The sequence below is a fragment of the Dipodomys merriami genome, unplaced genomic scaffold, assembly GCF_024711535.1.
Source record: "Dipodomys merriami isolate MVZ:Mamm:240054 unplaced genomic scaffold, mDipMer1.0.p SCAF_34, whole genome shotgun sequence".
Lineage (NCBI taxonomy): Eukaryota > Metazoa > Chordata > Mammalia > Rodentia > Heteromyidae > Dipodomys > Dipodomys merriami.
In genome coordinates this window covers 282,378-352,500 of record NW_027204937.1, presented here as the reverse complement: position 1 = coordinate 352,500, position 70,123 = coordinate 282,378, and the positions used below count along the sequence as shown (strand labels likewise).

The 70,123-nt window shown below is 49.6% G+C and overlaps 4 protein-coding genes across 4 annotated transcripts in view; 1 reads left to right on the top strand and 3 right to left on the bottom strand.

Annotated features, from left to right (window-relative positions):
* Positions 1-1,851, bottom strand: part of LOC138803500 (maestro heat-like repeat-containing protein family member 7) — a gene marked incomplete at its 3' end in the record, with an annotated part of 9,263 nt that extends 7,412 nt beyond the window's left edge. The window contains exon 1 of the mRNA XM_069987610.1: positions 1,803-1,851. The remainder of the gene's footprint in view (positions 1-1,802) is intronic.
* The window catches only part of LOC138803296 (maestro heat-like repeat-containing protein family member 7), a 47,227-nt gene extending 45,274 nt beyond the window's left edge, over positions 1-1,953 (bottom strand). Inside the window, exon 1 of the mRNA XM_069987124.1 lies at positions 1,823-1,953. The gene's annotated coding sequence lies outside the window, so the exon portion shown is untranslated. The remainder of the gene's footprint in view (positions 1-1,822) is intronic.
* A 9,875-nt stretch (positions 1,954-11,828) lies between these two features.
* Positions 11,829-22,742, top strand: Fam151a (family with sequence similarity 151 member A). Its single transcript, XM_069987122.1, has 8 exons — positions 11,829-12,024; positions 13,430-13,576; positions 16,463-16,615; positions 17,657-17,816; positions 20,128-20,352; positions 20,766-20,905; positions 21,474-21,614; positions 21,965-22,742. Exons 1-8 carry the CDS (start codon positions 11,922-11,924, stop codon positions 22,636-22,638), a joined length of 1,743 nt encoding a protein of 580 aa, XP_069843223.1. The 5' UTR covers positions 11,829-11,921; the 3' UTR covers positions 22,639-22,742.
* Positions 22,743-22,778: 36 nt separating this feature from the next.
* Positions 22,779-61,855, bottom strand: Acot11 (acyl-CoA thioesterase 11). The gene is made up of 16 exons (XM_069987121.1): positions 61,724-61,855; positions 39,929-40,136; positions 39,073-39,142; positions 34,603-34,663; positions 33,648-33,746; positions 32,598-32,733; positions 30,525-30,681; positions 29,882-30,001; positions 28,669-28,813; positions 27,683-27,738; positions 26,751-26,817; positions 26,342-26,425; positions 25,218-25,351; positions 24,423-24,554; positions 23,744-23,870; positions 22,779-22,935 (listed from the first exon to the last, which is right to left on the bottom strand). The coding sequence occupies exons 1-16, from the start codon at positions 61,754-61,756 to the stop codon at positions 22,780-22,782; spliced, it is 1,785 nt and encodes a 594-aa protein (XP_069843222.1). The 5' UTR covers positions 61,757-61,855; the 3' UTR covers position 22,779.
* Positions 61,856-70,123: the final 8,268 nt, after the last annotated feature.

Genomic DNA, 70,123 nt, shown 5'->3' with positions numbered 1-70,123 from the left:
TCCTCGGATCTGAGCCTCCTGAGCAGCTAGGATTACGAGCATGAGCCACAGAGCCTGGCTAGTAGAAAGTTTATGTGCATGCCAGTACCAGGGCTTGAACTTAGGGCCTCATGATCTCAACTGGCTTTCTTGCTTATGGCTGCCACGCTACCACTTGAACCATTCCTCCAGATTGGTATTTTGCTTGTTAGTTGGAGATAAAAGTCTCTTCTCAGGCTGGCTTCTAGCCATGATCCTCAAATCTCAGCCTCCTGTGTAGCTATAGGTATGAGCCACCTGTATTCCCACATAAAGTGGGAATATAAAGTGCCTAGGCAAGGGGCTGGGAAGGTGGCTCAGTGGTAGACCGCTTGCCTTGCATGCCTGAGGCCCTGGGTTCGATTCCTCAGCACCACATAAGCAAAAAGAAAAAAGCCGGAAGTGGTGCTATGGCTCAAGTGGTAGAGGGCTAGCCTTGAGCTGAAGAGTTGAGGGACAGCACCCAGGCCCAGAGTTCAGGCCCCATGACCGAACCCAAAAAATAATAATAATAAAGTACCCAGGCAAGTGGCAGAGGTGGAATTCAAACCAAGTCCTCTCAACCCATGTTTGCCTACAATACCACAGATTCCCAAGGTATGAGTCATCTATTCCTTTTTGCTGAAAAAGTTCAGCAAAAACCGGCAACAACTGCAAAAAAAAAACAAAAAAAAACACAAAACTCCAGGGTTTTGGAGTTAGACAAATATGAATTGGAGACTTATTCTGCCTATAACAGGAACAGACAACCAAATATGCTCACAACTATAGTTTTTGCTCAATAACCAACCAGAATGCTCTCCTCTATCTCTTCTTCCTACTCCACCCTATTCCTCAAGTGAAGGAATTCAAGAATGTCTTTACAGCTCCTGACAAGGTCATCACATTCCCCAGGGTGCTGACCATAGGAGTAAAGGGACATAGACAGAAAAGAATACAACCCTGGAGATTCAGGTCCAAGGCCACCATCTAGCTTGCAGTCAAGTCCGTACTCCTAGAATCTTCTTTAAAACCACACTTCGACCCATCACCCTCTAGAACAGTGCTTCATTTTGAGACAACACCTAGAAGTCTTCGTTTTGACTGGTAGAATAAGAAACCTTTATTTCTTTTTCTCCAAGATCCTGATCTCATTATGTAGCAGAATTTCTGGTCACAGGCCTTTGACCATGTGATTTTGGCTTCTCCACTACCAATAGACACCTCAATACTAAGAAAGGGAGAATTTCCATAAGGTGGTGCTCACAGTCCTAGTCCACAGTCCGCAAAGTAGGTCTTCCAAAATTGTCCATTCTCACCATCCTCACCTTGTCCCTCTGGGAAAGGGGTCAGGGCAAGGACAACCTGGTTCCCTCGTCCGCTGCCTTATTCCTTCCTTCTTTCTTTCTCTTTTTTTTTCTCTCTCTCTCCTCTCTCTTTCATCTATTCATCTATTTTTGTGCATGTACTGGGGCTTGAACTCAGGGTTAGGTACTTAGCTTTTTTGCTCAAGGATGATAATCTACCACTTGAACTATAGCTCCATTTCTGGCTCTTTGGTGGTGAATTGGAGCTGAGAGTCTCACAGACTTTGACTGGCTTCAACCCATGATCCTCAGATCTCAGCTCTCTGAGTAGCTAGGATTACAGGTGTGCGTCACCAGTGTCCAGCTCCTCTGTCTTCTTTCACTCAGTCTGTTATTGTCTCTCTGGATTTTCTTTCCCTCTCCCTTCCCCTCTACCTCCCCTCCCATACCCCCACCCATCACACTCAGTAGCCACAATTTTCTCTGCAAGCTGCCGACCTAAAAGGTCAATGTGTTACCTCTCCCTGGGACATCCACATGCTAAAGGAAAATTCTGCTTTAATCCAAAGATAGGACGTTCTAACTGGAATTACAGCCAGAGGAGACTTGTACCTAGGGGGTGGGGATCAAGGTGGTAACTGCTTTATGGGAGACCCCACCCCTGGGACTTTCCCAGAGCCACCCCTCAACTTACTTACCTAGGTTCCTCTCAGCCCCGGCTGGAGCTATGGTCTTTATGAGGTCACCATGATCTGGAAGTCTCTCAGCCAATAAGGTCTCTGCTCCTCCCAACTCAGATGGAAGAAGTAGAGGAGGAGTCTTCTCAAAGAAAGATACACCTTTAGACCCCACAGCTGCATGGGAAATACTTCACTTAAATGAAGACCAAGCCAGGAGCCAGGAATTACAGGCACAAGTCTGTATGTAACCTTAGTTATTCATGAGGCTGAGATCTGAAGATTGTGGTTAGAAGTCATCCCAGGCAGAAAAGTCTGTGAGAGACTCTTATCTCCAATGAACTACCACAAAGCCAGAAGTGTGGCAGCATGGCTCAAGTGGTAGAACACTACTTTTCAATCAGAAAGTTAAGCAAGAGTGTAAAGCCTAGAGTTCAAGCCCCAGGACACACACACACAACCACCACCATCAACAACAACAACAACTTTCTTGCCTGGCATTCAAGATTCCCTATAAAAACTCCTCACTGTATGTCCTTACACCCTGTCTTGGGGGTGACAGTACTTTGGAACCCAATGGTCTGTGATGAAACTGAGACCCAGAGAAGGTAATACTAGCTCAAGGTCTGGGCACCAAAGTCTTCCTGTTTACCAGATCCTTGATCTTTTCCCTGCTCCACCCTACCTCCTCACCCAGGTACAGATAACAGAGTAGAGCAGGGTGGGGAGAAGATGACCTTAATTCAGCAGCAAGGAAATGAGGGCCCACTGGCTAAAGATGAGCAATAACTAAGATAATTAAGATACAGTGACTTTAGGAAAACTTCACAGGCATGCCATCTACAAAATGACTGTGGAGTTGTCCATGAAATTATGTTCTTGTTTTCACACAGGATATTCTTAAGACACATACATAACTTGTTCTGACACATGCTCCCCAGAAACCAGCCTCATCAGACTGGCTCTCCTCCTCTCAGTATCTGTCAGCACTCAACAGCTGCCTCACAGGTGCTGCTGATGACTGGCAGGCATTCTTTCTGTTGTTTTTGTTCTGCTACAAGGGCTTGAACTCAGGCCCGAGGCATTCTTCCTTAACTTTTTTACTGTTCACGGCTGGCACTCTGCCACTGAAATAACAGCTCCCCCTTTTTGGTGATTTATCAGAGATAAGGGACTCAGATTTTTCTTGCTTAAGCTGGCAGTCCTCAGAGCTCAGCCTCCCGAGCAGCTAGGATTATAGGTCTGAGCCTATAATGCTAGCCGGCCTAGCCTGGAAGGCATTCTTTTTTTTTCTTTTCTTTTCTTTTTCTAATTGTGAAAATACAGTACAGAGGGGTTACAATTACATGGGCAAGATAATGTATACATTTCTTATTAAGCATTGTAGCCTCCTCCTTTGTTTCCCCTTCCCATCCCTTCCCATCCTCTCCCCACCCCCTTACCCAATCCTCCCCCCCACACCAAAGTTGTAAAGTTCGTTTTCGACATAATGACTTGTACATCTCATTGTTGCAATGGGTCCACCTGTATCCCTATTTAAACGATTTGTTTTTTCCCTTCCCTTCCACAAATTATACCCACATCAAATACAATGAAAGCAGGAGTTATACCATGGGGGAGGGACATACAAAGCAACAAAGAAATAATCTTGTAAATGTGTTAGAAACAATCGCATGAAAGAAAAAAAATCTGAATACATATCTTAGGGTTCATTTCCCTAACATCAACTTATCTGACCTTTTCTGCTTGACTCAGACATATATTAGTTATTGCAAATAAGGGAAACCATGGGACCTATGTTTCTTTAGGCCTGGCTTACTTCACTTAATATAATTTTTTCAAGTCTTTCCATTTCCTAACAAATGGGGCAATGTCATTCTTTCTGATGAAGGCATAGAATTCCATTGTGTATATATGCCACATTTTCTTGAGCCATTCATCTACTGAGGGGCATCTGGGTTGGTTCCATATCTTAGCTATGGTAACTAATGCTGCAATAAACATAGTCGTGCTGGTAGCTTTAGTGTGGTCTTGTTTGTGAACATTTGTGTAAATGCCCAAAAGTGGGATTGCTGGGTCATAGGGGAGCTCTATGTGGAGTCTTCTGAGGAACCTCTATACTGCTTTCCAAAGTGGTTGAACAAGTTTACACTCCCACCAACAATGCAGTAAGGTTCCCTTCCTGGCAGGAATTCTTGAATTCCTTCCCATCCACCCTTTTGAACGTCCAGCTCCTTCCCAACCCCAGAACCTGCACCTTGGGCTCTATTCTGCTGTTTCAACGGTTCTAGTTACCCAGAATTCCTCCTCTATCTGCTCCTTCTGAGCAACCTACAAAAATAACTGTTTTCTCTCCCAGCCAAAAAAAAAAAAAAGTGAAAAATCTTTTCTCCCCTAGTAGCTCCTCCCAGGAAGCTCTGTTGTTTCCAAGACAAGCCTGGATACCTGCCTCCTGCAGGTCTATTTACCTCCAAATTCCCCCAGTTCCTCTAACTCCCCACTCTTAGTCCTCACTCAATTCCTCACTGTGAACCAACATGCAGAAGCTGTATCTGTATTAAAATGCTACAGGCAGCTCACCCTTGGCTGAGTAGCACATCACGATTGTGGAGAGATGGGATGTTGTAGGTCAAGAGCCAAAATTATCTTGGGCTATCTTTAGATACCACCGATTCCCCCTCCCTCCTCCCCCACCCCCCCCAGTACTGGGATTTAAAACCAAGGCTAAATAAGCACTCTAACAGTGAGCTAACATTCCCCAGACCTTTTTAACTTTATTTTTGAGACCAGATATTTCTAGGTTGCCCAAGTGGGCTTCACATTTTTACTTCTTGTGCTTCAGCTTATGAGTGTTAGGATTACAGGTGTGGGGCCCTCAAGCTCATTTTGCAGGCCAAGGGGTGGAACCCAAGGCCTCAAGTTTGCTACTCAAGTACTAGATCACTTGAGCCATACCTAGTCCTTTCATTTGCTTATAAAGTGGCTTCAGACTCCTAATCCTCCTGCTTCTGCTTCCAAAGGAACTGGGATTAAAGGTAAACAGCACCACACCAAGCTTTATCCCCTTCAGTTGCTTGGTTTTATTTATTTATTTATTTATTTAGCCAGTCCTGGGCTGGAACTCTGGGCCTGGGCACTGTCCTGAGCTTTTTTGTTCTACCACTTGAGCCACTGCACTACTTCTGGCTTTTTCTGCTTATGTGGTACTGAAGAATCGAACTCAGGGGGCTGGGAAGGTAGCTCAGTGGTAGAGCGCTTGCCTTGCATGCCTGAGGCCCTGGCTTCGATTCCTCAGCACCAGGTAAGCAAAAAGAAAAAAATTGGAAGTGGCGCTGTGGCTCAAGTGGTAGAGCGCTAGCCTTGAGCTGAAGAGCTGAGGGACAGCGCCTAGGCCCAGAGTTCAGGCCCCACAACCGGACCAAAAAAATTAAAAAATTACAAACATTAATTTAAAAAAAAAAAAAAAGAATCGAACTCAGGGCTTCATGCATGCTAAGCAAGCACTCTACCATTAAGCCACATTCCCAGCCCGTTTTTATTTTTATTTGTATTTTTTGGTCAGTATTGGAGCTTGAACTCAGGGGCCTAGTGCTTATTCCAGTTGCTTGCTCATAGCTGGCACTCTACCACTCTAGCACTTGAGCAAAGATGCCAGTCCATCTTTTTGCTAGTTAGTTGCAGATGGAATCTGGTGGACTTTTCTATACCAGCTGACTTGGAACTGCGATCCTCTAGATCTCAATATCCAGATTAGATAGGATTATAGATATGAGCCAAACCTGAGGGTCTTATCCCCTCTTAGCTTTGTTAAAACTCTTAGAATATGTGCTAAGGTGGGCACATCTAACCTTTACCTGCCCAAAAGCTAAGAATATGATAAAGACAATATCTAAATTAGTCAGGCACAGTGGTTGCCTGCCTGTAATCACAGAATTTGGGAGGTGGAAAAGGATCAAAAGTTTGTGTTCATTAGTGAGATCCTATCTCAAAAAACCAGTCTGCCAGGCATTGGTGACTTGTGCTGATAATCCTAGTTATTTAGGAGACTGAGATCTGAGGAAGGAAGTTCAAAGCCAGTCAGGACAGAAAAGTCAGGGAGACTCTTCTGCCCAATTAACATATCCAATTAATCCCTGCCTCTCTGTCCACACCATTTCTTGCTCCCAGGGGTAGTTTTTTTGTTTTGTTTTGTTTTTGTCGGTTGTGGGACTTGAACTCTGGGCTTGGGCACTGTCCCTCAGCTCTTCAGCTCAAGGCTAGTGCTCTTGAGCTACAGCTCCACTTCCAGTTTTCTGGTGGATTATTGGAGATAAGAGTCTCACTGATGGGCTGGAAAGGTGGCTCAGGGGTAGAGCGCTTGCCTTGCATGCATGAGGCCCTGGGTTCGATTCCTCAGCACCACATAAGCAAAAAGGAAAAAAAAAATGGGGGGGGAGGGCTGAGAAGATGGCTCAGTGGTAGAGCGCTTGCCTTGCATGCCTGAGGCCCTGGGTTCGATTCCTCAGCACCACATAAGCAAAAAGAAAAAAAGCCGGAAGTGGCGCTGTGGCTCAAGTGGTAGAGCACTAGCCTTGAGCTGAAGAGCTGAGGGACAGCGCCCAGGCCCAGAGTTCAGGCCCCACGACCAGACCCAAAAACAAACAAACAAAAAAAAAAAAAAAAAAAAAAAGGAAAAAAATGGAAGTGGCGCTGTGGCTCAAGTGGTAGAGCTCTAGCCTTGAGCTGAAGAGCTGAAGGACAGTGTCTAGGCCCAGAGTTCAGGCCCCATGACTGAACCAAAAAAAAAAAAAAAGAGTCTCACCGAGTTTCCTGCCTGGGCTGGCTTTGAACTTGTTTTAGCTTTTACTGAAGCATCATGTGCCTGCAGCAAATTGCACAACCCACATCAAGCCGAGATCCTCAGATCTCAGCCTCCTGAGTAGCTAAGATTACAGGCGTGAGCCACCTGCACCTGGTTTGGGTAGTTTTTTGTTTGTTTTCGTGGTTTTTTTTTTTTTTTTTAAGACAAAGCCTTGCTTTGTAGCCCAGGCTGGCTTTGAACTTGTTTTAGCTTTTACTGAAGCATCATATGCCTGCAGCAAATTGCACAACCCACATCAAGCCCGAGGAATTGTCACTGAGAAAGTGCAAATGTCAAAAGAGATTACCAGAGGGCTGGGAAAGTGGCTTAAGTGGTAGAGTGCTTGCCTAGCATGCATGAAGCTCTGGGTTCAATTCCTCAGTACCACATAAACAGAAAAAGCCAGAAGTATAGAGTACTAGCCTTGAGTAAAAGAAGCTCAGGGACAGTGTCCAGGCCCTGAGTTTAGGCCCCAGGACTGGCAAAAGAAAGGAAGGAAGGAAGGAAGGAAGGAAGGAAGAAGAGACAGAGAAAGAAAGAAAGAAAGAAAGAAAGAAAGAAAGAAACAAACAAACAAAGAAAAACAAAGAAAGAAAGAAAGAGAAAGAAAGAAAGAAAGAGAGAGAAAGAGAGAATGAAACAGAGAAAGAAAGAAAGAAAGAAAGAAAGAAAGAAAGAAAGAAAGAAAGAAAGAAAGAAAGAAAGAAAAAGAATTACTAGGACTCTCCAAGCCGCCTTCATCATCCCTCAGTCACTGCCCCCAGGAAAGCACTACCCTGAGTTCCCCCATCATACATCAGATGGCCTGTTTAGGGACTAAATGGGAATGGAACCATAGAGCTAGCACACACTCTTCTGACTTATTTAGGTCAATATTAGTGAGAGGTAATATATTTTTTACCTGGTAGCTCTTCCTTCTTCTACAGGTTGGCTTCCTCTAATTTCTTCCTTCTTATTTCTTAGTCTCTGTCTAGAGGCTTTGAGCAGTGGTTTTTTGTATTTTTGTATTTTGTTCAGAGTTTAGAACTGTTAGCACAGGGAGGGGTGGTACCAAAGCATCTCCTTTCCCGTACTTTGTTCTGTCTTTTCGCCTACTTCCTTTTTTTTTTTTTTTTTTGTCGGTCGTGGGGCCTGAACTCTGGGCCTGGGCACTGTCCCACTTCCGGTTTTTTCTGCTTATGCGATGCTAAGGAATCGAACCCAGGGCCTCATGCATGCAAGGCAAGCACTCTACCACTGGGCCACCTTCCCAGCCCCTCTCCTACTTCCTTTTGAATTTCTAAATTTGTCTTTCTCCTCTACCTCCTTCCTCCTCCTATTTGTTTGGAAGTTACAAATGCATCTGTGTCTATTGTTCAGGGTTATTCTAGCCTTTTTTCCTTCAGTTCTTTTTTGACTCAAAGTCTCTCTCTGTAGCCTCCAACTCATAGTCCTTCTGCTTCATCTGTCATTACATCTATTCTAGCCATTTTAACCATTGTACTTCAGTTAGCAACGTCTAAAATTAATATCATTATTTTCATATTTTTTAAAAAGTCAGGTGCTGATGGTTCATGCCTGTAATCCTAGTTACTCAGGAGACTGAGATCATGGTTCAAAGCCAGCCGCAGCAGAAAAGTCCCATGAGATTCTTATCTCCAATTAACCAGCAGAAAATCTGGAGTGGAGCTATGGCTCCAAGTGGTAGAGCTCCAGCACCCAAGCCCTGAGTTCAAGACTCACAACCTACAAAACAAAGGAAAGAAAGAAAAGAAAAGCTGCCGGGCACAGTGGCTCATGTCTACAATCCTAGTTTTTCAGGAACTGAGATCTGAAGTGGTTCAAATCCAGTTCAGGCAGGAAAGTCTGAAAGACTCTTTGTTTGTTTGTTTGTTTGTTTTTGCCAGTCAGGGGGCTTGAACTCAGGGCCTGGGCACTGTCCCTGAGCTGCTTTTGCTCAAGGCTAGCACTCAACCACTAGAGCCACAGCACCACTTCTGGCTTTTGCTGTTTATGTGATACTAAAGGAATCAAACTTAGGGCTTCATGCCTGCTAGACAAGCACTCTACCATGAAGCCACACTTCTAGCCCCTGAGAGGCTTTTATCACTAATAAACTATAAAGAGCCAGAAGTAGCTCTGTGGTTCAAGTAGTAGAGTGCTAGCCTTGAGGAAAAAAAAAAAAAAAAGCTCAGATACAGGATTCTGGAAAACCAGATGCTTTTTCTAACTGCAAGGACTCAAGTTGGATTTCCCTGCATTATAATGGGCTTCTCTGGGAGGAGGAGGGCCCACAGTGGTTGGGGAGGAGGGACAACACTCTGCCTCTCACAGTTATGGGGCCTCCTGGGGCCTTGGGGCTCTTCATTAGGGCAGATCTAGGCACAGCTGCCTCACAGCTGCTTCGCATCTGCAACACAGAGCCTCCTGAACACCCTAGTTTCTTCTCCCCTGTGACATATCAAAGGGCAGGAATTGGAGTGGGGGAAGTATCAAGGCAGCCCAGTAACTGGGCCTAAAGGTCCATCTTTCTAGGGCTTTTGGCTATTCTGGATCGCATAGTAGGGGGGGCGTGATGTGACTTTATGGGGCAGGGATGAGTGGTGCTAAAACCAGATGCCTGGGTGCTAGGGAGCCCTGGCTTTCCCCCAGACACTTCCAATATCAGTCTCAAGCTGGCACAGGAGGCTCACATCTGTAATCCTAGTTATTCAGGGGTCTGAGATCTGAGGATCAAGGTTAGAAGCCAGCCTGGGCGGGAACATGAGAGAGTCTATGAGACTCTTAGCGCCAATTGACTAACCAGGTATACTCAAGTAGTAGAGTGCTAGCCCAAGGTACAGACCTGAGCACATCTCTCTCCTGACCATCCCATAGGTACTGCCCATCTCCTCTCCAGGCCAAAGCCAAATTCTATCAACCTAACCCAGTCCTGTATGCCTCCACAGTCTCATCTCCCATCTTCCACACTGTGTTCCACTGGTTGTTCAGCTGTATACCACACTGCAGTATTTCCAAAAACCTTGACAGCTTGCTAGGCCTGGAATGTCCCTCCCCAGGCCCACGATCCTCAGGCAGCTCAGGCTGTGCCTCTTCTGAGCTCCCTCTCACCCTCAGGAGTTTGAGTCTTCTCCTCTGTGAGCCACATCCCTGGCTCCTTGATCCTGCCCCTACTGCATGCCCACCACCCCTTTCTAAGCCTGATATCCGTACAGCCAGGAGCCCCTTCGGCAACACCAGCCCTGGGACAGGCGCTTCTGAATGCTGAAATGCCAGCAGTCTCCACAGGCTCCTCTCCTACAGACCTGCAGAGCCTACTACAGTACATGGCAGACTATGTGTGTGCTCAGTAATTTGGTTATGTGCATCGCACAAGAGGTAACGGACAGGACCAAAGTCCTTCAAAGCCCTTCAGAACTCGCTCTGCGTGAGGAGCTATCTGTTCGTCTTGCCAACACAGAGCTGGGTCAGGCGTTTCTGGACATTCTTCTCAAAGTGGATGGGTCCCTCACTGCCTGCTGAGCTGGAACTGGGGATTTACACCTCAGCTTTGTTGCTGCTGATCTCGGGTCCTTGCTGTAAGAGGAGTTGATGATGCCTCCCTCAGAAGTGTGGTGGACATGAAGTAAGCTACAATTCCCACCCAAGAGCAGTATGGAGAGCTTGTAGTCCATGGACGGCACTCATGTACTGTAAGAACTAGGCTTTGAACTGGGCACTGGTGGCTCAGGCCTGAATCCTAGCTACTCAGGAGGCTGAGATCTGAGGATCGTGGTTCAAAGCCAGCCCGGGCAGGAAAAGTCCATGAGACTCTTATCTGCAATAAACCACCAGAAAACTGGAAGTGGCTCTGTGGCTGAAGTGGTAGAGTGTTCGCCTTGAGCTGAAGAGCTGAGGGACAGCACCCAGGCCCAGAGTTCAAGCCCCAGGACCAACCAAAACAAACAAATAAACAAAAAAACACTAGACTTTGAACTTTCAAAAAGAGATTGTCCTGTTTATCTGTTCAATACTATAACTCCCCCCCCCAACATCCCATTGTCAAGGATGTGGACAGGAGGTGGCCAACACACGCCATAAAACCAAGCATCTGGACCTGTATTTGCATGTGACCCGGGAGTGACTTGGGGTAAGTAGTGGCCTCTTCGGCATCACGTGCCTATTAGCACCACTGGGAGTATGATTGACAAATAAATGCAATGATATCATAGGGGATCAGTAAATATATTTTCTCATTATTACTAATGAAGCTTGACTCCTCTCGCATCTTTACTTACTTGCTCCTCTATCACCAAAGCTCTGCAGGCTTTCTCTGTGAACCTCTTTAAACCCAAGGCCCTGAGCACCTTCATCACGGGTGCTCTGAGGTCTATTCAGCTTCAGGATTCCTGGAGTAGGGGGAAGTCCCTAACTTACTTCCCATTTTGAGGCCTCTCTTTCCCCCAGGATCCACTTTGCACAAAGAGGGAGCTCAGTTCCCACCAAGGACTGTCGGTAGTAACCAAGGCCAGCAAGTCAAGCTATCCGTTTAATCCCTGTCCAATCTATCAGACTGAGATAGAAGGAAAATCTATGTCCCTGGGGCAGATCTAATCTGTCCAGGGCGCTAACCCTTGGATCCCCAGGGCAGGGCGGGAAGATAGATTTAGTAGAATGAGAGACGTTAGAGACCAGTCAGTCCAGCAGTTTCCTTTTATGCTGGGACAAAGTGAAGCCCCACCACCACCTACCCCCCAGGACCAGATACTTGCTCCCAGGAAATTGGGGGCTGAGCTAGGTCCCTCAACTTCTACTCTCAAATAAGTTGACTTGCAGGGTTGAGGTTTAAGTCTTAACACCTTCTACTGACTCTAGCTGTGCTCAAAGGTCATTTGGGGGAATGACAGGATTTTCTGCTTGGCCTGTTCAGAGGTAGGAAGGGTGAGGGCAAGAGGTTTAGGGCGGGGGAGGGAGGAGGGACTTCAGGAACTTCTTTGAGACAGCATCCCATAAATACAAGAGCTGCCAGGCCAAGCTGAGTGAGAGATAGGTCTTGTTGTAAGTTTCTACTTCCCACTGGATCCCAGCCACAAGGAGCCCAGAGAAGACTTGGGAAAGGGAACATTCTTCAAAGAGACCATCATGCCGTGCAAGAAGTGGAATCTTGTGGCCAGTGTCAGTGCAGCCCTGGTGGTAGCACTCATTGTAATGGTCCTGACCTTCACGCTTCGAGGCATCTCTCCAGGTAGGAGCTCCTCCTCTTGCCATTCTGACTGGCTTGTCCATTGCTCATCCTTACCTAACCAAGATCCTGTCCCCATCCTCTGCTCTTTGTCTCCTCCATACCCCAAAACCTATAGACACCCATCCCTAATGAGTGAGCCCCTTACCAGTTGCTGAAGGTCACCAAATCTCAGCCTTTTGCTCAGACCTCTCTCCCATGTTCCAAGTACTTTCCTTCTTTGGGAGCTGACCCCATGGCCTCCTCCATACCATGGATCCATAGACATCCTCCTTGCCTAGGGACTTGAAGCATCTACCACCCTCCCAGTGCCTCCTGCCTGTGCCCATCCCCAGCCGTGAGGCTCTGACTTCCCACCACCACGCATTTCCTCTACCCTCTTTGCCCACACTTCCAACCCTGCCCTATCCCATTTGTCAATAGCTACTTATTTGTTGTTAATCTACTTTTGTGTGCTGGTACTGAGGCTTGACTTCAGTGCTTAGGCCCTAACCCATAGATAGCTTTGTCAGTCATGGAGCTTGAACACAGAGCCTAGGCACTATCCCCAAGGCTAGCTCTCCACTACTTTGAGTCACAGCTCTATTTCTGGATTTCTGGTGGTTACCTAGATGTGAGACTCTTACAGACTTTCCTGCCCAGGATGGTTTAGAAACACAATTCTCCTATCTCAGTCTGCTGAGTAGCAAGGATTATAGGCATAAACCACCAGCATCCGGTTTTGCCCCCGTAACTTTTTCCACTCAAGGCTAGCACTCTACTGCTTGAGCCACATACAGTGCCATCTGATTTTTTTTTGCCAGTTCTGGGGCTTGAACTCAGGGCCTGAGCACTGTCCCTGAGCTTTTGTTCAAGGTTAGTGCTCTACCACTTGAGCCACAGTCCCACTTCCAGCTTTTTTCTTTATGTGGTATTGAGAAATCGAACCCAGGGCTTCATGCATGCTAGGCAAGCACTCTACCACTTAGCCACATTCCCAGCCCCTATCTCTGATTTTTTTTGTTGGCTAACTGAAGAGTCTCATGGATTTTCCTGCCCAGGCTGGCTTCAAACCCACATCCTCTGATCTCAGCTTCCAGAGCAGCTAGGATTTCAGGTGTGAGTCATTGTCTAGCCACTCCTTTAGACAGCTTTGCTCTTTCCCACGGCCATCAGTTATGCTGTGCTTTCAGTCCAGAATCCTTCAGTCCATCCTTGTCAAATGCATTCTCATCCTTCATAGTCCCCTGTAAGTGTCCCCTTCTCTACCCTAGGCCAGCCCCCAGGAGCTCATACAGTTCCCTTTCATTCCCCCAGAGGCTCTGAGTGTTGGGTACCCAGTGTAGCCCAGGGAGGGTGATGAGATGAGAAATAAGGATCCTTGGGCTGGGCAATAACTCATTAATGAACCCACTGATATTCCTTCCAGGGTGTAAGGAAGATGCTGTCTGCCGCCCCGATGCTGACATGCTGGATTACCTGGCAAGCTTGGGCTACATCAACCGCAGGGACGGGTTGCTGGTCACCTGGTTCCACAGAGCCAACAGCAAGAAGGAGATGGAGGCTGCTCTAAGCAGTAAGTGCAGAGCCAGGATTGGCAGGCTGGGGTGGGGGTGAAGGAGAGGGAGGGGGAGCTGAGGCATGGCTGACACCCTGGCCACCACCAGGAGGAAATGGGCTGCAGGCTAAAGGACCTGCTCAAGTTGTGTCTCTGATCGCCAAGCCCAGGACTTGGACAGTTACAACTGACTCCAAAGTCAGCAATACTCTACACTTGCTCCCAGCCACCCCACCCTTGGCCTGTCAGGTGCTGACCTCCCCTGCTAAGGAGGCCTTTGCCCTCAGGGACTAAGGAAACCAGAGATCTGAACTGCAGGTTAGGATAAGCTCTAGATGCCAAAGCAGCTTAGACTTGCAGGGAGCTCATTGGGACAGCTTACCCCATGTTCTCTTGACCCCACTCTCCCCCACAAAACACACACACACACACACACACACACATACACATGCCAGGCACTGTGGTTCACACCTGTAATCTAGCCTCAGCAGGAGGCTGAGATCTGGGGATTGTGATTCAAAGCCAGCCCAGGCAGGAAAGTCCATGAGACTCTGATTTCTAACCACCAGAAAACCAGAAGTGGAGCTATGGTCTAAGTAGGAGAGCACAAGCCTTGAGCAAAAAGGTTCAGGGACAGTGCCCAGGTCCTGAGTTCAAACTCTAAGACTGCACAAAAATCCACATAGGATAGTGGGTCTGTAGGGACAACTGTGTAACCTGCTTCGTGGACAGCATTTTATAGACAAAAACAGGGATTCAGAAAAGCTAGGGGACTTACTGTCTGAAAGGAAAGAGGGTCACACAGGAGCCCCAAGGTGTTGGCCCTGACCTGTGCTTAGGCCTGTGGTTAATAGAGAAACAGCTTTTCCTTCCAGACAGTTGGGAAGCTTGCTGGTCTGTTTAAACCACAGAGATGCAGGGAATGGTCCCCAAACTGTAGATAAAGGGCACTGGTCCCATCCCCAGAGTTCCTGGTTCAGCTGCTCTGAGATAGGACAGAGAATTGTCATGATAAGTTTCCAGGTGATGTTGATGCTGTTGGCAGAGCAAGCTAGCAGCACTGGTGGTGCTGAGACATTGATCCTCCCGTTTCTTCCTAACATACTACCACCTCTCCTGGACCAGAACGGCCCCAGTACCATGCGGAACCTCAGCTGCCCTTTTATCTGTCAGGTGCCCCCTTCTTCTTTGGATCTGACTTCTCTATGCCTTACAAAATCCCAAACCACATGGCTGGATCTGGCTTCAAGTTGTCTGGTGTTAGAATGGCAGGAGGAGGCAGGAAAGGGAGGAGGTAGGAAGAACCTAGATTCTGGCTGCAGAAATAACTTCTTAGAAACTTCATAATAGAGGCTTTAAAATGGTCTAGTGTTGGCTTAACTCAAATTCCACAATTAAGGAACAAGAAATCATCAAATCAGAAAGAATTAGAAAACAACCTAGGCATCATTGTTACCTAGAAACAATCAAAAGGTCCCTGGGATGTGGGTTAACCAAGTTCATTGTAGTCACTCAGCACCCTGCAGCAGGTATTTTCAGCCTTTTAGTTTTTCTTTTTTTGGACATGGGACTTGAATTCAGGGCCTGGGCACTGTCCCTGAGCTCTTTTGCTCAAGGCTAGTGCTCTACCATTTGAGCCACAGCACCCCTTATAGCTTTTTTTGTTTGTTTGTTTATGTGGTGCTGAGGAATCCAGGGCTTCGTGCATGCTAGGCAAGCACTCTACCACTAAGCCACATTCCCAGCCCAGCCTTTTTGTTTTAATGAGATGTATGGAATAATGTGAAAAAAAGTTTACTATGCTGAAACATAAATTATAAACTCAAGAGCTGTACACCAGTGTCTCACACCTACATTCCCAGATATTCAGGAGGCCAAGATCTGAAGGTGGCAATTCAAAGCTAGCCAGGCCAAGAAAGTCTTATCTCAAATTAACCACCAAAAAGTTGAGTTATGGCTCACATGGTTAAGAGTGCTAGCCTTGAGGAAACAAAAAAAAAACAAAAAAACAAAAACAAAACACCTAGGGATAGCACCTAGGTCCGGAGTTCAAATTCCAGGCACATAAGAATTACAAACTCAGGGCTGGGAAGGTGGCTCAGTGGTAGAGCGCTTGCCTTGCATGCCTGAGGCCCTGGGTTTGATTCCTCAGCACCACATAAGCAAAAAGAAAAAAGCCGGACCCCCCCCCCCAAAAAAAAAATAAAGAATTACAAACTCAGAGCAGTGTCATGCTATTTAAAACCTATGTCTAGACAAAAAAAAAATCATCAAAATATAAACTGTTGAAAATGTAGATGATGGGCTGGGAAGGTGGCTCAGTGGTAGAGGGCTCGCCTTGCATGCCAGAGACCCTGGGTTCGATTCCTCAACACCACATAAGCAAAAAGAAAAAAGCCAAAAGTGGAGCTGTGGCTCAAGTGGTAGAGTGCTAGCCTTGAGCTGAAGAGCTGAGGGACAGTGCCCAGGCCCAGAGTTCAGGCCCCATGACTGGAGCCAAAAAAAAAAAAAAAAAAGAAAGAAAGAAAATGTAGGTGATTTTTTTTTTTTTTCCTTCAGTCATGAGGCTTGAACTCTGGGCCTGGGCGCTGTTCCTCAGCTCTTCAGCTCAAGGCTAGCGCTCTACCACTTGAGCTACAGCACTACTTCCGGTTTTCTGGTGGTTTATTGGAGATAAGAGTCTCAAGGTCTTTCCTGCCCTGGCTGGCTTTGAACCACAATCCTCAGATCTCAGCCTCCTGAGTAGCTAGGATTACAGGTGTAAGCCACCTGCACCCGCCTAGGTGAAATATTTTTTTTAATCTTCCTGCTTTTCTGTATTTTTCCAGTGGTCTGTAACAAATGTGTAATATCTTTGTGGGAAGTTGTAGTCTTTTGCAGCACTGAGTTCTGCTTCTTCAACAGGTGATGCCATGGCCTTGGAAGCTGATGTCACTGTGGAAGGGCTCAACACTGTCAACGAGACAGGGGTACCAATCATGGCCCACCCCCCAGCCGTCTACAGTGACAACACAGTACAGAATTGGCTGGAGACTGTTCTGGCCTCTTCTCAGAAAAGTAAGAGCCCTCTATCCCCTCCCAGCTCCCCAACCCCTGCTCCTCACGCAGAGACTCCTCCACAAGGAAGCAAAGACTGTTTCCACCTCATGCAGTTCACTTCAACTTTCTCCCAATGGTCCTTATGCCCAGGCCCAGGGAGGACGAGGTGCGATGGGGAGGTCAAAGGGGACCCAGGTGAGGAGACATAGCAGTGCAGAGTAAAACTGTGCAGAATGGAATCAGGGTGTCCTTCCTGGAAAACACAACTAGATACTACTGCATGTTCAAATCCCAACTCTCCCCTCCACGTCCTGCAGAATCTAGGCCTTGCCCCTAACACTCCCTCCATAGCAGCCACCCAGCTGCTGTATATCTGCCAACTTGACCCCCCACCATGTTACCTTGCTCTTGGACCTCTTTCACTGGCTGTTCCCCGGATTTGGCCCTTCTGGTCTTGCCTTCATTGACACATAAGTGGTCATTCCAAAAGACCAATGTTGTCATAACCCTCTCCTACTTCCACCCTCCATAGCTCCCCAGTGTCTTGGCCTAGCTTTCATTTTTCTTTAACTTCCCAGCCTTTTCTTAGCCCTAGATGACATTCATCATACTAGGTCCTTTCTCTGTGCAAACACCCCTTCCTAGAGGCTGGGTGAGCTTCTCTTACAGGTTCTGGTGGATCAAGGTTCTCTCCATCTGCTCTGGGCATGGATTGAAGCCCCTTTCTTTAGCTGTCTGTGTTTCTACCTCATGGATGGTACTTACTGTTCTAGAGATGAAACTCTACTCTGGGTCAGCTCTGCCTGTTTTGGAAACCCATCCTTCATACCCTGCCAGAATCTGTCTTCCTACTTTCCCCTGATCCTCATCACACACACACACACACACACACACACACACACACACACACACACACACACACACACACACACACACACGCACACGCGCGCACACACACACACACACACACACACACACACACACACACACACACACACACACACCCCTGGAGAGGAGTCATGTCTCCCAGTTCCCAAGCCTTTGACCCTTTCCCCACAGGCATCAAATTGGACTTCAAGAGCATCAAAGCTGTGGGCCCCTCCCTGGACCTCTTGCGGCAGCTGACAGAAGCTGGCAGAGTCCGGAGGCCCGTGTGGATCAATGCAGACATTCTGAAAGGCCCCAACGTGCCCATCTCCATTGAGATCAATGCCACACAGTGAGTGTCCATGCTTCTCCTGTCAATATCTAACCCCAGGAGACCTTGTCAAGTTTGTTTCCAGTCCTACCATGTTATGTCACCTGAAGCCCTTAGCCTTGAAGGCCTTTGAGCTCTCTCTCTCTCTCTCTCTCTCTCTCCCTCTCTCTCTCTCTCTCTCTCTCTCTCTCTCTCTCTCTCTCTCTCTCTCTCTCTCTCACTCTCACTCTCTCATATACTGGGATTTGAACCTAGAACATGGCATACTAGGAAACGCTCTATTTCTTTTTTTTCTGTTGGTCGTGGGACTTGAACTCTGGGCCTAGGTATTGTCCCCGAACTCTTCAGCTCAAGACTAGAGCTCTACCACTTAAGCCACAGCTCCACTTTCGGTTTTCTGGTGGTTTACTGGAGATAAGAGACTCACGAACTTTCCTGCTTGGGCTGGCTTTGAACAAAGATCCTCAGATCTCAGCCTCCTGAGTAGCTAAGATTACAGGCGTGAGCTACCAACACCTGGCTAAGAGCTATTTTTGGAGCCAAGCCTCCAGCTCTTTCCCTTTCCTTTCTGATGAGCCTTCTCCCAGACAAGTTACCTTCAGAACCATCCCTGACATCCCAGGTTACTGAAGGACTTCCTCTGAGCGCTCTCCCTCCCTCCCTCCCTCCCTCCCTCCCTCCCTCCCTCCCTCTCTCTCTCTCTCTCTCTCTCTCTCTCTCTCTCTCTCTCTCTCTCTCTCTCTCTCCCCTCTCCCTACACGCACGCACGCACGCGCGCACACACACACACACACACACACACACACACACACTTCCTAGCGCAGCCCTGATTTTGTTGGGCTGTCACAGGCCCAAGACCTCTGTTCCCTCAGTAGCAAGCACAGGATTTGGCTCACTAGAAAAGTCTAGAAAGAACTCTGGCTCCCTCCCAGCCCTCCTGAAGGCCCAGCACTGCTCAGCATAGCCCTCCCACACACCAGCCTCATGGGCTCCACATGTAGAGAAGATACTGTTGATTTGATCCCTATGCAGCACTGCCAAGTTAGGGGTGCATTTTCCTCTTTTTCAGATGTGAGAGCTTACAATCATGTAAGTTACATTTTGTTGAATGTTATGTCTGTCAGACACACTTTCAAATACTTTATATACAGAACACCATTTAACTTTTACAATGAAAATGAAACAGGAACTGTGTTCATCTTGTTTTTTAATTTTTTTAAATTGTTACTATAAAGGTGATGTTCAAAGGGGTTACAGTTACATACATCAGGTAATGAGTACATTTCTTTTTGGACAATGTCACCCTTTCCCTATGCTCTATGCTATTCATTTTAAATGACAGGAACTTGCCTTTTTATCTGGGGGTAGGGTACTTGGGATAAGATCCAGGGTTTCACACATAAGGCAAGAACTCCATAATTGAGCTAGCCTTTTGTTTGTTTGTTTGTTTTGGTTTTAAGATAAGGTGTCACTTTGTAGTCAGGATCCTCTTGAATGGACACTCCTGAGTGTTGGAATTACAGGCATGCACTACAACATTCATCTTAACCTACATGCTCTTTATCCTCCATTTTCTGCCTCTATCCAGCCTATTTATTTGTCCATCCAGTATTTATTGTGCTTCTGAAATGTATTTGGAAAGCAGCTGTTAAGAAATGTACTTGAAGCCGGACACTGGTGGCTCACGCCTGTAATCCTAGCTACTCAGGAGGCTGAGATCTGAGGATCGCGGTTCAAAGCTAGCCCGGGCAGGAGAGACCGTGAGACTCCTATCTCCAATAAACTACCACAAAACCGGAAGTGGTGCTGTAGCTCAAGTGGTAGAGTGCTCGCTTTGAGCTGAAGAGCTGAGGGACAGCGCCCAGGCCCAGAGTTCAAGCCCCACAACTGACAAAAAAAAAAAAAAAAAAAAAGAAATGTACTTGATGGCCCAAGATAAATAATGGCTCCTTTTCTTTTAGTACTGATTTTACTCACGTGGGAGAATTAAAAGGGACAACATTCTTTGCCTTTTAAATTTTTCATCAGAAAAATTCAAGTAAAATAACTTCAGAGACACATCTAGCAGAGCCCAAATCTGTAAACCTTGGGTCTATGATCCAGTCTCCTAAGCCCTGTACTGAAGGATTTGCTCAATAGGAATCAGGACATGAACTCAGGCCTCCATGACTCCGAAGTGCATGCCTTTTTGGTTGGGACTATGAGCAAACCCTCTCACTGTCCTTAGATCACAGATTCAATAGGCCCTACTGCTTCCTAGCTCTTGAGAACTCAAGAAAGGAAGGGGACAGTGTGGCTCTGAAAGACAGAAGGAGGCTCTGATTCTTGGCAGGTTCCTGGCACTGGTTCAGGAGAAGTATCCTGAGGCCACCCTGTCGCTGGGCTGGACCACTCTCTACGTGCCACAGTCACCAAACAACACCTACACTCAAGCTATGGTGGAGAAGATGCAGGCACTGGTGGGAGATGTACCTCAGAAGATCACCTTCCCTCTGCGAGCCGTCATGGTCCGGGCTGCCTGGCCTTACTTCAGCTGGCTACTTGGCCAATCTGACAGGTGAGAACCCCACAAACTCTTGTCACTACCCCCACTGGATCCAATTCATTACCAGGCTTGGAGAGATCCCAAAAGATCATCGCCAGTATAGTCCTCAGCTCCATCTGGTCCAACCTGCTGATGCGTATCACCAATGCCCTGCCTTTGGCTTATATATCCCTGGTGATTGACTGCTCACTATAGGATGGGGATGGGAAGGTAGGGGGAGGGCTACAACTGGTAATTCAGAAATAGGCACTGTAAGTGGGTACCTCTTTCCTCCCAGACCTCTGCTTTCAGGGAGGAGGGCTGGTGGGGAGCTGGAGGGAAGGTGCAGGTGCTCTACCCCTGGCCCAGCAGGCATCCACCTCTAGGCACAGGAGTGGGGGTCCTACTAATCCCAGGCAAGGACTGAGCCAACTCTCTGGATCTAGGTACTCCCTGACACTGTGGCAGGGCAGCCAGGACCCTGTGTCAGTGGACGATCTTCTCTACATCCGGGACAACAGCGCTGCCCACCAAGTCTACTATGACCTGTTCGAGCCAGTCTTGTCCCAGTTCAAGCAGATGGCCTGTAAGGAGCCTGGGAAGGGAAATGTGGGCTGGATTCTGAACAGGGAAGCCTTAGGGGTAGGCACTGGAGGAGAGTTATGTCCACCGCTTGGGATGTTAATTCTCTAAGATTCACAAATCCATGAAGCCAGGAGGCTCAGAGCCATTACTGAATGAAGATTCCAAACCTCATACACTTTCCATACTAGCATGGTTCCTCTGTGGGCCACACCACTGTTGTACAGTACACCCTCTCTGCCCACAAATCAATGATCAGGTGTTTCTAGGCAAGCCCCTGTCCCCTCGACCCTGATCCCAGGACAGACTGCAGTCAAGCCATGTCAGAGGTCATATCCCTGACTCTGGCAGTCACCTAAGGGAGCAGGGCATGGATACCAGCTTGGGGGCCATTCAGTTCTAATCCCAGCAACTCTGCAGCTAATCACTTCTCTCTAGCTAGCGAAGGTGGAGGTGAAGGCTAGTCAGTGGGTTGCTAGGTAAGCTTGGAGGGGAATGCAGTAGCTGTCAGGTATACAGAAGGTGCTCCCTGAATGGCAGCCACTTCATCTGGTCGATTTTGGGTCCCATAGTGAATGACACTCGGAAGCGGACCTATTACACAGGCAGCAGCTTGGTCCCTCTTCTCCAGCTTCCAGGGGGTGATGGTCTGAATGTGGAGTGGATGGTTCCAGAAGTTCACAGCAGTAGAGGAACAACAATTAGCATCCCTGGTGAGTGCCCACAGCCCGGGAGCTCCGGACTGTCCTGTGCATGGCAACATCAGCCCGTGCCCATCCACACATTAGGTACAAAGACAGGCAGTGTGTCAAGAGCATGGCGCTCCTCAAGGAGCAGGCACAGGGCACAAGGTACAGAGCAGAGACATAAGGGTTAAGAGCTGAGCTGGCAGCGCATGCCAATCTGACAGCTAGCAGGCAGAGCACCTAGAACCCAAGCCCAGATCAACAGATTCTGCTGAGCTGACAATAGCTCTTCCTTGACCCTCCCCTCTGTCCCCTGCTGCCCCTTTTACAAGAGACTTTGGCATCCTATGGTAACCTGGACCTACTGCCTCTTTCAGATAGAGAAGGCATGATCCTGCTGGACGTCAGCCTCCAGAAAACTACAGCCAGAGACCCCGTGCCCACTGTGCTTGTCCCAGGTGGCACTGCTCTGACCCTGGAGTTGTGCCTGCTACAGTTGGCCACACGCCCTGGACGCTGGGGCATCCATGTGCACATAGTGGATCCTGCAGCCCTCTGGCCATCCCTGACCATCCTGGCACACCTCTCCACCCTTGGCCACCTGTCTCGGCCTGTGTGGCTAGGTGCTACAATCTCACATGGAAGTTTTGTGGCTCCTGGTCATGTGATTGGTCAAGAGTTGGTCACAGCTGTGGCTGAGGTTTTTCCCCATGTGACCTTGGCACCAGGCTGGCCTGCGGAGGTACTGGGAAGTGGCTACAGAGAGCAGCTGATCACTGATATGCTGGAGCTGTGTAAGGGACTCAGGCAACCTGTGTCCTTCCAGTTGCAGGCCAGTGCACTGAGCCAGAGCCCAGAGGGAGTTGTGGCCAGGCTGCTGGCATCCTCTCCCAGGGCCACAGTCACACTGCAGGCTAGCTTTGCTGGGAGCAGCTATGCAGCTGTGCGGGCAGGGTTGCTGGCAGCCAGGGCCGTGGACAAAACCCGAATCTACTATATACTACCCCAGGAGTACCGCAAAGACTTGCTGGCAGACTTGGGCAGGAACTGATCTTCCAGCTGACCAGTGCTGAGCCAGCTGACCTCTGCAAGGGTCAAGGCTCCCTCAGAAAGGTGGGGAGGCAGGACAAATAAATACCTCTGCTTTTTTTTTTTCTACACACTGAGTCCTTGGGGCCAATGGAGTAAGTACCTAGAGGGTCTGGAGGCTGGGGGCCAGGTCATTACGATTGTCCAAGAGAAAATGCTCGCAAGCCTTGAAAGTGGTGTAGAATTCTGAGGAGAGGCCAGCCACGTTGGTGGTCACATAGTTGAGAAGTCCAGGGATGGCCTGGCTATAGTAGGATACCTGCAAGCCAGGAAACATCACTCAGAAAAATGGGGTGGGAGGACATAAGGGAGCCCCAAGCATGAGGTCCTGGAAATCAGTTATAAATCCCCAAAATCTTAAGTGCTAAAATCTTAGCTGCTCTGTCACCACACACTAACACTAGGCCCTGGAGGGTAGGAACAGAGTCTTTAGAGCCTAGCACAAAATCTTTTTAAAATCAAGGTGCCACCCAGCCACCTTAGACATAGGTTTAGGGCTTATTCTGCACATGACAACCCTGGCTGAGCCCACTGCCATGTGACCACCTATCTCTGATTGGAATGTTAGGGTGTGCTACTTGTCAGAGGCCCTGCCTGGAACATTCCAGGGGGCTGTCAGAGGCTTTAGTCCAATGGTGGACCGGTTTTACGCGCACATTTTTAGGCTACTTCTGAAAAATCATGTTAGGAATGCTCTGGGGGAAACCATTGTGTGTGTGCAGGACATCTCTACTTCCTCAGATCTCAGCCTCCTGAGTAGCTGGGATTATGGGTTCAGCAGCCACTTGTGCCAGTTTCTCCTGCATTTTCAGTCATTGGCTATGGGCTTTTATGGGTCCTCAGAGACAAATCTTCCCTAGACACAGAGCCAACAAGTATATGATATGCCGTTTTTTATATCAGAACCCAGGCCATGAGTTTTCTGAAAGCCCCTATCAGGGTCTCTGAATTACAACACCCCTTTTGTTTACCCCTGACACTCCTAGTTTTTCCCAGGCTGGGAGGAGGAGGAGGAGGAGGAGGATGGAGCACCGGGTCTGAAACTCCAGCCCAACATGGGGACTCACCTTAGTCAACTGGTCCCCCTCACGCCAGAGGCAGAAGCCGGAGCAGAGCGTCTCCCCACGCTGGTACTCTGGAGTCTCCCGATGTGTGGGCAGTGTGACTGACCTCAGTGCAATGACATAGGGGTCTCTGGGTGGCAGCAAAATGAGAAGGATGTGGGGATTGGCCACAGAAGGAGCTGAGGCCCTGCTCCCCTCCCTGGCACCTCTCAAAGCCTTGATGCCTGGCTCAGGACCAGGCTGAAAAGAGGCACCTGCAGGTCAGTAGCACTGGCTCACCAGGAACCACTGTCTCTTGTGGGTTTTCTGGAAAAGCCCCTCCACCATGAACATGCAAGGAAGGACTGTGTGCTTTGGGAATTTGCTGGTTCCTGTGGCCTGGCTATCCAACCTAGGGCAGAGCTGGCAGCCTCTGCAATGACAGGCTTTCAGAAGACAAGGGTGACCGCATGGGACCTTGAGCGAGGCAGCCTTGCTTTAGCACACAAGGGACTACACAGGAAATGCATTCATCTCCCACTTTACCCACAGTGGAACCATGGCAGCCCAGCAGGCTGGTGAGGTTGGGGCCTCATACCATGGGAAACAGCTGTGACTCCAAGCTGATGTACCCTCCCTGAGGAGAGAGGTGAGGCCTCCCCATCTGGCCACCTTTTGCACCCCACAGAGGGTAGGCACATACCCATTGTCACAGGGCTTCCGCCGTGAGGCCAGGATCACAAAGTCCCGGGGCTTGGTGTCCCCACCGAGAGCAGGGCTGATGACGTGGTAGATGGCGTCGTCCTCATCCACCTGCTGCACCAGCTCCACATTCCTGTGGAGAAGCTGGAGCTCAGGACTGGGAGCCCCACAGTCTGGGGGAGGGCTGGCCTGTAGGGATCCCCTGGGTGCTGTAGCCTCCTTGAAAAGCTTAGGTGCTGGGCACTTCACCCCCTGTGCAGATCACAGGGGGCAGCCAGGCCTAGCCACAGTGGACACATACATGAAGGCATACAAAGGCAGTCACACAAGCAAACACACAGCACACAGAGGCACACATATGCATGTACATAAACACAAAGGCACACAGGCACATGCATGAGTTTGCACACAAGAAACTATATAAACACAGAGGTAAACAAAGGTGCACATCTAAGCAAATGCAAACAGAGGTATACATCACCATGCATGCATACATAGGAACCTCCACATGCACACACAAAGGCACACACAGACATATACATATTGAGGCATGCACACAAGAAAACGCATATGCATAGAAGCACACAAAAGCAAAAAAAAAAAAACAGAACACACAACCTAACACACAGCTTCTGCTCACTTTAAGTGCAAGCCCACTGAAGGCCAGCAGGCTCAGAGCACGATGGGATATGCTCAACAGGAGATCTCCATCACCCCCGTTCCAACCCCCAATCCTGCCCCCCCATCCCTGGCCAGGCCTTGCTACGCTCTGACAGCGCCCCCACCAGGCCCTTACCGGTAGTGCTTGTCCCACTCTGGCCTCCTTCGCAGGTCAGAGAGCAGTATGAAAGCCTGGGCTGCATCTACCTGCACCACCATCTCCATGTGGAAGGAGAAGAACTTATCCTCCTCCAGGGTGTACAGACAGACCTGCAAGGGACAGAGGGAGGCCTCATTCCTATGCCCCTTTCTAGACTACACTGAGGTAAGCTACTGTAAGATGCTGGTGGACAAGGCTGGAGGACACGTGATGAACCTCTCTGACCCTCAGCCGTATCCCTGCACAAGTGGTTCTGGGAGAGGATTCACAAATGAACATGAAGTGCTTTAAAGGACAGTGACTGAGGCCACAGTACAATGGCGCTTCAGAGCCTCCGCCTCCAACCCCTAGGTGAAGTGACTTGTAGAAAGGCACTGACAGGAGTGGCAGAGCCCAGTGTGACAGGGGAGGAGACTGACTATGATATATTGCTTGCATGTGTGGAACTCTCATGGCGAAATCCTTCCTTATACAACTAACATAGGATAATTTTTTTAAGTGGCAGAGCCCCAACCTGTGGTTGTCTATATAGCCGGGGCAGAGGTTAAGGAGAAAGCAGCTGCAAAGAGAGCAGTAGACCAAGGTTGGGTGAGAATGGGAATGGGAAAGCTTGGGGCTTCTCAGCCAGACATCAGTGACTCATGCCTGTAATCCTAGGTTCAGAAGGTTAAAATCTAGAGGATCACAGTTCCAAGCCAGCTTGGGCAAAAAAGTTCATTAGACTCCATCTTCAAAATCTAGGCTCTGAGTTCACACCCCAGTACCACTAGAAAGAGAGAGAGACAGAGAGAGAGAGAGAATGAAAGAGGACGGAAGGAAGGAAGGAAGGAAGGAAGGAAGGAAGGAAGGAAGGGAGGGAGGGAGGGAGGGAGGGAGGGAGGGAGGGAGGGAGGGAGGAAGGAAGGAAGGAAGGAAGGAAGGAAGGAAGGAAGGAAGGAAGGAAGGAAGGAAGAGAAAGAGAGAGGGAGGGAGGGAGGGAGGGAGGGAGGAAAAAAAGAAACACTTCCCTACACAAGAGGTCCAAGAGAGCCCTGTTACTCGCCACTGACCACTTTTGGACACTAAGAAAGGAGAGTTAAGATGGGTGGACAGTCAGTTACCTGACCACTCTCCGAGGACAGAACCCAGTTGTCCTTAGCCACAAGCATCTTGAGTGAGGACACGTTGTTGTAGCTCAGGTAGACCTAGGAAGAGCACAGAGACAGAAAGTTACCCATTGCTCCAGACTCCAGCCATATTAGTGCAGGGAAAATTGGACCCTGAAGGGGCAGGTGCTGTAGCAAGACCCTGGACTTTAGGAGAGGAGGTCCAGTCCCTCCATGTAACCCTGGAAAAGTCACTCCACTTCCTGCTAATTGGGACACAGGCAAGCCCTTTGTGAATGGGGGCAACATCAGGCAACATAGAAGATTCCCGGTGGTCCATTCCCTTCAGGTCCCCTCCCAGCCCGCTCAGGCCAGTAGGGGAGGTAAAGGGCCTCCCTGCACCCCTGGGACACTGGGGATTTACCTGGTTGCTTGGGTCCCAGGGGACAGAGAGAGGCACCTCCGCCTGCTTACAGGACACAATGTACTTCCTGGGAGGAAGGAAAGATAACAGCGTGGGCCTCTTGGAAGGACAGTGACAGTGCTGTCCACGCGCTTTACCACCAGCCAGTGCCCAGACCCAGCAGGGTGGGGACTCCTGCCTTGTGGAGAAGTGTGGACACACGGAACCCAGAAAATAGCAGCCACAACATGTGACCTTAGACAGCACCTGAGGCAGCTGAGAGCAGACCAGCCAGCGAGGCAGCGTGGGACCGAGGCTCCAGCTCTACTCCATTGCTAATGGAGTACGCCTGTGTCTCAGTGTCCCCGTGTGGAGCACAGTGCATAGTATATGGCAAATGCTCCAGAAGTGTGGGGGGGGGTGCGCACGCGCGCGCATTCCAGTATGGGAATTTGTACTCAGAGCCTAGGTGCTGTCCCTCAGTTTTTTTTACTCAAGATTGACACTATGAGCTGTGGCTCCACTTCCAGCTTTCTGATGGTTAAGTGGAGATAAGAGTCGCCAGTGCAGGTGTGAGCCACTAGTGGGTGTCTGGCTATGCATGTGGTTCTTGTTCACAATGGTATGGATCCTGAGGCAGGCTTCCAGCACTCTACAGGAAGGAAGTTGACAGTGGCTTCAGTTCTTGAGCTACCGTGTCTCCTATCTAGACCTTTCTACATCTGCCCTCTCCGCTGCAGAGTCAGGGGATGCCCACAGGATTTCAGATCACCAAGATGTAGCTAGGTTCAAGGCGGACTGGTGATTGTGCCACCTGATTCCTCTGTTCTCAGTGTCCCCACCTGAACAATGAGCCATAAGACCATTGTGTGGTGAAATGCTGCACAGACCAGCCCCAGTGCAGCCCAGGAGCAACCATGAAGAGACACACTATCCCCCTTCCCTCTACCCACCTGTCCAGGCGGATCTTCTTCCTGGCACTGGCCTCTCGGTATCGACGCTCACCCTCCTGGGAAAGAATCAGGGATGGCTGCAGCAGGTAGCCTCACCCCTGCCTCTCACTGTCCCCTGGGGCTGGAGGAAGCTCAGCAGGCCAGACAGAAGGACAGGTCTCACTGGGACAGCTGGAGTTCAAACACTCCAGCCAGGGAAAGTTCAGAGCTGCAGCCCAGCTCCCCTCCGAGTCTCGTATAACCTTGGGAACATCAATTCCCCTGACCAGCCTCAGTTTCTTCCTCTGTAATATGGCTATCCTTAGAGGATGTACACAGTGGTACCCCGAACACCCATAAACCAGCCCTCCCCACCAAGTGATGTCCTTGAGTTCCCCCCACTCTTCCCAGCAGCCCCTGAGCTTTGCCCACTCGGTCCCTAATCTCAAGGAGGGCACAGAGGCTCGCAGAGCTCTGGGGTTTGCCCAAGGTTATAGAGTGTGGGGCAGAGCCAGAATCAGGACTCAGATGCCCATCTTGGAAGCCCACCTCTCTACCTACCACCACCTCTGCAGCCCCCACCTCATGATTTCTTCAGAAAGACAAGTGCCCCGGCAATGCGGGGTGCACTTCCCACTCTCACCACCAGCCAGCCATGCCGCCAATGGAAACTAAAGCTCTCTAAAGGCCCCATGAGAATGTGACAGGGGTGAGGTTCTGAACCCCTCTGCCCCCAAAGCCAGAGTTGTCCCCAATTCTGCAGAGTTGTGCAGGGTTCTTAACACCCAGTATCCACCAGACCCTTCTGACAGCCCAGAGTTCTGCCAGGCAAAGAAAGGTACCCTCCTTCACAGGGGACTCACAGTCACTCAAAGCTGCCTGTGCTTCAGCAGAGGAGCCAGCCCCTCATTCCCCCAGGCCCTGACAGGGATGGGGAAACCCTCACCCCATCTGAGCAGAGAGGGAAAGGAGGTGGGGTAGGGTGCCATGGTGCTGTCCCCACTTACCCCAGGCTGGGGCTTAATCCAGGGCAGCTTCAGAGGCTGGTCATCAGGGCCCAGGACTACAAAGGTCATGAAGGCACTGTTGATGTGTCGCCGATGGCTCTCAGCCTCCTGGCGGTAGGCCTCCACACACACACCCACCTCCATGCTGGGACAGGGAGGAAAGGAAGGCTGCACTCCTGCTGTCCACCTTCCCCAGGTCACACCCAATCTTGTCCATACACACATAGAGACACAGACATGCGCAAACCATGCACACATACCCTCCTGCAGTTCTTACAGCAAATTGGACCACAGCCCACTGAAGGAACCTAGGAGTCTAGTGTTATCAGTGCTAGCAGAGCACCTACTGTGTGCCTAGCCTGGGGAGACATAAATATGAAGAAACCTGCCAGGCTTATGCCTCTGGTTGGTAGCCAGGGCAATACACACACACACACACACACACACACACACACACACACACACACACACACACACACACACACACACACACACACACACACATTCCATAAGACTCGGTAGCCAGGGCAATACACACACACACACACACACACACACACACACACACACACACACACGTTCTATAAGACTCTTATCTCCCTACTTAGCAAAAAAGCCAGAAGTGGGAGTGTAGCTCAAGTGTGTAAACTGCCTCCCTTAAGTGAAAAACTAAGGGACAGCACCCAGACTTTGAGTTCAAGCCCCAGTACTGGCGCATGTGCACACACGCACACACACACACACACAAAAGGTGCAGTCAAACTTGAACCCACATCCCCCACCTTTAATGATGCCATGATGGTCTCTGAAATCACCAAAAACTATGCTTAAAGTCGGCTTTCATGGGAGAGAGGTATTAGAATTCAACCCAAAGGAAAGGACTCTGGGGACTCCTGCTTTAGAAAACACAGGGAGAGAGATCTGAACACTGAACACTGACAAGAATAAGCCTGGAGTCTCCAGTGACAAGAGCAGAGGAGAGAGACACACGCTGAGCATGTGGAACACTCTGAGACACAAGCCCAGGGCCTGGGGATCCTAGGGGAGGGGCCCTGACCTGGCGCCGAGGGCTGCTGAGCACAGGTGATACGCAAAGAGTGCTACGCATCAGGCAGGGCTCAGCCCAAGTCTTCAGGGTGAAGGGCTCCTAGCAAGTCTGAGTTAGTCTCTTCTAGGTCAGGATGTGCCCACAGCCCCTTCTTCACCCCCTCACCTGTGCTTGAAGGCGTTGTTCACAATGGCCTTGAGCACCAGTCGGTCCCCGACCTGGGAGGGGCCTCGGAAGTGGAACATCTCGATGGCCTTCAGCGTTGGGTGGCCCCGGCAGAGCCGGCTAAAGCAGACAGGGGAAATGGTCCGGCTTCAGCTGCCAGCTTGGGGCAGCCTCCTCCTGCCCTAGGCTGTCTTAGTCTGGGACCTCACATACTGCCTTCTCCCAACCTATTGACAGATCTGCACAGTGGCAGTCCCATTTCATGGCTTGGAATACTGCGGTCTATGTGCATGGCTAGAGAGGAGCTCAGTTTAGGAGACAGAAGAAAGCCTGGAGCAGAGCATGAGGGCAAATAATGTCACCATTTTCCTTTGCAACTTAATAGTTGGTGTCCCCACTTTTACACAAAAACCCTGCTGTCGCACAATACTACTTGTTATCTGAGGCCTGCTGAAGCACACCTCCTCCAGCAAGTTTTCTCTAACCTCCCAGACCCTCACCTTCACACTTACCACCCAGGCTGCCCCAAATGCTATTGCTAAATGTACTCTCCCAGGGTTAACCACAGAGGAAGGGCCTGAGGCAGACTTTAGGATGAGATGAGGAAGAATCTGCCTGGAAGAGGGTGTGGACTGCGCCTCACCTGGCTGCAATGGTGGCCACATTCTCCATCCACGCCATGATCTGGCCCCCAAAGGTGTTTCCCTGATGATTGGCATGGGGAGGCAAGACCAGCTCCACACTCTCTACACGCGTTTTCTCTGCTGGCACCATGTGACTGCAGTCTCTGCTGCCCACATCTGGCCAGGGAAGAGACACACAGAGGAGGCAGGAGGGTGAGACACTCCCCACAGCTGATCCTCCTTGGGTGCTACAGCATTCTTTCCACCCTGGGACTCAGTGCCCAGGAAACATGGGCACACACAAGCTAGCCCTGGGTGAGGAATGGGAGGATATGGGCCTGTCACAGTGCCAGGAGACAAGATCTAGCAGCCTGAATGCCAGTCCCAGCCTACACTAGCTGTGGGACCTCAGGCAGAACCAATACCACTCAGCTGCCCGTCTCTTAATAGCCAGATGTCAAATCTATCCCAACAGGACTGTGTGAAGGTGGCATGTGGACATGGCTATAAAGTACTTAGTTCCACACTCAGTGACTCTCCCTCCCATCCTGAATGATTTTTTTTCTTTTTTTTTGGTCAGGCATATGGGGCTTGAACTCAGGGGTCCTGGGCTTTGTCTGTGAGCAGTTTTGCTCAAGGCTACCACTCTACCACTTTGAGCTATAGCTCCACTTCCAGTTTTCTGGTGGTTAATTGGAGATAAGAGTCTCATAGAATTTCCTGCCAGGGATGGCTTTGAACCTTGAGCCTCCGATTTCTGACTCCTGAGTCCCTAGGAATATCATCAGCACCTGGCCCATGAATTATCTTTTTTATTTGTCCTGAAACTGCCTCTCTTTGTTTCAAGGAAGAACTCATGTTTAGAACATTCTAGATATTGGTAAAGAAGCCCAAGATTCCAATCTCTGGGCCTTAGCTAGACAACAACCTCTGTCAGGAGCACCTTTCCTGTTCTCTGTGAAAATCCTGGCAGGATTTTAATCAGGCCTTCATGTACTGATTCAGGACAAGTTCCAGGAGACATGAGGAGGGGGAATCAAGACATAAAAAAACATGTCCCTTTGGGGTAAAAATCGAGAACTAAGTAATACATAGTATACTTAAAGATGCAGAGAATACACCTGGAAAAATATTTTTAAAAAAGTAAAAACAAGTAACTAGTTGTTTCTGGAGAAGTGGCATGGGTTTTTGGATAGGAAGGAGTCTTGCTTTTTAACTGCATCTTCTTTGGGGAAAGTACATACTTACACAAAAATACTCTTAAATTATCCTAGAGATCTCTGGAATTTAGACTTTAAAGACACACTCATAGAACAGACACACTGATACACACACTCACACACAGAATTTGATTGCAATTTGAATTATTTGCAGAGAGGGAGAAACAAAGAGGAGTGGAGAGAATGATGAAGAGTGAATAATATCTGAACATATTCTGTCTATATATTTTTTTTTAAAAATCCAGCTGGGTTCTGGTGGCTCATACCTGTAATCCTATCTACTCAGAAGGCTGAGATCTGAGGATCATGGTTCTAAGCCAGCCAGGGTGAAAACAAAAAACAAAAAACCATGAATCTCATATCTCCAATTAACCACCAAAAGGCCAGAAGTGGAGCTGTAGTTTAAGTGTCAGAGTGCAAAAAAGCCCAGGGACAGCACCCAGGTCTTGAGTTCAAGCCCCAAATCCACGCTATAAAGAAAAAGAAAATCCTACAAGTCTCACGGGGCTGTAGGTCCGGCTCAAGCTATACAAAGAGCTTGGCTGGCAAGCACCATGCCTTGAGTTCAAACCAATTTAAAAAAGAAACACCTCACAAGTCTCTGTAGCCCAGATCAATACTACCTTCTGAAATTCTTTGGCTCCTAGAGGTCCAAAATCATTCTGAGGGGAATTCCCATTCATCTCTACACCATTCCAAATGCTGGCCCAGCACCCTGCTTTCCCAGACTTTGCGGCCAAGAAGGCTAGTGGAGTCCTGAATCACCAGGGGCCAGAGAGGTCCCTAGGATATTCCTCTTCTTTCCACCCACAGGCTCAGGGCAGGGGACAAGGAGCAAGGGGGCAGGGGTCATGCAGGCTACAGGCTACTCACCATCTTGGATGGCACAATGGGCCAGCAGGTCCTTGATGGTGTCCGCATAGACCAGCCTCATGCGCCTGCGCTCAGCTGCTACACCATGTTCAGTCTTTTCCTCCTCTGTCCTTGGTATGACCTGTTTCAGCTTCACCTGTTGGCCAGGGGACAAGTGGGGGCTACTCAGGACAAGATTTTTCCTTTTCTTTTCTTTTCTTTTTTGTAATTTGCCAGTACTGGGGCTTGAACTCAGGACCTGGGCACTTTCATTGAACATTTTTGTGCTCAAGGCTAGTGTTCTACCACTTGAGCCACAGCTCTACTTCCAGCTGTCTGTGGTTAATTAGAGATAAGAGTCTCATGGGCTGGGAAGGTGGCTCAGTGGTAGAGTGCTTGCCTCACATGCATGAGGCCCTGGGTTCCATTCCTCAGTACCATATAACAGTGGTAGAGTACTAGCCCTGAGTTGTAGAGCTGAGGAACAGTACGACATAACAGAAAAAGTTGGAAGTGGCGCTGTGGCTTAAGTGGTAGAGTGCTAGCCCTGAGCTGTAGAGCTGAGGGACAGTGCCCAGACCCAGAGTTCAGGCCCCATGACCAACCAAAAAATAAATAAATAAAGTCTCATGGACTGTCCTTCCTGGGCAGGCTTTGAGCTGTGATCCTCAGATCTCATACTTCGGAATAGCTAGAATTACAGACATGAGCCACCAGCACTCCACTCAGGACAAGTTGTCTAAAGCAGCCCAAGGCCCTGTTTTCTACAACTACCTCATATCTGAGGTTGACCCCCTCCCCAGGCTGCCACAAGGTTTAGGGCCTCCTCTCTTTTGTGGCCACCTTCCTGCTTCCACCTTCACCTCATACATCGTGTTTATCTTCCTAATGACCCTGCAGGATGCAGGGTCTTGGGCAAAGACCCAGAGAATATGGGGTCACTAGAACATGAGGAATGCTGGTGTGAGATATATAGGAAGAGCTGGGGGAAAGGAGAAGGAGGAATGGAGCTGGATCCCTGGCCTGGCCTCCCGTGACAGGCAGCCCAGAGTGGCAGGAGGCACGACCTACCTTGGAGAGCTCCCGATGGGCCACAAAGGTGGCCAAGGCCTTACATACACTCCACTGCTTCTCAGAGCACAGGTCCTCGGAGGTCACCTGGATGCCCACCTAGAGAGGTAGAAGAGGCAGGTGGGAGGAGTGAGGCCCGTGCGCACGACACTGGCAGTGTCACCCAGGCAGGGCCTGAGTGACAGGTTTCTCTCTCATCTGCCAGACCTGGAAGGCCAGGGACCTCAGTTAGTTCTGGCTCTTGTCTTTGGCTTCCGGAAAACCTTGGGCAACTCACTTGCCTTCTCTCGTCTTGATTTCCTCATCTGGAAAATTGGAGGGGTCACAGCCACCCTGGAGAGTTACTGAGAGGATTAACATGGGGCCCCTATTCATGAAAGGGATTCAGTAAGTAAATGTTGGCTAAATTTAGAAGGTAGATGCCTGAGGTGCCTAGGGAATACCTGGGTATTTGAGGGGTTCCCAGGGGCAGAGGCAGGCCACTGCTATCCAGCCTGGATGACCGGGTGAAGCAACCTAGGCCCAAGGCATTCCCCTGCACTCAAAGTGTTCCCAATGAACATCCCATACCTACAACACAGGAGCCCCAGTACACTCTAAGAAGAGTGAGCAGAGCCTTGGGAGGTGAGATAACGGCCAAAACTCAGCACTGGCCCACTGGAGCCACTGGAGCCCTGGACCAGACAGCTCTGCCAGCCTCCATTCCTATACCACAGGCTACCACCGGCTACTGACTGACTGGCCGGCCCTGACAGCATCCAGGAAGTTCAGAAGCCTGAGGCAAGTCCCTTTCCCTTCCCAGGTCTCTGTTTTCCCTCTGTGCAATGGAGCATTGGCCCAGAAGGTTCTGGGTTCTCACAGCTCTATCAGATGGCTCAGAACTCTGGGCCAGGGGCTGTGAGGACAGAGAGGAGGACAGCCATCTCCCACCCCCAGGCAGGGCCACCCCACACACCTCCATGCTCGAGTTGAAAGCTCGGTTCACCTTGGCTTTGATATTCACCACTTGGCCAACACTGGAGAGAGGAAAGCAGGTGGTGAGCCTTCCAGAAAGGACAGGAGAGGGAACTGGGGACTCTGATACCCGTGGCCTATGCGGGGTGGGGGTGGGGGTGGCTGGCCAGAGGCTCCAGAACACATTCACATCGTTGATATCACCAAGACACCCAGCCAGTTTCACCAGCCATCTTATGAAGCTATGTGGCTGATGTCTCCCCTTCCTGCTTTTCTTTCTCCCATCCAGGTAGTGCTGAACTTCTTTTTGCCCTTGGCTCTCTCCTCAGGGAATCCCTCTTGCACACCAGTCACTCTCCAACATTTCTTCCCATAGGCTGACCTCTGTCTCCCAGCCCTTACGGCCACTGCAACAATGGCCATGTGGCTATGTCGTTTGTTTTTGTTTTCTCTTGTTTTGCAGTACTGAGGGTCAAACCCAGAACCTTGTATACCAGGTAAACACTCTACCACCAGGTGCACCACTTGCCCAAAGGGCCATATGTTTTGCTCACCTTTGACTCTTGAGTCTCAGGACATAGCATCATGTGGGTCCTCCCTGAACAGTGGCAAGCTAAATCAATAAATTTACATTTATTGAATGTCTACTAAGTGAAAGAGTTGAGAGAGAGAGAGAGAGAGAGAGAGAGAGAGAGAGAGAGAGAGAGAGAGAGAGAGAGAGAGAGAGAGGGAGAGAGGGAGAGAGGGAGAAAGGGAGAGGGAGAGAGGGAGAGAGTAGACAGGGAAAAGGAAAGGTTTTCTTTTTTGGTAGTATTAGGGTTTGAATTCAGGGCCTTGCATGGAAAAGGAAACATTTGAAGAAGGCCCACTATTTGCCAGGTACCATTTCTGAGTCTCAAAACAAGTATGACAGGTGGGTCTAGGAGGGATTAAACATCAAGGAGGTTAGCCATTTTTCCCAAGGTCACTCAGCTCACGGATGACGTGGCCAGGATTCTCAGCTGATTGTGTTAGCTGGTACCATTCCCTTTTATTCCAGCTGTAGCCCATCATCACTGTCGTCATTCCTACCCATCCCCAGGGAGCCAGCATGCTGCCCTGTGCCTGACTAGAAGCAGTAGCAGCCCAGCTCGTGCCCAGTCAATGGGCTGTGGGGGTGAGGGCAGGAGGCTGACAGCCAGTCACCATGTGACCTCAAGCAGCCCTTTCACCTCTGTGCACCTCAGCTGGTGAACATGCAGCACACAGGACTATCTCCTCCCGTGCCTGAAAGGCTCCATTCCCAGGGGCTGCTGGTCAGTGGGCTGCACTGAGTCACAGAGGCCTATCGGATTCCATAGTGCTCGACCTTGACTGTCACACCCCAAGAGTCATGTCACCTCTCAGGGTCTTTCCTCATGAGGAAGGTACAGAGAGCTCATGTGCACTGCCTGCACCTATAAGGACAGGGAGAGAGGCAAGGTGACTCAGCCAGCACGAGGCCTGGCGCTGTGAGCCCCAGGAGCTTCCCCAGTGCTGGCACTCAATTTCCATGAGTGTTTTTTAGGGGCACTGACATAGAGGAAGATCATTTGTAGGAGACACCTGCTAACATGCGGAGGGACAAAGTGCCATGTCTACAACTCACTTTCAAATGGTTCAGAGATAGACCAGACAGAAAAAAATCTGCCCTGTTATTTATCCATTTGTAGATAAAGCAAGCTGAGCAAAATGCTAATCATTAAATCTCAGTAACAGTGACCATTTTACTACTCAGTTTTCTATATGCTTAGAAAGGGCTGTGTGTGTGTGTGTCTGGGTGTGTGTCTGTGTGTCTGTGTGTGGCTGTGTGGCTGTGTGTCCTGGGGCTTGAACTCAGGGCCTGCACGCTGTCTCTGGCAAGGCTAGCACTTTACCACTTGAGTCATAGCTCTTCTTTTGTTAGGTTTTTTTTTCTGGTTAATTGAAGATAAGTACCTCAGACTTTCTTTCCCCAGTTGGCAACAAACTGCAGTCCTCAATTAAAATGAGGAACTAGCCGGGCGCTGGTGGCTCACGCCTGTAATCCTAGCTACTCAGAAGGCTGAGATCTGAGGATCGCGGTTCAAAGCCAGCCTGGGCAGGAGAGACTGTGAGACTCCTATCTCCAATAAACCACCAGAAAACCGGAAGTGGCGCTGTAGCTCAAGTGGTAGAGTGCTCACCTTGAGCTGAAGAGCTGAGGGACAGCGCCCAGGCCCAGAGTTCAAGCCCCACGACCGACAAAAAAAAATAAAATAAAATAAAACAAAATAAAATAAAATGAGGAACTAATAGCCATGACCTCATAATGTTGCTCTGAGTATCAAATACATTCATATATCAAAAGGAATTCTAAGCCAGATACTAGTGGCTCATGCCTGTAATCCTAGCTACTCAGGAGTCTGGGATCCAGAGAATCTAGCCAGCCCAAGCAGAAAAATTCTCAAGATTCCATCTACAAAATAACCAGCAAAAAGCTGGACTAGTTACATGGCTCACATAGTAGAGGGCTAGTCAAGAAAGAAAGCCAAGTAAATATGAGGCTCTAAATTAAACTCTAGTACCAAGGAGGGGAAAAGATATCAGAAGTGGTTCACTAATTGTATCAAAGGTACCCTAAATTTGTAAGATATCCATAACAGGGGAACTGGAAATATGATATATGGGAACAAAGGAGGCCAGACACTGGGTTCTGATTCTCACAGCCAGTGGTTATATTCAGAAATTTCTCTCTTTTTTCTTATATCTGAAACTATTGTAAAATAAAAGGTATCTGAGAAAGTATAACAAAGCAGCCACATGCCAGATCTCATTATGAGTGTGGAATGTCCCACATTTTTGTTGTTGATGTGCTAGGGATCAAACCTACGGCTTTGCCCATGCTAAGCAAACACTCTACCACTGAGCTACACTCATAGCCCATTTTCTCATTTCCCGTGGACATGATGTTTCTTACATCTGCCTCTCCTGCAGACTAGAAGCTCCTGGGCTGAGAGATTATACTCCAGGGAACTCTGCTTTCAATCACAGCAAGGCCGTGGTCCAGAAAGATGCCCAACTAATTTTAAGTACGTCATGACTAACTGATGGGTACTGGGACTGGCTAAGCTTTCTCCTTAATGGTGACACCCAAAGCACCTAGGCAGGCCTGATAAGGCCTATGCACTTGATGTCCTAGGTACAGGCAGCACATTTAGGAGCAGGACCAGAGATAAGAACTCTGTGCGCAGGCCCTGTAGCCTGTGCTGAACCAAGGGCTTAGCATGGACCTTTCATCCCAGAAGCAGGATAGTGACCCAGTGGCAAAGCCCTGGGAAACAAGCTCTGTGCAGTGGAATAAAGAGCTTTCCAACCAGTACCCATTACTGAATAAAGAAGAAAATCCAGACCTAGGAGTGCATGCTTATAACCCCAGCCCTCAGAAGACTGAGGTAGGAGGATTGCAAGACCCCCAACTACATTTAAAAAGGGGAAAGGGTCCACTTTCATAATGAATTCCTCACAGTATAAATAGGATGGCTGGCTAGGCTTTGCCAAGAGTCTTTGTCTAGGGCTTCTCTGCAGAACAGTAACCACTGACACACAGAGAACACAAGTCTGAACTCAAAAGTCATTGGGCACTGATGGTTCATGGCTGCAATAATCCTAGCTACTCAGGAGACTAAGATCTAAGGATTGAAGCTTAAAGCTTGCCCAGGACAAAAACAAAAAACAAAAAAAAACTAGTGAGACTGGTTTTTTTTTTGGTCAGTCACGGGGCTTGAACTCTGGGCCTGGGCACTGCCCCTCAGCTCTTGGGCTCAAGGCTTGCGCTCTACCACTTGAGCCACAGTGCCTCTTCCAGTTTGCTGAGTGGTTTATTGGAGATAAGAGTCTCATGGACTTTCCTGCCAGGGCTGGCTGTGAACCATGATCCTCAGATCTCAGCCTCCTGAGTAGCTAGGATTACAGGCATGAGCCACTGGCGCCCGGCCTATAGTAAGACTCTTATCTCCAATTAATCAGCAAAAAGCCAGAAATGGAGATGTGACTCAAGCGGTATAGCATTAGCCTTGAGTGGAAAAAGCCAAGCAAGAATGCAAGACCTTGAGTTCAAGACCCAGCACCTCCCCAAAAAAAGGCATTCTCTGTTCTCTGAGCCAGTCTAAGTCTTTCCATTTCACAGATAAGAAAACTGAGGCCAAAATCACACAGAACACTGTGACAATATCTCAGCAACTTCCCACTACAAATGGGTAAAACCCACTCTGTGACACGCAGCAGCAGGCAGCGCTAGCCCCACTGCTGTCCCAGAGAACCCCATAGATGGGTCTTTGCTTCCTAAAGGCCGTCCTCAACCCATTTTCAAAGGCCATCAGTCAGTTGAATCAGGCTTCAAGCAGCACAGAACCTGGGCAGAGGTGACAGAAGGGACAGTCCAGGGCTTGTGATGGGAGATCAGATGGACCATGAAGCAGAAAGGGCTGCTTACCTAATAGTGTGCTCAAAATAGATGTCATCCATGGAGGCTGTGACACAGGGGCAGCCGGCATGCTTCTCCGCTGGCATTGGGACAAGAAAGACAGTCGTTAGGGGCTGGGAAGGTGGCTCAGTGGTAGAGCGCTTGCCTTGCATGCTCAAGGCCCTGGGTTCGATTCCTCAGCACCACATAAGCAAAAAGAAAAAAGCCGGAAGTGGCGCTGTGGCTCAAGTGGTAGAGCGCTAGCCTTGAGCTGAAGAGCTGAGGGACAGCGCCCAGGCCCAGAGTTCAGGCCCCACGACCGGACCCAAAAAAAAAAAAAAAAAAAAGAAAGAAAGACAGTCGTTAGCAGGCTCCTCACATCACACGGCACTCTGATCGAGTGTCTCCTCCTCAAGAAGCTTCTCTATCTGCATGAGTACCCTACCTACTCCCTACTCATTGGCTTCCTGTCCCTCTTACCCTCACCCTCTGGAACCCCTTCCTGCACCCAGAACTAGATCAGGGCCATTCACCTGTGGGCTGGATACAGATACAAGAGAAGATCAGAATGAGCGGCCACACTCATCTCTCTCCTGGCAGTTTTCAACCTATGAAGCAGCCAGGTTGAAGACTACACCATATGGCTGTAGAGACCTGGGCACAATACCAACCCCTAGCCTAGGGTGGGGGGATGGGGAATGAGGTATAAGCTGCACCAGCACTGTGACATGAGAGGACATTTCAGGCAGGGGGGACTGGCATGGGCCAAGGCCAGGAGGAGGAACAAGTATGACAACTGGAAGACAGTAGCCATCTTTGGAAAAGCCTTCTGCTCTGGGTCTTGGGGCAGTGGCGGGGGGGGGGGGGGGAACGCTGTGCCGATCACCTGAGAGGCAGGCCGTGGTGTCAATCCACTTGAGCAGCTGCCCAATACTCAGCTCGCCGCGCTGGTTGGTGTGGCAGGGAAGCACCAACTGGCTCATCTGCACCTCTGTGGGATTCCGGTACCCCTCACCCCCCACCATGGTGTCCTCTTCCTCTGCACGTGGGATTGACTTCCTGGATGTGCGGCTTGAGAACACGGAGGCCAGGCCCTAAGGACAGGTGGTGATGGAGAGTAAGCTCTCTGCAGATTTCCCAGGACTGCCCAGCCCCAAGACTGAGGAGGATGAAGACCTGAGGAAGATGAGAAGCAGCCCAGAGCCACCTCCAACCAAGCCCACAGAGAGTGACCACTATCTCCAGCCACAGTCTCAGAGCCAGGGATTCTGTGGATGCCACCTGTGGCCACCATCTAGCCAACAACACTATCGGCTGAATTTAACCTCAAATTGGGGGATGGGGTTGTGGAAAACCAAGGCTGAGCATCTACCTCTTCTCTCTCCAGCTTGTAGGCTGATTTTTCAAAGTTTTACTCTGCATTGATCTTGGGTTTTTTTGGTACTGGGGTTTGAACTCAGGGCCTATATGTGCTACGAAGACACACTGCCCACCTGAGCGTTGAGAACCTGATGCTGAAAGGTGTCAGTCATTTGGGACAAGCACTATGTGATCCATTCATGGGGGTCCTCAGAGCAATTCGTAAGACACAGTATGCTGGTTCCTGGGGCCCAGGAAGCACAGAATGGGGAGTTAGGAGTTCAACTTGAGAAGATGAAAACGTTCTGGAGATGGTTAGTGGTGGAGATTGTCCAACAATGTAAATGTATTTAATGCCTTTGAAGTACAGTTTCCTTACAAATATATAAAAACATAAGTGGTATAAATATTTTAAATGAGGAAATTGTCAGACTATACTTAAAAAAGCAAATCCTAACTAGATGCTGGTAGCTCTTACCTATGATCCTAGCTACTCAGGAGGCTGAGATCTGAGGATTGCCATTTGAAGCCAGCCCAGACAGGAAAGCCTGTGAGATTCTTACTTCCAATTAACTACCAAAAAGCCAGAAGTGGAACTGTGACTCAAATGGTAGAACACAAGTCTTGAGAAGCTCAAGGATAGTGTCTAAGTCCCAAGTTCAAGCACTAGGACCAGCACACACACACACACACACACACACACACACACACACACAGAGCCCAATCATAAAGAGGGAGGGAAGGCTAGGGATGGAGCTCAGTGACAGTTTGTCCTGCCCTTCCCCGCAAAAAAGGCCAAATGGGTATAATGGCATCCATCTATAATCCCAGCTTGGAAGAGTTGAGGTAGGAGAATCTGAACCAGACAGACTATATATTGAGACTCTATCAAAAAGAAGGAAAAGTGGGGGGAAGAGAACAAGGAAGGAGGGAGGGAGAAAGGGAGGAAGGCAAGGAGGAAAGAAGGAAGAGAAGGAGAGAGGAAAGGAAGATGGGGAAGGAAAGAAAGAAGGAAGAAAGGAAGGAGAGGAGGGAGGGAGGGAGGGAAGAAGAGAAGAAGAGAGGGAGGAAGAAAAAGAGAGGAGCTGGAGAAAAGGTTGGAAGGAAAAGTCTCCTCCCCTTCCAGTACCCTTCCTACTCAGGAGGCCCAGTGGGCGAGCAAGCTCTGGGGCAGTGGAGCCTCTGAGATTGTTCCAGTAAAGTGAGCCACAGCGCGTAGCTCAGGTTTCGTGCCCACAGGCCCCTCTCAGCTCTTTCTTTCCTGAGCCTCCAGTGGGCACTACACCTTCAGCTCTGGGATCTATTGACTGTGAGGGCTCCAGGCAGCCACAGATCAGCTGTCTGATCCAAGGCAGGACTGCTGTAGCTGCCAGCTGGTGAATCAGCAAAGAAAGCCCTTCAAACTCACATATGGGGATGAGGTTTCACGCTCTTATGGGTTTCCCTATACAGCCCAGGCTGGCCTCAAACTTAAATCTCAGACAGAAAGTGGCCATGCCTGTCATTCCCTCAGATGGAAGGGACCTGAAAACACCTCTCTGGACTGTCTAGTCACTGTAAACTCCAGAGCCAGACTAACCTGCACATGTGAGAAAACCAAGCAGGGCCAGGCAGTGAGTTCAATCCTTCTGGCCATGCCAACTATGCTGCGGTGGTAACAATCACAGTGAACATTTATACGGCAATAACACATTGTGTATTCTTCTAAGCATTTTCATATATTAATTAGATTTAATATACACATCAATCTGTGTGATGAGTACAATATTATCCTCATCTTACTGACAAGGCCCAGATAAATGGCAAAGCCCAGCAGCAATCCCAGATGTCCAGCTGTCAGTCTGAGCTCCCATCTACCACACACACTGCTGTCCATCCTCCTGGGGCTACATGATAAAAGGACCAGAGCCCTGGGTCTAGGATGCATCATGACCATAGCTGCAGGACAGGGCAGCACTGGCTCTTTGGATGATTTATCCCGCATGGGTCCCATAGCTAATTCAATAAATCCAAAACACAATGGGTGACTTGCTCAAAATTCCTGATCCCTAAAATGGTAGACCTGGGACTTGAACCAGGTCTGTCTGGCCCAGAACTGCTACTGGTTCCCAGACACACAGCTCATTCCCAAAGCCCAAGTGTCAGGCACAGTGCCGGGCAGCAAGGAGAGGAGGGCAGTGGCTCCAGGAGTAGTCAGCTTAAGTGGGGGCTTCTGGGGTGCCAGGCTGCTTAGTTTTCAGGCTCTTGCAGGGAGCTTGAATGTCCAAGCAGCAGGGCTTGTTGCCATGGTAACCACTGCCAAGGCGTTTGCAGCCTGGCTGTGCACTGGGGCCTGCATGGATGACTTTCTGGGTATGGAAGTGGGTAGAAGGAAAAAGTGGGAAGACTATATTTGCTTGTTCTTCTGGGAAGAATACTGTAGAAAGAAGCACTAGAGAGAGCTGAAGAAATGCAGGAGGCAAGATACAGAGGGCAAGCCAGCAGAAGAAAAAGAGCCGATGGTCCAAGGTTCCTGGGCTATAGTCAGACTATACCATATCTGGCTGGATGTTCACTAAGAAGGCAGGACTAGGAATCAGTGGTCCATCTTACAGGTGAGAGACAGGATGGACAGAGCCCTGGGCAGCAGTCAGCAGCAGCCTGAGTTCCTGTCCTTTACCTCTTATTGTAGGTCAGTCCTGACTCCCAAAAATCTCCTGTTTCCAGTGCTACACTTCCTGGAAGTAGCACTTCCAGTGCTACATGCCTGGAAACAGTGTCTTTGCCTCATTTATCCATTCATTCCATCATTTAGTCATTCATCAATCACCTCCTGTGCATGGGGCCCTTGGGCCAAACACCATAAATTCAAGACAAATTAGGCCTAGAAGGATTTGCCACATAGTAGGACTTCATCAAAAGCTTACAGAGGGATGACCAGAAGCAGACTTGAATATAAATCATTCCCAGTAAAGAAACTGGGCAGTCCAGTTTCTCCAACAGACAGAAATACAGTGCTTGTGCAAACAGACCTGAGCCCCTGCCTAAAGTGGAGTGAGGACCTCATTCCTACTCTCCCCAAACTCCTCTCGAAGGAAGGGGACACAGGCTAGGCTAGTGCACAAGCAGTGGGTACAGAGAGGCTCAGGTGGTTCCAGGCCAAGGCTTTCAGAGTCTACCTCCTTCCTTGGGTTCCTAGTCAATCTGCCCTTGCCAGGGCCAGGCCATGCCAAGCCTCCCAGCCCCATGGTAGGCATCCAGCCAGTCAGGAGGCAGGGGTGTGTGCAGTCAGGCAAGGTTTGGCCAATTGGACCCCAGAGTAAGGCCACTCCTCCCAAGAGAACAGAGATCCTGGCTGCAGCTAGGGTCTGGGCTACAGACAGAGCCCTGATAGCTGACATGGCCAAGACACCAGAAGAGGGCTTGCAGAGGTCACAGACCTGCTCTCTCAGACCTCAACCATGCCACACCCTGGCCCAAGGCCACAGCAGACCTGGCTAGATTTGATAATCCTAGACTAGGTGTGAGCTGAGGCACCAAGTGCCCCCTCTTGGCTGGAGTCACCTCATAGAGTCAGATCAGGGAAGCCTATGTGGCCGAACCCCTCAAAGCTGGGGATAAAGCAGGGAGAAAAAGGCTGGTCCAGTGTCTATCAACCAATGAGAAGCCAAGATAAGTCCCTTGGGCCAAATCCCTGTCACCCAATCTGACAGTAGACTTCATCCTGACTTCCTCCCACCCTTACAGGCTCAGTAGACCCCATGCCCTTGCCAGTCCAGACTCCTGCACTGCTGATGAGGATATTCAGCCTCCCAGTGCTCCAACCTCCCATCCTCCACACAGAACCCAACGGGGTTGTTCAAAAAAAAAAAAAAAAGTCAACTTGCTCAAGCACAGACACCCACTTGATCCCACGTTGCAAGACGACAAGGTCAAATCCTCCCGACTCCTCCCATCCCAGGGCTACGCTGTTCACTTGGCCCTGGGGTCCACACAGACCTTTCTAAAGAGCAACCCCTCACCAGGCACCTCCCCCGCCCAAGACACGAGGATGGCTCCTGCTGCTGTCAGAGATGGAGGCCCAGCCACCACAGCAGCTCCTGCCACTCGCCCAAGCAGCTGCCCTGGCAACTGCTGACCACGTGTGATCGTCTCATCACTCCTACTCTGTTATCTGCCGTGGGACAGGATGGAATCCCTGTTATCTGCCACTGTCTGACCTGTGTCCCCTCCTCCCCCCCCTTCATCCTCCTGGCCCACCTTCCTCAGGGGAGGCTGGGGCCTCTAGGCCCCTGCAGCCTCGCCATCTCCATTGCAACACCACAACTCTGAGCAGGCTGTGCCACCACGACACCTCCACAGAACAGCGACCAGGCCACGCTCAGGACAGGTGCCCACAACCACCCATGGAAGGCACAAAAGAACAGGTTAATAACGAGCAGCCTTGGAGCTAAACTTGGAGGACTAGAACAGTGTGAGGTGCAGCGGCCCCCAGGAGGAGCAGAGAGAAGCTGGAATGACAATGGTTCTGGACACATAAGTCAGGGTGCTGGGGAGCAGGTGGGAGAGTACTGCCATGCCTGCAAGGGTAAACACAGAAGGGAAGGGGCAGTCAGGGGGCATGGAGGCCATGCCAGGGAGTCCCAGAAACCCTAGAAGACCCTGGAGAAGGACGTGGTTCTTGTGGTGAGTGGGAGGAGCAATGGGGATAGGGGGCTATAGAGCAACAGGCTAGTGCAAAGGACATTGCTGCCCCAGTGCAGAATGGGCCTGGGTGCCTCTGAAGTAACCCATCATGACACTGGCTGCACGTGGCCCTTAGGGAGGGTTCAAGTCCAGCTCCACAACTTAGCTGTGCAACCTCAAGTGAGCTGTTCAATCTCTATGAAAAAAAACTGGGGGGGGGGGGAGGGGACGGGGAGTAGGAGAAAATGAGGGAAGGGGTAACACTGTTTAAAAAGAAGTGTACTCATTACCTTACTGCAACTTCTCTGTACAACACCTTAACAATATATATATATATATATATATATATATATATATATTTTTAAATTCTGTGATAATTTATTCTTTCTTTTTTTTTTTTTTTTTTTTGTCGGTGGTGGGGCTTGAACTCTGGGCTTGGACGCTGGCGGTATGCTCTTCAGCTCAAGGCAAGCACTCTACCACTTCCCGTTTTCTAGTGGTTTACTGGAGATAAGAGTCTCACGGCCTTTCCTACCCGGGCTGGCTTTGAACTGTGATCCTCAGATCTCAGCCTCCTGAGTAGCTAGGATTACAGGTGTGAGCCACCAGCGCCCAGCTACCAATCCTAGAATGTTCAGACTGCAAAAGCAGTGACACTTCCTCCCCTTCCCTCTCCTCTAGGCTCATGGGAGCTGGAAGGCAGTCCCACGAGGGGCCAGGGAGAGGAGACCTTCGCCCACCCTCAGAGCCACCAGCCAGACTCCATGAAAGGCTTCATTGTCTGAGCCAGGCTCTGGAGCAGTGAGTGGCCCAGGCAGGGATGCCCAGCTCCTCTCCAGCCTCCCAGAGACCAGTGCAAAGAACACCTCCTGCCACTTCCCACCAGCAAGGCAGAAGCAACTGTCAACATTCCAAAGTTCCCTTGAGGCTTATCCCAAAAAAGCTCCCAGGTGGCTCTACACACGCACAGAGGACCACACAGGAAACGCATGTACTGAAAGCAGAAATGCAAACAAATCCAGTTAGGGAGCCAAATAAGGGAGCAGAGAATTGCAGATGGAATCCAGATCCTGCCATCAAGAACCTCATTTGGTGTTGAGGTTCCTAGCAAACAAAGCAAAAAATGATAGCAATACATACCAAACTCCTAGTTGAAAGAGGGAACATTTGCCCACATAGCCATCTTGGGGGGGGGGGGGGAGAAAGAAGGATACCAGTGCATAGTTCCATAGGATTTAAGCTTAGATATTCTACAAATAAGATTCCGAGAAGATAAATAATGTGTATATGTGTCCAGTGTATTTGTACTTAATACTTTTCAAGATTTAGAGATTGGTAGGGTACCTCCTATGCTGGGTGCTAGTGGCTCATTCCTGTAATCTTAGCTCCTATGCTGGGTGCTAGTGGCTCATTCCTGTAATCTTAGCTCCTATGCTGGGTGCTAGTGGCTCATTCCTGTAATCTTAGCTGTTCAGGAGGCTGAGATCTGAGGATCACAGTTCAAAGCCAGCTGGGGCAGAAAAGTCTGTGGAGATTATCTCCATTAAACTACCAAAAAAAAAAGCCAGAAATATAGCTGTGGCTCAAGTGATAGAGCTCTAGCCTTAAGCAAAAGAAGCTCAAGGCAACACCCAGGCTCTGAGTTCAAGCCCCAGGACTGGTACCAAAACAAAAACAACAATAAAAATTAAAAGAAAAAACAAAACAAAACAAAACACCTCCAATGTGTCAGCCTTAGAGGTAGGGAAGATGGAAGAAATTCCTCTTCTCTGAGACCCAGAGAAGAGAAGAAAATGGCCTCAAGTCACACAGCCAGTCAGTGACCAGAGAGGGAGCAGAGCCCAGAGCCCAGAGCCCAGAGGCTCAGGGCCCCGAGGTCCAGGCTCTATGTCCATGAGCTGATATGGGCTGATCAACAGCTACTAGATGAGCGGTGGACTTCCCTTGCTTCTGAGTCCCTTGGGAGGAGAGAGGGGCAAGAGGATCTCTGATGTGCAATCTTGTCCTGCCCAATGTAGAAAGGCAGAAAGGTTGGACAACGAGGAGTCTTCCTCCCTTTCTTTAAGTCCAGCCTCCCAGAAAGCTCCTTTCATCTTCTATTGGCAAAAAAAAAAAGTCAGAAAAAAATGTCATAAATAGTTTAGCATGGGGTAAAATGTTTTGGAAAAAGTCATAATTCATAAGTTAAAAATGGGTTAAGATAAGCAATAAACTGCTTACTTTATGAAAGTATTCCAGATTAGAAACCACCAAAGGAACATGTTTCCAATATGTCTGCCACAAAATGCATGATGTGTACATGTAGTCTGATGATTACTTTTTGTTTGTTTGGGGTTCTTTTGGTTGGTCATGGGGCTTGAACTCTGGGCCTGGGCACTGTCCCTAAGCATTTCAGCTCAAGTCTAGTGCTTACCCCTTAAGCCACAGTGCCACTTCTGGTTTTCTGGTGGTGACTTAGAGTTAAGAGTCTCACAGACTTTCCTGCCTGGGCTGGCTTTGAACCGTGATCCTCAGATCTCAGCTTCCTGAGTAGCTAGGATTACAGGCATGAGCCACCAGCACCCGGATGAATTAGGTTTTAAAATGACTAATTTGAGGCTTTAATATTTTTATCTTATTTAAACACAGGATCTCACATATGTAGCCCAGGCTGGCCTTGAACTCATGATCCTCAGTCTCCTAGGTGCTGGGATTCCAGGCTTGAACAACCATGCCTAGCTAGCTAAAATGGTTAGTTGAATGCCATGTGAATTTTACTTGGTAATTTTTTTAACACTTCAGACACATATTAGGTCCATGTGCTAATTTAAGTTCTAAATGCCAGCTATATTTGAAGAGCAGAAAGAGAGTGTCCTAGCATGATGCAAGGCCCAGGACAGGGGCTTTGGAAAAGGCAAGTCTTATGAGCCCTCCAGCTTTAGTTTCCTCACCCTTCAAATGGAGCACTTTTACTACAGTCCCCAATATTCGTCTACCTGTGAAAGGCTTAACTGTTGGAAAGAGACAATAACCAAGGTCTCAGCACACGTGTAGTTCACACGATACTGCTGACCATTGTGACAACAGCCATTTCACTGTGGGAGTACTGAGAGCAGAAGACCACAAAACAGAAACCCTCTCTCTCCTCTTCGTACCACATGGGACCCAACCAGGCCCCTCTCCTATCCCTGCCCCTCACCCCATCCTGGAAGGCAGAGCAACTCCTGACTCCCTTATCCAAGGGTAAAAATAACTTTGTCTGAAAGCTGACACCTTCTCTCAGCCACTTGTCAGAACTGCCCAGACCCACAGGGAGGAACTGGCCAAGGGCCAGAGCAAGTGGGAAGACATTGTCTGAACCCTACCTGGACACGTTTTCCTTGACCTAGGGGCAAATAGTGGAGTAGCTTTCATTGACAAAATATATAAGGGGGATACCCCAGGGAGGTCTGAATCCAAGATACTCAGTTCTGAGAGCAGGTTCTTGCCTCAGTCTCCCCTGCAAAGCCCTTTCCTCAGCACTTGAGGATGAGCAGAACTAGGAAACTGATTACATCTGTTTGGTTATATGGGTGGAGAAACTGAGGCACGGGGCTCTCTGTCCAAGGTCTATGAGTGAGCGGGCTTAGAGTCAGCAGTTCCTGGGTAAGTCACTGAGAAATTGTTTCCTCTGGGAACTGATGTCCTGAAAAATCCTGCAGGCTGCTTGACTTTGCCTGTCTAGAGCATGATGACTTTGGATAGATAAACTGTGCTAGATGGAGAACAGAATTATGTTTTCCCTGCCCCTGTTTTGTACTAGTATTGAGGCTTGAACTCAGGGCCTGAGCACTGTCTTTGAGCTTTTCTGCTCAGGCTTAGCACTCTACCACTTGGGCCACAGCTCCACTTCTGGCTTAATTGGAGATAAAAGTATCACAGACTTTCCTCCTGGGCTGGCTCTGAACTTCAGATCTTAGCTTCCTGAGTAGATAGGATTACAGGTGAAGCCACTAGTACATGGCTACAGGCCCTTTTAGTAGCCAGTTATTACCAACCTCAGTATCTGACCGAAGTCCTCATAACTACTAGGTAAATCCGTCAGTGTGTATGGCTAAGTTTAGTGGGCCTCCAGCCCCTACCAATCCCAAAGCTAACAAGGTAACAAGAATATACAAAACTACAGGAAACATTTTTCTCACTCTCTCATTACCTCTCTCCTATACCTACCTGATGCCACTACTAAAGTATTAGACAAATGGATTGACTTAGGACACTTTTGTTCTTTTCTTTTTTTTTCAGTACTGGGGTTTTGAATTCAGGGCTTTGCTAGGCAGATTCTCTACCACTTGAGCCATGCCTCTAGCTACTTTTTGTTCTTTGACTATAAAAGTTCATGTACCGGGCTGGGAGGTTGGTTAAGTGGTAGAGCGCTTGCCTTGCATGCCTGAGGTCCTGGGTTCCATTCCTCAGCACCACATAAGTAAAAAGAAAAAAGATGGAAGTGGCGCTGTGGCTCAAGTGGTAGAGCACTAGCCTTGAGCTGAAGAGCTGAAGGACAGCGCCCAGACCCAGAGTTCAGGCCCCATGAACAGACCCCCCCAAAAAAAAAAACAACAATTAAAAAAAAGTTAATGTACCCTCTTCCATAATGAAACACTATTGAACAGAATTTAAATCTGTATTCCTTGACCTTAATCGCTCTTGGCTTAGAATAAATTCATTCTTATTTCCTTTGGAGTAAGACCTGTATTTTATTCTTTGTTTTGGTTTGTTTTAGTTTGGTTTGGTTTTGATTTAGTTTGGGGTTTGGGTGTTTTGTTTTGTATCTGGATCTCACTATGGAAACTAGGCTGACCTAGAATTTACTATGTAGCTTAGACTTCCCTCAAATCTGAGATCTTCGTACTTAGCCTCCTGAGTGCTGGGATTACAAAAATGTACTACTGTGCCTGGCTTAAGAGAACCAGAGAAGGACCAGACAAGCACTGCTCTCATCTCCAAATAATGTAATGAGGATTAAGGCAGGTCATGTGCTAACTGGGAATGTACACGAAGGAACAGCATGTTGAGCAGGCTAGAGAGCACAGAACAGTTGGCTGGATAGGCTTGCCATTCTAAGCCACCAAAGTCCCTTTGTGAAAAAGTTCCCTTTGTGAAATGGAAATGCAGACTATTCAGGAGGCTGAAATCAGAGGATGGAGGTTCAAAGCCAGCCCAAGCAGGAAAGTCCATGAGATTCTTTTCTCCAATTAACCACCAAAAAGCTGGAAGTGGAGCTATGGCTCAAGTGGACAAGCACTAGCTTTGAGCAGCAAAGCTCAGGGACAGCACCCAGACCCTGAGTTCAAGCCCCAGTACTGGCAAAAAAAAAAAAAAAAGGAAACGTAGAGAGTGAGACAGTATAGCACAGAAGGTTCTGGAATCTGTAGATTGTAGCCCCTACCTTCAGCATCTGGGGACCTCAGGAAGCTTGCTTCCTTCTGTCCGCTCAGCTATTCATTCATTCAAATAAGACTTCAAAGCACTTAGCAGAGATGTCCCAAGTTGCACAGAAGGAGACATGGCCAAAAGGCTTTGCCAATCACAGTGGCTCTGCCTCCATCTATATAGGCTCTGGATGGGCCTACCCAGTGGGCAAGGCTGAGTGGGCCTCCCTCTCAGAGCCAGGGTCCTGACAGGAGGCAGGCCTGGGATAAGAGGTCATCTAGGAGGCGCTGTAATGCCCACAGGAGCTGAGGCTGGAGGTGGGGGACATGCCCTGCCCTGCATGGGGCTTCCAGCCAAGACCAGCAGGACAAGACATAGGCTGTATGAAGCCCGGGGTTCAGCTTACCCACACCCCCACTTGTCCGTATTATTTGGGCACTGGGCCTGCAGTGAACCCAGACTAATAATAACGTGGGATGTGAGCAAATATTTCAACCTTTCTGAGCTCAGCTACTTGGCTGATAAAACTGGAAGGGGTGGATGTGCAGGTGGGATGAAGAATACACACCCTCCTTCACTGATTTCTTGTGTACCAAACATGTCCCAGGTGCTCTCTCGCTCTCACTTTCTCTCTCATTTTGGCCTCTAACTTGAGATCCTCCTGCCTCAGTTTCTAGAGTACTAGGACTACAGATGTGTACCACCATACTCTGATGAACTGATCCTTTTAACCTTTATACAGCCTTCATGTGGCTAGTTTTACCATTTTACAGATGAGGAAGTACAGCAAGTCGAGAAAGTAACAAGCATACATCCATGTGCATGCATGCACATGTATACGCACACACACAATCACAGCCAGCAAAGTTCAGAGCTGGGACTTGAGGACAATCCTATGTAACTCAAATGCTGAAGCTGTTTGGCCATGGTGCTATGCCTGCTCTCTCAACTGGCAGGCAGGATCATGGCTGACACCTCCCACACAACTGTGACCACCACAAGTATGTGAGGCCAGCACCTACACCTGGAACCAGAACTCCTCCCCATCTCCTTCATGTCCTCTGCGGGTACAGGGATGGTATCAGTACCCCACAGGCAGGGTTAAGGTACTTTCTGGAATACTGTCTCACTGGGCCTTGACTAGTGAGAAAGCTTGAAGTTCTCTGTGAGCTGAAAAGTATGCTTTGTAAATCCTCAGCTCCTGGAGGGAGAGATGACACCTCATGTCAGCCAGACAGGTGCTTCTCAGATGCAGTAATGCCAACTACGACACACCTCCAACCACCATGAGCTTGTTTGCTCCCAGAGACAAATACAGAGTCTTCTACTACCGAGCAAGTCTGTCTGATCCAGTTCTTCCATCCACCCCCCCACACACACACTGGTTTTAGACATTTGCCCTCTGCTGCTCCTACCTCCAGCAGGCTCTAGGAAACAGCAGAGAATTTTCAGTCTGCTCCAGATACAACTGGCCCTCCCATGTGCCCCTCAGGGGAGCTTCTCTGACCACCCAGTCTAGAACCCACATTCACACGCAATCCCCCTCATGTTGGAACCCTGGATTTGACGTGGGACACTCCTGGGCTGTGGACAGACCCAGCCTCTCATCAGAGCCCTTTACACCCTCCATGCTAGACAGCCAGAGCTGGGGCTTGCCACTGCCTCTGGGTCACCATGGCAACGGGCAGCCAGCCAATGAGCCCAGGCTCTGCCATCCTGCAACTCCCTCCTTTGCCCTGGAGCTGGACATAGCAGCTACAAGCATCACAATTTCCCTTCAGGAGGACAAGAAAGTGAACAAGACTGAAGAAGAAGAAGAAGAAAAGAGAGCAGTTAGAGAGAGAGAGAGAGAGGGAAACCAGAGTCACAGAGGGAAGGTGGGAGGGGGGAAGAGAAAGGAAAAAGAGAAAGAAAAGGGAAAGCATTAGGTCAGTGGGAATGAAAAGAAACAGGCTGGGAGGGAGCAGAGCAAGTAGAACACACACACACACACACACACACACACACACACACACACACACACACACACACACACACACACACACACACACACACACACACACACACACACACACACACACACACACACACACACACACACACCAGGGAGAAGGGAGGGCCACAGGAAAGGGGCCCCCTTCCAGCCTCCCCACCACACACATTCCTTTGGCTTGAGCTGCTGTAGCCTGGCGGGATTCTGGGCAGCTGGGACTTCCTGCCCCAGGAAGCTGGCAGCTTGGTAGGCCCCTTCTAAGCTCTAGCTGCTTCTCCAGACCCCTCTTACTGAGGAATGGTGTCCTGGCTTACCCCAGCAAGGTGGGGGACTTCTCACAATGCCCTAACCAGCCCTGCCTCCTTCCCAGCATCCCTCTCAGGCCCCCCAGAGATCTCCTGCTGCCATGGCCCTCTCCTTCCCACCACAGCCAGCCTGCTCTCCCTCAACACAGCTGCGTATTTCTCCCTAGTGTTCAAGAAGCTGCTCCTACAACCCGCAGAACAGCGTGACAGGAGTCATGATTTATCTGCTTAACACGTTCCCCAGAGCTGCACAGGGAGTGGAGAGGCCTCAGACTGAGGCTCTACAGAGAGACCAACCCTGTGGGGCTGGCTTCTAAGCCGAAGCCGGTAACTCTAGGGTAGGAGGGCTGCAGCCACCAGTGGGAGAGGCTGCCAAGCAGAGCAGATGACCCCATGCCCAGTGCGTCCCTCAGCCGCAAGCTTAGGAAGCCTAATGGCTACAGGACAGCTTTCACCTGGCCTCACCCCACCCACAATGACCTTTCCCACACTGTCTCTAGGGAATCTAAGGCCACAAAAAAAGGCCCATGGAAGGACAAAAATAAAAATAAAACCTAGAAGGGTGGAGAGAGAGAAGAAAGAAAACCATAAGAAGGCGAGGGGCTGGCACAAGAGGGTAAAGGCGAGGGTCAGCAGGCTCCAGCAGCACTAGCTCTGGCCTGGCCTCTGCCTGGGTGACTACAATCACTGAAATCATTCTGAATCTCCCTTTCCCCATCTATGAAGTGGAAATCAGAGTGTCATGGACAAGATTCAACGAAAAGCACTTAGCACAGAATCTGACCAGGAAGTGCTTCAAACCATAGCTCTTCATGCTGTTACAAAGACAAGGCATTGAGGAAACACACAAGACACCACTGCCCAGACCCCAGGAGTTAAGAGACACCTGTCCAAACTGGCCAGGCGGCCTTGGCAGAGCAGAGGGGTTAGATGGGGGGCCTTTTGGTGACAATGACATTCACTTTTTTTCTCCCAGCACTGCTAGTTGAAAACAAAATCTGTCCACCATTAGGGCTTTATTCCAAACAAGAATCAAAGTTGGAGCCCAGTACCAATAGCTCACACCTATAATCCTAGCTACACAGGAGGCCGAGATCTGAGGATTTCAGTCGAAGCCAGATCAGGAAGGAAAGTCTGTGAGACTCTTATTTCCATTATACTACCAAAAAAAGCTGGAAAGTGGAGCTGTAGCTCAAGTAGTAGAGTGCTACCCTTGAGCAAAAGAAGCTCAAGAACAGCACTAGGCCCTGAGTTCAAGCCCCAGGATCAGCACACACACACACACACACACACACACACACACACACACACACACACACACAAACACACAAACACACACGAATCAAAGTTGTACAGTTGTTCGTGGCCCCCTGCAAGGTTTCACACAGGGGTCCACATACATCTAACCACACTCATAACTGTTGGGGCTCCTTCAGGTTTCCCACCCTTGGAAGGGTCCAGACCTCAGGAAAGAAAACAGACCTTTGAGATCAAAGGTGGCAATTACAAGAAATCAGCTAGAGGGGTAAGGAAAACAAAGCATGCTAACCACAGGACAGGAGCCCACCAGGACCAGAATAGATATAACTTGCATATTTTTGCACGTGTACAGCCCCTAAACATCATGAAGCCTGGGTAAAAATGTGTGAACCTGAACTTGGAGGTGTCTTCAATAGAGTGGCCCTTGTGCCTATTCCATTTAACATTGGATCAACCAGAAGGAAGACACTCCTGGTCCTAGACAGACTCCTGAAAAGCTGTGATAGAAACATAAAACCAAGCAGATGAGAGGTGCCAGGAGCAGAGGTTGAATCCTGCAATCGTAACTATTTAGGAGAAGTAGATCACAGCTAGAAACCATACCAGGTCAAGAGACTGCATCTCAATCAATGGCTGGTCACACTGGTGCACACCTGTTACTGTTATCCCAGCGACTGGGGAAGTACAATGGCTAGGCACAGTGGCACATGCCTGTCCTCCCCAGCTGTGGAAGTACACGTAAGAGGATCACAGCCCAGGCTAGCTGGGCATAAAGTGAGACTACCTAGAAAATAACCAAGGTAGAAAGGGGCTGGAGGCATGGCTTAAGTGGCAGAGCACCTGCCTAAGCAAGCACAAAGTCCTGAGTTTCAATCGCCAGTACCACCCATCACCACCAAAAAAAAAAAGTGGGGGGGACATTTACTCCATCAGCCTGCAAAAGTGTTTCTGGCACTGTCCCTTTGTTTTAAACTTTTTTGCATGCTGAGATGGCTCAATAGTTGTTTATGTGAAAACAGCCTCAAGATTTTGTCTGTCCACAAACTGAACCATAACAAGTTCTGCTGTAACCAAGCTGTGGCCCTGTGGCCACTGAAGGCTTCCCACTGTGGTGGGTGTGGTGCATGGGGGTGAGGGGCACTGGCAAGGGAGGAATGACTCAGTGTTAGAGGAGGCAGCACCAGGCTGGGTTTGCCTGCAGCCTATGAGGCCCAGCTCTGTGAGGGGGAACAGAGGGAACAGGGAGTGGCCCAGGCCAGACCTGACAGGCTGTAGGAGGGACAGTGAGGGGGCTGGGCAATATCTGGCTCCCATATGGGGCCTGTGACTGCAAATCTAAAGGCTGGCTAGGAAGGGGGACAGAAGGAACTCCTAATGAGGTATAAAATCAGCAGCCTGTAAATCCTCGCTACTCAGGAGGCAAAGACCTAAGGAACAAGGTTCAAAGCCAGCCCAAGAAGGAAAGTCCAGGAGACCCATTTTTTCTTTTTCTTTTTTTCCGGCCAGTCTTGGGGCTTGAACTCAGGGTCTGGGCACTGTCCCTGGGCTTCTTTTGCTCAAAGCTAGCACTCTACCACTTGAGCCACAGCACCACTTCTGGCTTTTTCTGTTCATGTGGTACTGAGGAATTGAACGCAGGGCTTCATGCATGTTAAGCAAGCACTCTACCACTAAGTCACATTTCCAGCCCAGCCATGAAACTCTTATCTCCAATTAACCACCAAAAAAGCCAGAAGTGGAGCTTTAGCTCAAGTGGTAGTACACCAGCCTTGAGTGAAAAAGCTCAGAGACAGTACCCGGGCTCAAGTCACAGTAAAGTATCCAGAAAAATAAAATAAAGTCATAATAAAAAATGAAAAGCAAAGAGGAGGTTGGACCAGGGATCTTCTGACTCCAGAATTTTCAAGGGATGCTACAGAGGGAACACTGGACAGAGGAAGATCATGCCATCATGCCATCAGCTCCTGGGACTGCAGAGACAGCTCCTGACACTTCTTAGACCCTCCAAGATGCCTCTGGGCTCCCTGCCTTCTTGTGCTCTATGGAACAGAGCTGGCTGGGAGGGGGGATCTGACCAGTGGATCTGATGAGGGATGTGGGGGTCTCCAAGATAAAGACAGGGCAGCTGTCACAATTCACCACCACTCCCCATCCGGAGGGCCGCCTCACCAGCTCACAACTGGGTCCTTCAGTAGGACATACCTTCCAGCCCAACTGCTTCAAGCTCTATTTTTATCTTCAGAAGCAAGGAGAGGGTGAGGACCGGGCCAACTCAGAGGCCTAGGGAGCTATCAGGGCAGGGATGGAGAGGGGCCTGGGCCTAGGAAGCAATGCCCATCTGGTGCTCTTCAGAAAGGACCCTTGGGCTCTGAAGTCACTTAGCTCTTAGCTCTTTCCTTTCCAAGGCCCACCCCTTTTCTTGGACTCACTGCTCTCAGAGTCTGCAGACATTTGCTTGCTCTCTTAAAACAAATCTGCATATAAAAGCCAGGTGGTGTGACTGCTGAGGGACAGAGATCCCCCACAGACCTGTTACAGTAAGGAAACTCAGGTTAGAAAGGAACTAGTTGAGAACCAGGGCAGGCCCTGCTCACCCACTATGAGTTCCTCTCACTGCTCAGGAAGGAGCTGTATCTCTGGAGAAGGAATTGTGGGGCCCTGGGGCTCTCCTACCCCTGGAAAGGGATGAAAAGGGGATGTGGACCCACCTGGTTTGGCTGGGCTTGGAGTAAGCTGGGAACCAGAGCTGCTTTAGGAAGACTGGAAGGCCTCACCCCTTCACAATCTCTGACCTGGAGGCCAGTCCACACCTGGGCCAGGCCACTCCCTGGGGCAGAGCACAACCTGGTCCAGAGGTCACAAAAAAGACTGAAGAGACTTGCAAATCAGCCCTGCCAGCCCCTCTTCCGCTAGTGAGCACCTGGAACCGAGGTCCAGTGCAGGTCCCAACTTTTTGCTGATTCCCTGGGTTCTAGAAAAGCCAGACAGGGCAAAGCACAGACAGCACTTTTTAGACTGAAAAATGAGTGTCACAGGAAGAGATAAATGCCACAAGAAACTTTTCAGGTGCCTTCCTTCTATAATCCCCTGTGGACATTCTTTTGAGGCTTTGCATACACGCACCACTGATCTTCACACCCACCCCACCCCTGCAAGGGATCAGGGACAAGCACCCCAGCACACAGGAAAGGGTACTAAGGCCTAGTTACCTGGTGCTCAGGGCATTGTGCCAGTAAGGGATTGCTGCCAAGAAGGCTCTGCTCACCACCGAAACTGTTTTCTTGTGCCAGCACTGGGGGTTTGCTCTTGGTGGTGGTGGTGGGGTCTGAACTCTGGGCCTGGGCGCTGTCCCTCAGCTCTTCAGCTCAAGGCTAGCACTCTACCACCTGAGCCACAGCACCACTTCCGGTTTTTTCTGCTTATGTAGTGCTGAGGAATTGAACCCAGGGCCTCATGCATGCAAGGTAAGCACTCTACCACTGAGCCACCTTCCCAGCCCCAGTTCTGGGATTTTAACTCAGGGCTTTGATCTGTTGCTTTTCGCTTTTTCTCCTTGAGGCTATATCACTTAAGCCACATCTCCTCTTCCAACTTTTTTTTTTTTTGGTCGGTTGTGGGGGCTTGAACTCTGGGCCTGGGTGCTGTCCCTCAGCTCTTCAGCTCAACGCTAGTACTCCACCATTTGAGTCACAACACTACGTCCGGTTTTCTGGTGCTTTATTGGAGATAAGAGTCTCATGGACTTTCCTGCCAAGGTGGGCTTTGAACTGCAATCCTCAGATCTCAGCCTCTTGAGTAGTTAGGATTACAGGCATGAGATACAGGCACCCGGCCACTTCCAACTTTTTACTGGTTAATTGAAGATAAGAGGCTCCTGGACTCTTCTGCCCAAGCTGGCTTTAAACCTTGATCCTCAGAGTGCAGCCTCCTGAGCAGCTGGGGTTACAAGCATGAGCCACCAGTACCCAGCTCACATTATTCTTCTTGAGGATACACGTGTCACATAGCCAAAAGACTTTGCCAAATTTCCTCACCCTTTCCTTGTGAGACTGGCTCTTTCCCCCTCTCCCATACAGGTACTTCTGCCTAGACCCTGATTCCCAACCATCACCTCTTCAGGGGAGTCTGACCCCTCCCCGAGTGGAGAACAGTTTACAGTTTTCTCTGTAGTTCCATCTGCCAGGGGCTACCTGAGGACAGGTCTGTTCTCACTCATCCGTATGTCCCCAAAGTGCCAGGCTCTGGCCCTTCCCATCCCTGCCCGGTACTACTTCCTATTGCAAGGAGGCTGCTCCTGGGTATGACAGGGGCACACAAGCTTACAGCCAGGGAGCTGGCAGAGGACCCAGCCGGTGGCACCATCTGTCCCTGGAGCCACAGAACATGGCAGGCACAGGGCAGATGTCAAGTCCTTGGTTCAGCCAGGTCAGCTCAGGACAAGGTTAAGCAACCTCAGCACCAGAACCCAAGTTTAACTGGAGCCTAGGGTTCAAGTCTTTAAACTGGCTAACTAGTTCAAAGTAACTCAATACCAGAAGCCTGGCTTTCTTTTCAGTAAAGCAGCCTTGAGACAATGTTAGGGTGTTACATATGCCTGACAGTAGGTCTGGAATAGAACAGTTTGCTTTCATCTATTGTCTGACCAACCGCCTGCCATTGGACCCCTAAAGAAAGATGATGAGCTACAGAGGCAAAATGAATTGGAATCTCTGAGGCAGGTCTCTGGATCCTTTCAGTGTCTGGCAGAGTAGTTGGCAGCTCTCCAAAGGCTCCAGGATACCAGCATGGCCCTGCCACTGGTGCAGGCAACAGTGAAGGGTGGTGCGCCAACCTCCCTGAGACCCTGGTCTGTGGTGCATGGTGGAGTCAACTCAGCCAGCCTGAAACCCTAAACCTACACTGTCAGTGTGCAAAGGTGGGCATGGGGAGGCTGGGCTGAGTGAGCCCAAGGAGGACAGAACTCACTGGATGCAACGAGTTCCAGATGAGGAGGACAAGGGCTAATCAGACCCCCGATGCCAAGGCACCTAGCATGCAGAGGTGCAGAGCACCAGAGCCACACCAATTAACAGGAGAGCAGAATCCAAACTTGTGCCTGCACCTCCCCACACCCTGGGGAAGTGGTGGGAGAGAGAGGTGCTTCCAGCCATCCCAGGGCTCAAGGTGACACAGGACAAAGAGCCCATCACCATTTTCAGAGTGAAACAGTGACAGTTCCTGGGCTGCACTGGAAACTACCTGGGCCAGGCAAGAACTGAGGCTGGGCAGCGATTCCCAGACCTCTCGCTGGGCTAAGACATCAGTGGGGCTCCTGTCGGCTCAGCAAAGCAAGACAATGCCCAGTAAGACTGGCACCTTGCATGGAGAAAGGAGAAAACCTCCACTGAGAGACCCTTCCAGTATCCCAAGACTCAGCATCCCTGGCTCTCCCCATCTTGGTGGCAAGCTCACAGCTTCATTCGCTCACCCTCTCACTCATGCACCAGTGCTGAGTGCTGGCTGGCTGGGGACCCAGCTGTGAGAATGAGCCAGAATGGCTGAACTCCAATCCTCCCTGTGTGTACAGGGCCTCAGGATACTGAAAAGGCTCCCCAATCTATACAAGGTGGGGCTGGGGGCTGTCTCAGACTCCTTCTATTCCCAGTTTAACCTGGCTTTCTTGGTCCCTAGGGGAAAAAAGGGTTTAGTAGGATTCATTGGTTTTCCTACTATTCATCAAAAACAGCTTCAGTACCAAGCCAGAAAGTTTCCCAGATTCTCCTTGTGAAAGGAATAGAGAAGTTAAGAAGCAGCAAAGGAAATCTGACTTGCCAACTAGGCAGTAGTTCAAAGGTGGAGATCAAGGCCAGAGTGTTCTTAGCTGATCTGAGGTCCCTGGTATCCTCATGGGCCCTGTTTCCACACCCAGCCCCCAGCCCCCATTCACCAACCCAGTGGAGGTGGTGCGGTGGAAGCTGGATGCTAGCTGGGCTTGGAGTCCTACATGGTGTAGGAAATGGCAAATGCAGACCTTCATCCAGCTGAACCTCAGACTCCTTAAGAACTCCAATTCTGGTCCCTGGATCACCAAGTTCCAATCCAAGTTCTGCCACTTAGTATCAATGTGATCTTGGGCAGGTCACTAATCTCTCAGCCTCAGATTCCTTATCATGGATGAGTGTGCTTACTTCATAGAGAGCAGAATGAGCTATTAGGTGCGTGAGTTTGGCAGGCTCCCTGGGACCGTCAGCAGCTGAGGAGCTGCTACTATTGCTCTCTCTGCAAGTAGTGGCAAGGAGATATCTTACTCACTGCCTTGTTCTCAGTTGTCAATGGGATTAATGGAGAAAGATTGCTGGTTAAATATGACAGGGCTGGAGAGAAGACCCAGGCAGCCTGACCTGAAAGCTCAGGTCCTATCCTTGACTGAAAAGCCGAAGTATTCTTTGACCCCTGGCCAGGCCTAGCCCTGTGCTGTATCCACTACACATAACCTCGTAGAAGCTCACCAGTGGAAGGAGAGAAGAAAATGCAAGCCAAGCGGAGCCTGAGCTTGGAAAGGAACCTGCCAGTGAGGTTGGGTTAGGGAGGCAAAGACAAGCAGTGGTTGCTCTGGCAGAGGGCACAGCATGTTCAGCAACATGGAGCAGAGCCAAAATGACCCACCAAGGCAGAGGAACACACATCAGGATAGCTGCTGAGAAGGCAGGCAGGTTGGGATGATGGGACAAGGAGGGGCCATGGGCCACGTGGGCAAGATACTTAGGTGTGGGTAAGTCTAGCTGGAGCCAGCCGTCTAAGCAGGGATGGGTATAGGACACAGGAAGCAAGATGGCAAAGTGCACTGGTCCAGGTGGGAGTGTGGAGGTGAGCTGTTGTGCAGATGGGGGGTGGGGGGGTGGCCTTTGCTGAAAATCCCCCAGCAGACAGCTACCCTCAACCAGCATCAGCCCTTTTCTATGCACTGGTCAAAAGCCCCAATGGAGTAATGGAGCATTTGGGTCTCTCACACCTCAGCATAGAATCTCAGCTCCAAAGCCCTAGCGAAGAGGTTCCAGGGAAAAGTGCTTTCAAGGTTACTCCTAGGACACTTTCCCTCACGTGGTCCTGCCTTGCTCTCCTGTCCTAACACAGGTCATTCACATTCTCTCTCTCTCTCTCTCTCTCTCTCTCTCTCTCTCTCTCTCTCTCTCTCTCTCTCTCTCTCTCTCTCATTCTCTCTCTTGTTCTCTCTCTCGTTCTCTCTCTCTCTCTCACTCTCTCTCTAACTTCCATCAGCTACAATGAACTGGGAAAGTCAAGCACCACAGAGCCACAAGCTCAGACTCAGAAAGTAGCAGAAACTCAGAGGTGTGTGTGTGTCTGAAAACACACACACACACACACACACACACACACACACACACACACACACACACACAGAATTCCATAACTTGCTACAGGTGTTCCTCTCAACACAGCTAACCCTTTGAGCTCCAAAAGCCTCTGAGGCTTGTTTCTGGATTGCTGCTTATAACTAAGCACTTCAGGAATTCTGCAAGGTCTGCTTCCAAAGATGGCTAGGGAAAATACAAAAACAAAACAAAACAGAACAAAAACTGACCCATGGAAAGTAAGACAGAAGATGCAGAGCTGACTTAAAAGGGAAACCTCAGTCTTCTTCTGGGTCCCCAGACTTTGGTGCCCGCCCTCCACCTCCAGTCTGCCCCAGCCCACAATCCAGGGTCCATACCCTTCGAAGGTGACAGCCCACATTCTGGATCATGCTGTGCCACTAGTTGCCTTGGCCAGGCTGGGGAGGAGCTGCCGGCTCCGGAGACAGACGCCGGCCTGTTCTCTGGTCACCTGAGCCACAGCCAGTCCAGCAACAAATACAGCCGGCGGCCTCCCTGAGGCTCCTCCTCCCAAGGGCTCCCGCCTCCTGAGCCTGCTGATAGCAGCGTCCCGGCCTCTGCCTCTCCTCAGCCTGCCCTCCACCCCCTCCTCCCAGAACCCCTGCACGGAGGCTCCTCTGAGGCAGCCAACTAGGCCACAGCCACAGCAGGGGACTGGCACCAACATCTCTCCAGCCCCTGCCGTACTCCAGTTGCCCCCAAGTCCAGTGCATACATGTGCGTAAGCTTGCATGGACACGCATGCGTGCACGCGCATACCACACACACACACACACACACACACACACACACACACCATCCTTCCCCCTTACAGAGGCTGGGCTCTCGAACAGCTCCCAGGGGCTCTGGTTTTCTTTGGTCCACCAGGGGGCACAGTGGAGCATAGCAGGACTCCAGGGAGCTGTAGGGGCCTCTCAGAGAGACACCAGCCTGACCAGATAGCACATGTCACATCTCCTTAGGAAATGACTCTGCCTTCTTGCTCTACTGTCCCAGGCTGCTGGCATCCAGCAGCTGCTGGCCCAAGACAGGACACACCCCTCACTTCCTTAAAATAGGCAGGTGGCGCTTCTAAAAGGGGAACCTACTAGAGTCCTTCCTCCCTGATGGCCAGCTAGGATTTACATCCTCCATAACCATCACCAGCTGAAAATCCACACCTGGAGGTTGAATGGTTTTGGGCAAACCGAAAGGAGGGGTAAGGAGGCAGGGCTGACAGGGACAGTCAAGATGAAGTCTTGGGCTACAGAGAGGTGGGAACTTTCCATGCTAGGCAACAGGTTTGAGCATCAAGCCCTGAAGAACAATGGGAATGCTCAAACATGAGGCTCCCCAGGGTAATGTAACAGGTGGTCCTAGGGCAATTTCAGAGCCCTCACTATGCAGAGAAGGCATGGAATTTCCAGACCCTCCGCCTCCCCACTCTCTCTAGAGGACCACCACATCTAAGATAGACAAATTGAGGTACCAGGATATGACCCCCAGAGTCATATAGTGAGGAAGTTGTCTAGAGCCATCTCTCCTTACCTCCTGTGCAGAGCCCTATCTACTCCAACACAAGGCATAAAATGGAAAAGGCTTTAAATAAATAGATTTCTGAGAGGACTGTCAGCAAGACTGAACCAATCTTACCACCAGGAACAAGCAACAGGGGCCTCGATCTTTCTTCAGAGCTCCCGGCTTGTTCTAGTCCTGAGTGGTTTCGGAAACTGCACCACCTTCCCTCCTCTTTCCAGCTCACCAGAGCCCCCCTGAAGGCTGGAACCACATCTTACTTATCTCTGAAACCTACCCCAACTGCCTGCCCCCAAACCAGGGCCCCAAATGCAAGAGGCATGAATGACCCAAATTATAGCCCGCATCAGGACCATCTGGAGAGCTTATGAAAATCCAGGTTACTAGGCCCCACTCCCAGGGTTTGATTCAGTAGAGCAGAAGCAGAACACAAGGACTTGCGTTTTTTTTTCTCTTTTCTTTTTTTCTTTTTTGTTGGTTGCGGGACTTGAACTCTGGGCCTGGGCACTGTCTCTCAGCTCTTCAACTCAAGGCCAGCACTCTACCACTTGAGCCACAGCACCACTTCCGGTTGTCTGAGTGGTTTAATGGAGGTAAGAGTCTCATGTACTTGTCCTGCACAGGCTGGCTTTAAACCATGATCCTCAGATCTCAGCCTCCTGAGTAGTTAGGAGGCTTGAGCCACCAGCACCGGCAAGGACTTACATTTCTAATAAGATCTCCAGTAATGAGGATGATGCTGGTCCCTTGAACACACTCAGAACAAGTGAACTGGGTCAGCCCGCTTTTGTTACAGCAGGGGAGAATGAAGCCCAGAGATTTTTTTTGTTTCAGATTGTTTTATTTATTTTTTTAATTTAATTTTATTTGTGGAGATTTTATTTTTTACATTTTTTTAATTTATTTATTTGTTTTGCCAGTCCTGGGGCTTGAATTCAGGGCCTGGGCACTGTCTCTGAGCTTCTTTTGCTCAAGGCTAGCACTCTACCACTTAAGCCACAGCACCACTTCTGGCTTTTTCTGTATATGTGGTTCTGAGGAGTTTGAACCCAGGGCTACATGCATGCCAGGCAAGCACTCTACCAGCTCAGCCCAGAGACTTTAAAGGCAGAATCTGACAGTGCATCACTGTACAGCAGCAGTGGAAGCATTCGCATCATTGTCCCGTCATTCTAGTCCTCTCCACATGCCCTGCACTGTGCCAGCACCTCGTGGACTTCACCACCAATCACTGAGCTCACCCCTTAAAACAAGGTACTCTATTATTCCCCTGCAAGGGAAAAATCAGAGGTAAAGAATATTAGGTCGTTTGTCTGAGAGAGAAATTCAAATCAGTATTTGAATCCTGATTTGAATCCAGAGCCCACACAAGAGTAATCGCCACCTCTTATAGCTTATAAGCTTATATGCTTATAGTTTACGCTGACCCACCAGAAAAAACTGTAGAGGCTTCCAAACCCAGTAGGCTGGGTGCTCTCACCTCCAAGGCCTGAACTTCCAGTAAATACCCTGGGAAGTCCCAAGGCTGCACCATGCCTGCCCTAGGACCCTGCAAACCCAGAGCATTTTTTCCTTTCCCACTTCATACCCTTCTTCACCTGGCCCCACCTGTCAGGGTTTCCAGATGTTCAGCTGATTTCCCCTTTTTGCCCTTGAGCAAGTTGGCTTTGGCTTCAGGGATGGAACTCATTCATCACAGCATCCCACCTCTGAACATAGTAAATGCTCAATCAGTGTCCAGAGAATAAATAAATGAGAGAATGAATGAATGAATGGGAAAGGATAAGGGACCCGTGTGAGTGAATGGAAATTCATGCGTACATAAATACACAATTCAAACCAGGTACTGGTGGCTCACACCTGTAATCCTAGCTACTCAGGAGGCTGAAATCTGAGGATGGCAGTTCAAAGCTAGACCAGGCACAATTATCTCTAATTAACCACCAGAAAACCAGAAGTAGAACGCTAGCCTTGAGCAGAAAAGCTCAAGGACTGCGCCCAAGCCCTGAGTTCAAGCCCCACAACTCACAAAACAAACATAATTTAATAAATGAATACATTCAGAAATGTAGTTACCCCCTCCTACTCCCCAAGCTCAAGACTCCAGGTCCTCCTTGGAGGCCCTTAAGGCCATGGGCAGAATAAAGGGAGCTGTTGGGATAAAGATGGAGGGGTGTGTGTGTGTGAGTGAAGAGAGGAACAAAGGAAGCAGGTAGTGATACCAGCAAGAGAGGAAGTGGACGGGGACCTGGTTCAAAGCCAGACACACACACACACACACACACACACACACACACACACACACACACACACACACACACACACACACACACACTGCCCTCTGTGGAGAAGAAAAGGCAAGAAAAGCAATGAGAAGCTAACTTAATGGTCCAAGAGAAAGAAAAAAACACAACATGATGGAAATGGGGGCCGCAAAACCGTCACGCGGGGGAGGCCAGAACCAGGACAGGGCAGCTGGGCACAGCCAGCCCTGAGCTCCATCTTGCCGGGCCCAGTCCCACATGCCCTTTTCTCTGGTCCTGCCGGGGAGACGGGGCAGGGAGGGAAGGATACTCCCTTACCCCCACTGCTGCTGGGAGACCCGGCCAGGCTGACTTCCTGGATCTGGCCTCTACCTTGAAATCGCCCGCCACAGCGGCTCGGGCCCCACCCAAGGGCGTCAGCACGTGCCCTGTGCTCAGGGCGGAGCTGGGCTCCAGATCCCCCAGGCCGGCTCCCGCAGCCCTTTTCATCCCAGTGGGAGGCCCGCCGCCCCCGTTCCCTCGGCGCACCCCCACCCACCCACCCCCGCCCGCGCTACAGGCCCCTGCACGCCCAAGCCAGAGGGCGCCCGCAACACCTGGCGGGGCTGGGGGACCAGTCCGGGCAGGAGGCCGGCCTGCCCGGGGAGTCCTGGGGGAGGAGGCGCGCCCCGGAGACGCGGCCCTTCCGCGGGGACCGAGGGAGGCGGGCGGGCGGCACCGAGCTTACCAAGTGCCCAGGCACTGACTGCAGGCCCGACGGCTGGCGGGGCCGAGAAGCCCGGGAGCCTCGGGGTGCCAGGGCAGAGGCTGCGGGAGGCTGCGGGAGGGAGGCGCAGGGGTGGAGGCGGAGCGGCCTGGCCGAGTTCCTGGACGCGTCGTCTGCGCTCCCCGGCTCGCTGGCTGGTTCGGGGGCCCTCCTCTACCCAGCGGGTGGAGCCGCCCCGGGCTGCGGGAGCCGGCGGGTCACCCAGGACCAGCCCCCGCTCATCCCGGCACGCCCGCAGTCAGGGCTGGGGCGCTGGGCAGAGGCGGAAACGCGGGCACCCCTTTCAGGCCAGCCTTGCCAAGCACGTGGCACGAAAGCTACTTCCAGGTTATTGCCCTAAGTATTCCTGTTACTCGTGCGCGCCTTTACTAAGCACCCACTGAATGCCCTATCCGACACTGGGTGCTGGGATAAAGTTCTGAGTAGATCGCACTGCCCTGGCCCTTTGGGGTGTTGATAGAAAAGCAGAAAAGAAAATTTGCTGGGCACCGGTGGCTCACGCCTATAAATCCTAGCTACTCAGGAGGCTGAGATCTGAGGATCGTGGTTCAAAGCCAGCCTGGGCAGGAAAAGTTCATGAGACTTTTTTTTCTTTTTTTGGGGGGGGGGTGTGGGGGAGGTCCAGTCGTGGGGCCTGAACTCTGGGCCTGGGCGCTGTCCCTTAGCTCTTCAGCTCAAGGCTAGCACTCTACCACTTGAGCCACAGCGCCACTTCCGGCTTTTTTCTTTTTGCTTATGTGGTGCTGAGGAATCGAACCCAGGGCCTCATGCATGCAAGGCAAAAGCGCTCTACAACTGAGCTACCTTCCCAGCTCCAAGTTCACAAGACTTTTATCTCCAATGAACCACCAGAAAACCAGAAGTGGTGCTGTGGCTCAAGTGGTAGAGCACTGGCCTTGAGCTGAAGAGCTGAGGGACAGCTCCCCAGGCCCAGGATTCAAGACCCAGGACCAACAAGAAAAACAAAACAAACAAACAAAAACTGGATATTTGAGGGCAGAGGAAAGGTAAGACACACCAGCTGTGATCGGGGCGCTCAGAACTCTCCAGAGCACAAGCTCAGACCCCCGCACCAGGTACCTGTTGACACTACAGCATACCCAGAGCCCAGGAGATGTCCAGGGACCCCGAGGAGCCACCTAGGAAAATGTCCACCAGAGATCAGGGTTGGGGACCCCACAGAACCCAATGGTGACCCCTGAGAGTCCAGAAAGGAGTTGACATCTCATCCCAGACCCCCTGCAGGAGCTCATCCTGCCCAGCATCTCCCAGGAGAAAAGGACAGTTAGTTGTCTGTCAACTCAGACAGCTGCCTATTGGGCTCAGCCACACCTGTGGAGGGCCAAGCTCTCAGAGCACCCCAAAGGTGTGAGCGCCAGGGCCACAGCCCTGAGAACCTACATGTGGGGGTTGGCAGCAGCCTGGGTGGCAACTCAGGAGCCTCTGGCTCAACTGGCAGGCATGGATGCCAAACCTCAACACTGCAGAGGCCCCAGGGGTCAGCAATGGCAAGTGACAGCGCAGGCTGCCCTCAAGTACACGTGAGGCACACCTGGGGGCCTGTAAACCCATGGGACTGGCTGGCCTTGCAGAAGGGACAATCCCACATTGGCAGGGGCCTCTGGGGTGGCATAGATCATGCCTCCTCCTCCTTCTCTTCCTCCTCCCCTTCTCCTTTCTTCTTTGTTTTCTTTTGGTACTGGGGTTTGAACTCAGCTTTGTACTTAGTGGCAGGAGCTCCATTGCTTGAGCCACATCCCCAGTACTATTGGCTCTGGTTATTTCTGAAATAGGGTCTCACTTTTTTGAGATCCTCCTATGTAAGCTTCCTGCCCCATAGCGAGGATGACAGGCTATCTTCCCATCCTCCACCTCCGCAGTAGCTAGGATTACATGGGTGAGTCACTGGTGCCAGGCTGCCTTGGCTCAATTTCAATATGACACTTTCGTCAGATGGGGAATCCTGGAGATATTCAGATCTCCAGCAAATTCTCTCTCTCTCTCTCTCTCTCTCTCTCTCTCTCTCTCTCTCTCTCTCTCTCTCTCTCTCTCTCTCTCTCTTTATGTATGTATGAAATTAAGGGCCTTTAAATTAAGCATGCTACGCAAGTACTCTACCACTGAATTACATCCCCAGCTCTCCACTTATCTTCTAAAAGTAACCATTTGAATCTGGGCACCAGTGGCTCATGCTTGTAATCCCTAACTACTCAGGAGGCTGAGAACTGAGGATCATGGTTTGAAGCCAGTCTGGACAGGAAAGTCTGTGAGACAGCTGCAATTAACCACCAAAAACCCAGAAGTGGAGCTGTGGTTCATGTGGTAGAGCAGCAGCCTTGAGAAAAAAAGCTAAGGGACAGTGCCTAGGCCTTGAGTACAAGCCCCAATATGGACACACACACACACACACACACACACACACACACACACACACACACGCGCACACACACACAAACTGAGCATATTAGATAAACTAGTTTATTATCTGCTATTTCTCTCAAGTCATCTGATCTATCTTGTCATGTTTTTCGTTGCTATGTAATATTCTCCTTATAGATGTATGGCAGCACACACCTGTAATCCCAGCATTCAAGATGCTGAAGGAGGCTCTTCATTTCAAGGGCAGCCTGATATAGTGAAACCCTATTTCAAAAAGAGAAAAAAAATTTCAGTCTTCTTTGTTTTTATAGCTTTATTGAAGTACAATTTGCATATAATAAGCTGCATATATTTAAAATATACAGTAATGTTAACTTTGTATGCATACTATACATATGCACCTATGTGTAAATTTGTACATATACATAAATCACATGTGTGGATATTTGTATATCCATGAAAACATCACAAACCAAGGTAACCAGCATTTTTATCATTTCTAAAGTTTCCTCGTGACTCTTTGTTTTGTTTTGGCTTGTGTCCTTTTTTAAAATTACTCCTTTAAGTTTATGTAGAAAATAGTAGGTTTCATTATGGCATTTTCATCCATGTATACAATGCCATCTCATCATATTCTTCTCACTCTTGTCCCCTCCCACTGGTCCCCCCTCCAAATAGTCCTCCTACTTTCATGACTTATCTTCTTTTTTTAGATCTAGGGTCGGCCTGTAAGTAAAGACATGTGATATTTATCTTTCTGGGTCTGGCTTATTTCATCTAACAGGATGATCTCCAGTTCCATCCATTTTCCTGCAAACTGCATGATTTTGTTTTTCTATGTGGCTAAGTAAAATGCCATTGTGTATATACCACACTTTCTTTTTTATGAATTCATTTATACATTTTCTCCATCCATGCATCTGTTTGTGGGCACCTAAGCTAGTTCCACAGCTTGGTCACTATGAGGGGTGTGGTAATCAACATGAGTGTGCAGGTGTCTTTTTTGTATGCTGACTTAGATTCCTTCAGGTATGTCGGTGACAGGCTCTTCCCTCATGGCTATGTCATCTCTCTATCCTAGGCAGACAATACCTTCTGCCACTCCAGGGTATTTTACATTTTCTAGGATTCTATATAAATGGATTCAGGATGCTTCTTTGTCTAGCTTCATTCACTCAGCATAATAACCTTACAATTCACATAGATTGCTGCTGTAGCAAAAATTCAGCCCCTTTTTATTGCTGAGTAGAATACTATCACACAATATCTATATACTATCTATGTACCTATTGATGGTCTTTGGCTGTTTCTAGTTACTGGCTATTTTGAAAATAGGGCTGGTATGAAAATTCATGTTCAAGTCTATGTGTGTACATACACTTTCATTTCTTGGGTAAATAGGAGTACAAAGATCAAGCCATATTGTAGAGGCATGCTTACCTTCTTTTAAACAACACAGGAGTGTTGTTTTACATTCCCACCAGCAATGGAAGAGATTCCAGCCTCCCCATGAGCTCGCCAAAAAGGACGTTAAGCATCTTCTTATGTATTTATTTGCCAGGTTCTATATACCTCTTTGGCAAAATAACTCTCAAGAATTTTCCCATTTGTTTATTGGCATGTTTATGTTTTTGTCAAGATGTAAGAGTTGCTTATGAGCCGGGCACTAATGGCTCATGCCTGTAATCCTAGCTACTCTGGAGGCTGAGATCTGAGGATGGTGGTTTGAAGCCAGTTCTTATCTTCAATTAACCACCAGAAAACCAGAAGTGGAGCTGTGGTTCTAAGTGGTAGTATACTAGCCTTGAGCAAAA

What these genes read in the sequence shown, in the direction of transcription:
- Fam151a (XM_069987122.1), top strand. Translation starts at nt 11,922, where the DNA reads ATGCCGTGCAAGAAGTGGAATCTTGTGGCCAGTGTCAGTGCAGCCCTG. An exon ending in GATGGAGGCTGCTCTAAGCA is followed by an intron (nt 13,577 to 16,462) that starts GTAAGTGCAGAG and finishes CTTCTTCAACAG; the next exon opens with GTGATGCCATGGCCTTGGAA. An exon ending in AACAACAATTAGCATCCCTG is followed by an intron (nt 21,615 to 21,964) that starts GTGAGTGCCCAC and finishes TGCCTCTTTCAG; the next exon opens with ATAGAGAAGGCATGATCCTG.
- Acot11 (XM_069987121.1), bottom strand. Translation starts at nt 61,756, where the DNA reads ATGATCCAGAATGTGGGCTGTCACCTTCGAAGG. An exon ending in CCCATCGGGAGCTCTCCAAG is followed by an intron (nt 32,734 to 33,647) that starts GTAGGTCGTGCC and finishes CCTGGCCAACAG; the next exon opens with GTGAAGCTGAAACAGGTCAT. An exon ending in AACAACGCCTTCAAGCACAG is followed by an intron (nt 28,814 to 29,881) that starts GTGAGGGGGTGA and finishes TCCCTGTCCCAG; the next exon opens with CATGGAGGTGGGTGTGTGTG.